The sequence below is a fragment of the Lygodium microphyllum genome, chromosome 6 (genome assembly GCF_053477565.2).
Source record: "Lygodium microphyllum isolate KBCC chromosome 6, Lygodium_microphyllum_v1.1.10, whole genome shotgun sequence".
Lineage (NCBI taxonomy): Eukaryota > Viridiplantae > Streptophyta > Polypodiopsida > Schizaeales > Lygodiaceae > Lygodium > Lygodium microphyllum.
In genome coordinates, this window is record NC_141140.1 from 138,599,823 (window position 1) to 138,671,911 (window position 72,089).

Here is a 72,089-nt window from a genome sequence, read left to right on the forward strand (position 1 = left end):
TCAAGGAGAATGGGAAACGAGAGGGATGCAAGGCTCAACCTCTCTGCCATAAGGCATAGTCCCATTCCGTTCCCCTAAAACAGCGTAAATCGGGTAGGATGTAACTCTAGGTCATCATTCTCGTTTATTCGCTTTGATGATGATGATCATCGCGCTGTTCGTCGAGGATTTTGAGAAAAGTTCCCGGCTAACCGGGACCACCCATCCATAGGACGGACCCATGGTCCATCCTCCGCACTTTCCTCGGTTTGTTTTAGTTATGTAATTACCTAACACATTAATTTGACATATAACAAACAGCTTCTTTGATTAACCCTGTTAAGCACTGGTTCCTTTACGTAATCTTATCACGTGACATAGAAAAACAATATCAAAAAACTTCTTTATTATCATATCATCATTTTATTTTTGAAATACAGGGGGTTCCGCCCGTAGGCTTGTCCATAATCCGCCTGAAGGCTATCAGTAATCCGCTAGGGATCACTATTCCAAGCTTCTGCCCGTAGACTAGTATGCGGGCCTCGAGATCCAATCCCGAGTCACGTTAGCCTCTTGTGCAGGACCCGGAAGGCGAGGGATTTACGGCCAGAGCCCCCCCTGGCACCCAAGTGTCCTCCTGCTCCAAGTAGAGCTCAACGGAAAGACCTCTCGCGGTGGGTTCGGTCCACGTTCCCGGCACGGTCAACAACCCCCTTGGTTAGGGTCAGGCAGGCAGTCGGGGGTAACTGAAGCTGCCACTCCCTTCGGGCCTTCAACCTGAAGCATTTATATATCTTTTCATCCTTTAGTTCCTTGAGCAGACAGTGCAAACAGTGCTTTCTAAACTGTTACAAGCACAATCAATTCCAATGGTCGTTTATTTGGCAAACTGTTAAGGAGTGAATCCTTCTCTCCGAATGCATTTAGCATTCGATCCGGAATCAATTTCAACTTGGCAAGATTCCTATTGTCCTTGGGTTAGGGCCATACCCTGTTAACCCAACTTAACCAATACGCTAGGTTTTATTAATAATAAATCCTGGCAGCCATGTTGCTTTAATTTATTGATTAATCATTTTGCGACCAAGCAGATACCTAACTTTCCTTAACTTGGCAATTTTCCCCAATGAGGGTGATGTAACAGGATGACCACTCATCCCCTTCCAAGTTAAACTAGCGCAAGAACTTGCCAACTTCATTCCAAGGAATGGAAAAACTTCCTTGTGATCAATCCACAAGGCTATGCGACGTTGCAACTTGTTGCACAAGTGTCGCCTCCATTCCAAGAGATCATTTCACCCATTGAATGGTGTTTTCTGGTCAAAGAATTATGATTAGACTCGAAATAGGGTTTAGGGTGTCTTCTTACACAACGCAATCCTAATCGCACTAGGCCGACAACGTTCGGTCCTAGGGATTCCAACTCAATCCAAGTTCTGGCATTAGGCCGAATGATCCTTAGGGTAGAAACCCTAGATCATTATTTCGTGTGTGTCCCATTGGCTCAACTTTCCGGGAAGGTGGGTAGGACCTTTGGGTTTGAGGACTTCGACTTGACGTCCAAGTACGATACTTGGCTACATCTCTAACGTGCCAAGCCTAGCTAGTACTTGGGGTTTTTATTGAAACGACTAGTTATGCCTATACGAAACCCTAGCAGTCATGATACCACAAATGACTTGGGTAAATTGACCTACTTGTCTTATGACAAGGACAATTCTTTCCTAGAGATGATATACTTGATCTAAAGTAGGAAAATAGTTGCAAAATGTTACAATACATGTAAACATGTAATTCATTACTTCCACGTACCATAAGATCCGCAATAGCCTTATCCCCTTTTTTTTTGTTAAAGTCAAAAGGCAAGATAATTTGAAGGATACTTACAAAAGGTTTTACTAGGATTTACATCGAGGAATAACACCTACAACCTTGTGTCTAAGTATTTGCATTTCATGCTTTTATAAGCCATGCAATCATTCCTAAATGTTACATGATGAAATGAAGTTTGCGAAAGTAAAAGTGCGACCCTTAGATACAACAACATCGTGAATGAAGTTCATGCAATACTAAGGCAAGTGTCGATTTAATCTAATTGCAAGCATCTTTTTCCATGCAACTTATAAGATTGGGGTTCTTTATCATGCCTTGAAACAGAAGTTAACGAATCCCTCACGCGAATCATAACGAAGGGAGTTATTGACTAAATGCAAAATACTCCTTTCCTACATGACCAATGTACTTTAACAATTTCCCCTTTAACCCTAGGCCATATGTGGCTTTCACTTTGAAAATGCACGACAAGACAATTTGCAACTAAGTTCATAGGGAGAATAAGTGCTTTTCATTCATAACTTTGTAGATGCATGATATGCACGGATCTTTTATCTATAATTTATCGAATGTACTTTTATCATTACCCATGAATTAATGATAACGTAGAATGAATTTCCCTATGGAATTAAGCGTATTTAAAACATCTCTTCATGTGGAAATATATTCACGGAACCTAGATTTGTGGAACCGCGGTGATATCCACGTGTAAGTTCGGGGAAGAACCTTCCGCAGGTGCACCTTGCGTCTTCTTGGGAGCCATCGTTGATGACTTGATCTCCGCGGATTCCTCCTATCCTTGGCAAAACAACCTCCAAGTCTATCCGCTTCTCCCTTACGCCGGAATACCCGTCACAAGGTGTGGGATCTTAAGCCCACTGGGTAAAGACCGCGTGCACAGGGCTTAGGGCCTTTCCTTTAGAAGCTTCTAGGAAGCTTCTATCCTTTTCAGAAAACGTGGGTGGGAAAAGTAATGATTGGGGGGAAAATTGACGACGGCAGGGGGGAAAAAAAAACTATGGTGAAGACCCCTATGATCGTGGCGGCAGCCTGGCGGAATCTGGTGCAGCATGGCAGCGTTCATCAACACGTCGGCCTATCCCTCCTCTGTTGCAGCACAGTGACTACCGGCCTGAGTAAGCGGCGACCTCAAGCCCCTCTTCGCAATCCTTCTCCTCCTCCTCAGCACGGCGTCGAGTGTCAGAGCTTCCTCCTCCTCAGCACGGCGACGAGTGTTAGAGCCTCCACCTCCTCATCACGTAAGCAGGTGTTTATATAGGCATGGGGGGGGAAGAGAAGGACTCCACCACGTGGCCCCTTGCATGGGTTCCCCCCTCCCCATGCAGCCCACGACTCCATCACGTCCCATCCCCCCACACTCCCTCTTCTCCAGCCGTGCATCGGCTGGAGAAAAAGGGATAAAAATAAAAAAATTTGCCTTGATAATATTCACTTTGCCCCTCCCAAGAGGGTGTTTACGTGTGTTTTGCGGGTTTGAACTCTCGGGTTTTTCTTGCCAATGTGGAGGTCCCGATTTCTTGCGTGCAGGTCACACATTACACTGTCGATAATTTCAATACGAGAGATAACCTTTGCACAAGGTTTACGTCGTGTGCCGGAAGTCAATATTCTCGGGTGGGAATATTACATTCTCTCCCCCTTAGAAGAATCGAGATGTCCTCATCTCGAGATAAACTGGGGATATTGAAGATTGAGAGAATTTTCATCCATCCAGGTAGCATCCTCTTCGGGATAATCTTTCCATTGGACGAGGCATTCTTTCAAGGTTCTAGATCTCAACTGTCTCTCCCTAACATCTAAAATCTTTTCTGGTCTTAGTTCAAGGACTCCTTGACTAGGCATTACAATTTGTTGGTCATCAAGTACATGATTAGGGTTGGATATATATTTTTTTAAGAGACTAATATGGAATACATTGTGAACTTTTAGGTTATCCGGAAGTTGCAATTTATAAGCATTGGGTCCCAGGAATTTGAGGATTTTATACGGCCCACAATACCTTGGACTTAGCTTCTTGCATTCTCCTAGAGATAAAGAACTCCTTTTTGGGTGTACACAAATGAAGACCATGTCTCCTTCTCCGAAGACCCTCTCTTGGCGTTTCAAATCTGCATATGCCTTTTGTCTATCTTTGGCTGCTTGTATGTCTTGTCTTATTGACCTTATTTGGTCATCCATGTCTTCCAACATTTGTCTTGAAGCTTCAACTCTTAGGGTTGGATCAGAAAAGTTTAGGGGACTTCGACAATCATGACCATACAACGCTTGGAAAGGGGTCATTTGAATGCTTTGCTGGTAAGAAGCATTGTAAGCAAATTCTACTAACGGCAAGTACTGAATCCACCTCTTTGGCTCTCGACAGCAATATGCCCTAAGCATATCCTCAATGATTTGATTTACTCGCTCTGTTTGTCCATCCGTTTGGGGATGGTAGGCAGTGCTAAAACAGAGTTGAGTTCCAATAGCTTCAAAGATAGCTCTCCAGAAGTGTGAAGTGAAGAGAGAGTCTCGATCGTTAATGATCCTTCTAGGTAACCCATGTAGCTTGAATATCTCTTTGATAAACACTCTTGCAATGTCGGAGGCTTTATAGTTTGTCTTTACTGGAATCAGGTGTGCAACCTTAGTAAGCATGTCAACTACAACCATAATGGAGTTGTATCCTCCTTGGACTTGGGGTAAGCCCACCACAAAATCCATACTGATGAATTTCCATTTCATTTGGGGAATGTCAAGTGGTTGCAATTTTCCTGGCATCATGACATGTTCAGCCTTGATACGTTGGCAAGACAAACATTCAGTGACATATTTGAGAACGTCACCTTTGAGCCTCTCCCAATGGTAGCTTTTCCTAACTGCATTAAGAGTTTTTGCATAGCCAGGATGTCCTGCGAAAGGGGAATCATGAGCTTCCCATAATATCTTCTGCTTAAGTGACTGGCTTGTTGGTATATATATAGCCTTGTTCTGTAGTAGACAAGTCCATTATCAATGGAAAATTCCCGATACTTAGCTTGTGACTTCAGATTCTGCTCCTTGGTAGCTATTTCTTTTATCATTGTTTGGTAGGCCAAATCATGGCTTGCTTCCTCTCTAGCTAGTTCCAGTATAGGGTTGCTTGGCATAGATACCTTTGTAGCCAGAGATCTGGCCGTTGATGGATTCTGTAAGATTAGGGAATTTAGGAATGCCTTGCTACTGAGTGCATCGGCAACGACATTCTCTTTCCCTGGTCGGTACTTGATTTCAAAATTATACTCCTCCAATACTTCAATCCACTGACGTTGCCTCATGTTGAGCTCGTTCTGGGTAAAAATCCATTTGAGACTCTTATGATCGGTTACTAGAGTAAACTTGTTACCCAACAGGTAGTGTCTCCAAAGCTTTAGAGCATGGATGACAGCTAATAATTCTAGATCATGCGTGGCATAATTCTTTTCATGACTCTTCAATTTCCTTGAAGAATATGCTACTGGATGACCTTCCTGCATAAGTACACACCCCAAGGCAAGAATGCTGGCATCAGTTACTACCTCGAACTCCTCATTGAGGTCAGGAAGTTTTAGAATAGGTGTTGATACCAAACATTGCTTCAATTGGTCGAAGCTATTTTGTTCGGGAGTTGACCATGTAATAGAAGTCTGCTTCTTTAGTAAGTCGGTAAGAGGTGCTGCAATCAAAGCATAGTTTTTGATAAAGACCCTATACCATCCCGTCAAGCCAAGAAAACTACGTATTTCTTTGACGGATGCTGGTATTGGCCATTCAAGCACATCTCTGACTTTGGCTGGGTCTACTGATATTCCTTCTGATGATACTATGAATCCTAGATATTCAATCTGACGTTTGAAGAATGCACACTTCTTCATTTTTGCATACAGCTTATGAGACCTCATTGTCTCAAGGACAATCCGAAGTTGAGGTTCATGATCTTCTTCTTGTTTAGAATAAACTAAAGTGTCATCGAAGAAGACAAGCACGAAATCATCAATATATGGTCTAAAAATATCCTGCATTAATCTATTGAAGGTGGCAGGTGCATTTGTAAGCCCGAATGACATAACCAAGAATTCAAAGTGCCCATATCTTGTATTGAAGGCCGTTTTTGGAATATCTTCATCCTTGATCCTGATTTGATAGTAACCTGACCTGAGATCAATTTTGGAGAAGATCTTTGCACCTTGAAGGCGATCAAGAAGCTCATCTATTCTAGGAATAGGATACTTATTCTTGACTGTTGGTTGATTCAACCCACGGTAATCAATACATAGTCGAAGTGTCTCATCTTTCTTTTTCTGGAATAGTACTGGAGCTCCCCATGGAGAGTTGCTAGGCCGGATGTAACCCTGATCTAACAGTTGCTTGAGTTGTTCCTTCAACTCAATAGCTTCCGGAATGGACATTCTATAAGGTCTCTTTGCAATTGGCGCAGCTCCAGGCATTAGCCTTATTTCATGATCAACTTCTCTTGGAGGTGGAAGTTCAGTTAATTCCTCAGGGAATACGTCAGCGTATTCCTTTAGCCAAGAGGGTCCCTCATGAGACTCTTGCTTTTGATCTAACTTGTTGAGTTTGATCAAGTAAACAGGTAATCCTTTTCTAACCCCTTTTATGATCCGCGATACTTTGGCTAACTGGATTCTTGGCACTCCCGCCTCACCTTGAGTTGTAACAAATTCTCTTTCAGAGTTCCGAAAGGAAACTTGACCCTTTCCACAGTGGATGTGAGCGTCATTAGGCTTAAGCCAATCCATCTCGAGTAGACACTCATGGATACCCAAATTCATGACTCTGAATTTGACAAAGGTTTTCTTTCCTCCCAGCAAGAACTCTTCCTTAGCAGTTTGCCTGGTACAAGTTACCTCATGACCGTTTGCCAATTCCACAAGTAGGGTTGGTGCTTCTACTGTGGCTATTCCTAATCTTTTAGCACACGCTGGTGAGATAAAGGAATGTGTATTGCCACAATCAATCAAGGTTTTGAATCCTTTACCTTGATAGTCCGACAATGTTTGAATCACCGAGAACTGGCGATTCGGCCCCTTCTTGTGTAAAGCGGCATGGACTGTCGCTCTTTCGAGATTTGCTTCCATAGTTGGATCTTCCTCTTCTTCTGTTTCACATTTTTGCCTATTGGTAATGCAGGCAGTTCTTCCTCTTCCACGGGTGGCGGCTCCTTGTCCGCGACCTGCACCTTGACGATGTTCCTCGCTGAGTTTGGGACATTGCCTTTTGAAGTGACCGAGTTCGTTGCAGTGGAAACATCGGAGGTTTCGGCCATTACTGTGAGTAGGAACAAAGTTGTTGACGTTATTTGTCCTTGCTTTCTTCCTTTGTCCCTGATTGTGGCCTTGAACTCTCTTAACTTGGGGCCTGAGTGCTCCTCTGTTTGGGTCGCTATAAGACCAATTCTTAATACCCCTTGGTCTAGCTTGCACTTCCTGAATTATAGGTGCCGCTCGAATGAGTGCGTCCTGAAGATCTGATGGACGCATGGATTCGAGATGGGTATTTACGGGTGGATTTAACCCTGCGCAAAATTTGGACACCTGCTGCGTCGTATCCATTTGTGGCGCATACTTTAAGAGTGAGACAAATTTAGAGTAGTATGCGTCAAGGGTGAGTCCTAGCTGTTTTAGCTCATAGAACTCATTCATCTTCTGTGTACGATATGCAGGTGGCAAATATCTCCCCTGCACGGCTTGCTTTAACTTCTCCCAAGTAACGGACCCCTCTGAAGTCCCTTGATCCCTGCACCATTGTTTCCACCATAGTCTAGCTTCACCGGTGAGTTTCAATTTGGCGAGCATGGCCTGATTGGTAGGTGCAGTACCAACTGCTTCGAAGTAATCCTCCATAGATTCAATCCAAATCTCAGCATCAGACTGGACGAATGTGCCTCTCCCGTCAAACTCGGGTGGCTTTATCTGTTTGAGGAGGAACTTCTTCTCCTGGATCACAGTAGTACTTGATGTAGGGGGCGAATTTGGAACCTGTACCTGGGGTTGTGCCTGAGTAAAAGTTTTCTTAACGTTATTGTATGATAAATGACATTAGCTTATCTTTAGTTTGGCTATATCGTAAATCATGAAGCTGCTTAACTTTTTGTAACAACCCTGATGCACAGTCGGGTATTGATAAAAGAAGTCCTTATTTATATTTACATGGGCGTAGCCTTATACAACATCTCGTGTGATGATAATCCAATCATTACATTCAGTTTGGGGAGAATAACGTTGTATTGCATTTGTCTACAAGAACTGTGTAATAGTAGGGTTTTGGGTCATGGATCTTTAGGAATCGATAATTCATTGGAAGTTTAGGATATCCTTTCCGCTGGAATCCATACTTCCCATGGCGGCCCAACACCTTAATCCTGTCGGCTAGGATTACACGGGTTACTTCCTCATATACATATGAGTTCAATTCAACCCTCCGACCTTGAATATGCAAGGTCGAATTTACGTGAGCTTCCACAAAAATGAACAGCTTCACGACTTTCAAATCTTCCAACCACTTGATCCTCTTTAGGTTGGTTTGTAGATAAGCGAACCGGTGGGCAGCTACATAGTAGATTCCTGAAGACCCAGTCCATCTTCGTTCTATATATAAAGGTGATGGATTATAAATCTGCTCCAGGATGTTCATCATTTCAACTCTTTGTTTATAATGCGGAGAATGCATTGCAGTCATAAACATGATCCGGAACACCAAAAACTTGTTCCACGCTTCATAGTTCTGCAAGACAGTATTGAAGATGAGGAAATGTTTGGACAGCAACAATTTCTTTACTTCATTTTATTGAGATCTCATAAAAACAATTCCGTTGTTGGTCGGCTCTGATACCAACTGTAACGTGTCCACTAGAATCCTCTAGGACACGTCTTGGCAGTCCATCGGAAAGGCTGTCTAGAAACTCCGCCCGGCACTCCCATGGAATGTTACGGGTTTTGCAATCTAGGTCTTCCCGCGTCTGCCACGTAGCGGAAGTGTCCTGGCCGTTTCCCACTTAGGATCGACCGGAATTAAGGTTTTCCTGTTTGGTCATTAGCTAACAGCAACTAGCGTCAGACCCGAGCGAACTACTTTACGCAGAAATGCCAGGTCCGAAGCGGATTCACGCTGCACTTGGTTCAAGGAGAATGGGAAACGAGAGGGATGCAAGGCTCAACCTCTCTGCCATAAGGCATAGTCCCATTCCGTTCCCCTAAAACAGCGTAAATCGGGTAGGATGTAACTCTAGGTCATCATTCTCGTTTATTCGCTTTGATGATGATGATCATCGCGCTGTTCGTCGAGGATTTTGAGAAAAGTTCCCGGCTAACCGGGACCACCCATCCATAGGACGGACCCATGGTCCATCCTCCGCACTTTCCTCGGTTTGTTTTAGTTATGTAATTACCTAACACATTAATTTGACATATAACAAACAGCTTCTTTGATTAACCCTGTTAAGCACTGGTTCCTTTACGTAATCTTATCACGTGACATAGAAAAACAATATCAAACAACTTCTTTATTATCATATCATCATTTTATCGTTGAAATACAGGGGGTTCCGCCCGTAGGCTTGTCCATAATCTGCCTGAAGGCTATCAGTAATCCGCTAGGGATCACTATTCCAAGCTTCTGCCCGTAGACTAGTATGCGGGCCTCGAGATCCAATCCCGAGTCACGTTAGCCTCTTGTGCAGGACCCGGAAGGCGAGGGATTTACGGCCAGAGCCCCCCTGGCACCCAAGCGTCCTCCTGCTCCAAGTAGAGCTCAACGGAAAGACCTCTCGCAATGGGTTCGGTCCACGTTCCCGGCGCGGTCAACAACCCCCTTGGTTAGGGTCAGGCAGGCAGTCGGGGGTAACTGAAGCTGCCACTCCCTTCAGGCCTTCAACCTGAAGCATTTATATATCTTTTCATCCTTTAGTTCCTTGAGCAGACAGTGCAAACAGTGCTTTCTAAACTGTTACAAGCACAATCAATTCTAATGGTCGTTTATTTGGCAAACTGTTAAGGAGTGAATCCTTCTCTCCGAATGCATTTAGCATTCGATCCGGAATCAATTTCAACTTGGCAAGATTACTATTTTCCTTGGGTTAGGGCCATACCCTGTTAACCCAACTTAACCAATACGCTAGGTTTTATTAATAATAAATCCTGGCAGCCATGTTGCTTTAATTTATTGATTAATCATTTTGCGACCAAGCAGATACCTAACTTTCCTTAACTTGGCAATTTTCCCCAATGAGGGTGATGTAACAGGATGACCACTCATCCCCTTGCAAGTTAAACTAGCGCAAGAACTTGCCAACTTCATTCCAAGGAATGGAAAAACTTCCTTGTGATCAATCCACAAGGCTATGCGACGTTGCAACTTGTTGCACAAGTGTCGCCTCCATTCCAAGAGATCATTTCACCCATTGAATGGTGTTTTCTGGTCAAAGAATTATGATTAGACTCGAAATAGGGTTTAGGGTGTCTTCTTACACAACGCAATCCTAATCGCACTAGGCCGACAACGTTCGGTCCTAGGGATTCCAACTCAATCCAAGTTCTGGCATTAGGCCGAATGATCCTTAGGGTAGAAACCCTAGATCATTATTTCGTGTGTGTCCTATTGGCTCAACTTTCTGGGAAGGTGGGTAGGACCTTTGGGTTTGAGGACTTCGACTTGACGTCCAAGTACGATACTTGGCTACATCTCTAATGTGCCAAGCCTAGCTAGTACTTGGGGTTTTTATTGAAACGACTAGTTATGCCTATACGAAACCCTAGCAGTCATGATACCACAAATGACTTGGGTAAATTGACCTACTTGTCTTATGACAAGGACAATTCTTTCCTAGAGATGATATACTTGATCTAAAGTAGGAAAATAGTTGCAAAATGTTACAATTCATGTAAACATGTAATTCATTACTTCCACGTACCATAAGATCCGCAATAGCCCTATCCCCTTTTTTTTTGTTAAAGTCAAAAGGCAAGATAATTTGAAGGATACTTACAAAAGGTTTTACTAGGATTTACATCGAGGAATAACACCTACAACCTTGTGTCTAAGTATTTGCATTTCATGCTTTTATAAGCCATGCAATCATTCCTAAATGTTACATGATGAAATGAAGTTTGCAAAAGTAAAAGTGCGACCCTTAGATACAACAACATCGTGAATGAAGTTCATGCAATACTAAGGCAAGTGTTGATTTAATCTAATTGCAAGCATCTTTTTCCATGCAACTTATAAGATTGGGGTTCTTTATCATGCCTTGAAACAGAAGTTAACGAATCCCTCACACGAATCATAACGAAGGGAGTTATTGACTAAATGCAAAATACTCCTTTCCTACATGACCAATGTACTTTAACAATTTCCCCTTTAACCCTAGGCCATATGTGGCTTTCACTTTGAAAATGCACGACAAGACAATTTGCAACTAAGTTCATAGGGAGAATAAGTGCTTTTCATTCATAACTTTGTAGATGCATGATATGCACGGATCTTTTATCTATAATTTATTGAATGTACTTTTATCATTACCCATGAATTAATGATAACGTAGAATGAATTTCCCTATGGAATTAAGTGTATTTAAAACATCTCTTCATGTGGAAATATATTCACGGAACCTGGATTTGTGGATCCGCGGTGATATCCACGTGTAAGTTCGGGGAAGAACCTTCCGCAGGTGCACCTTGTGTCTTCTTGGGAGCCATCGTTGATGACTTGATCTCCGCGGATTCCTCCTATCCTTGGCAAAACAACCTCCAAGTCTATCCGCTTCTCCCTTATGCCGGAATACCCATCACAAGGTGTGGGATTTTAAGCCCACTAGGTAAAGACCGCGTGCACAGGGCTTAGGGCCTTTCCTTTAGAAGCTTCTAGGAAGCTTCTATCCTTTTCAGAAAACGTGGGTGGGAAAAGTAATGATTGGGGGGAAAATTGACGACGGCAGGGGGGAAAAAAAAAACTATGGTGAAGACCCCTATGATCGTGGCGGCAACCTGGCAGAATCTGGTGCAGCACGGCAGCGTTCATCAACACGTCGGCCTATCCCTCCTCGGTTGCAGCACAGTGACTGCCGGCCTGAGCAAGCGGCGACCTCAGGCCCCTCTTCGCAATCCTTCTCCTCCTCCTCAGCACGGCGTCGAGTGTCAGAGCTTCGTCCTCCTCAGCACGGCGACGAGTGTCAGAGCCTCCACCTCCTCAGCACGTAAGCGGGTGTTTATATAGGCATGGGGGGGGAATAGAAGGACTCCACCACGTGGCCCCTTGCATGGGTTCCCCCCTCCCCATGCAGCCCACGACTCCATCACGTCCCATCCCCCCACACTCCCTCTTCTCCAGCCGTGCATCGGCTGGAGAAAAAGGGATAAAAATAAAAAAATTTACCTTGATAATATTCACTTTGCCCCTCCCAAGAGGGTGTTTACGTGTGTTTTGCGGGTTTGAACTCTCGGGTTTTTCTTGCCAATGCGGAGGTCCCGATTTCTTGCGTGCAGGTCACACATTACACTGCCGATAATTTCAATACGAGAGATAACCTTTGCACAAGGTTTACTTCGTGTGCCGGAAGTCAATATTCTCGGGTGGGAATATTACACAATACGACATCCACCCCCTCTAATCCTGCGCATCCTCCGGATGGGCCAACTACCCATGATCATTATCATCAAGATCCACAAACAAATCAATCTCTTCGTTATGCATTTCCGGTAGATCAACAAGATTATTAGCTATATCATCTGTCTCTTCCATTGGAGTTTCTTGTCGTTGCTCTTCTCTTGAAAATTCTTCCAAAGCATAATCCTCATCATCTCTTTTCTTGAAAATCTTGATTCTTTTTCCAGCAATAGGCACTCTAAGCACTGTTCCATCCAATTCTGTCAGCTCATATGTTGCATTATCAAAGACATGTCTGACTATGTATGGCCCAAACCATCTTTTCACCATCTTCCAAAGTGCAGTATGCTGATTTTCAAGGCTGCTATCAAAAACCAATACCCAATCTCCCTCTTCTATTGCTCTAGGCCGCAAGCGATGCCTGCTATCAAACCTGTCCTTGTTCCTTAGTCTAGCAACTTTCAACCTGTCAATAGCTAGCTGAATATCCTCAGGTCTCCTCTCCAACTGTCGAATCCGAAGAGCTAAGAGCTCCTCTCTCGTCAAATCCTCCTGCCAAGGTAAAACTGACCAAGTCAAAGCACAAGTCTCAATCGGCATAACAGGTTTCTGACCATACATCAACTCTGCAGGCATATATCCTGTAGTAACACTATGAGTCGTACGATCAGCCCATAAAGCAAATGGTAGAAGTCTCAGCTATTCTCCAATCCGTCCTCTGCATGCTTTGGCTAATGCTTTCACTATTGGCGGATGCCCTCTTTCACTCTTCCCATTTCCCTCTGGATTGTATGCTGTGGTTAGAGCCAATTTGATTCCTAGCTGAGAGAAAAAATCCCTAGCTTCATCTGCATCCAATTCACCACGATCCGCAGTGATCTTACCCACATAACCATACCTGCAGAAAATTTCCTCCAATAAGAACTTACACACTGCACTATTGGTCTTCGTTCTCAAAGATCTGCCCTCAACATGATTAGTAAGATCCTCTCTAGCCAAAACAATGTATCTCATCTGCCATAGACCCATAGGCATGGTATCCAAATCAACTACCCACTTATAATGAATGCATAGCGGATAGGTCGGATGAAGCTCATCTCTATGACGCACTACTGAATACATCTGGCAGTCTCTGCAAGTCTCAACAAAGTGAGAAACATCTCTGTACATGCCGTTCCACCAATATTTCTCCCTGATTTTCTCATAAGTAGCCCATACTCCTCTATGACCAGCCCAAGGACTCTCATGAAACTCCCTCATCACCTGTAACTGTGTCTCTCTATCGCAGACAACCCGCAAAGGTAATCCACCTCTTTTCTTCGGATGTTTCCAAAGAAATCCGTCCTTGAGAAAATAACCATAGGCTTTCCTTCTGATCTTCTTGAACTCTTCATCTATCCATTCATCTCTTTTGCTTAGTGTACTAAGGTACCTACCAATCTGCAACCAATCTCCAACATAAAGCTCTTCTGTGAAAGCCACAATATCATAAACATGACAAACATGATCAACCATAGTGGCTGAAATTTCTGCATCATCCTCTTCTGCAAGTAGAGTCTCCTCATCATCATATCTGGCTCTAGATAACATATCTGCCACTGGATTATCCTTCCCTGCTATGTGTTTAAATTCTGGATTTAATGACTTGATGTATGCAATCCATCTCAACATGGCTATATCCGGAGTAGAGCAACTCGTGATCATACCAATCAATGGCAAGCAATCTGTCTCTACCACAACTGAAGCTCCAATAAAGTACTCCTTGTCACATTTGAGAGCCATCACAATCCCCAATAACTCCCTCTTGATTTGCGGATATCTCCTCTGTCTCTCGTTTAGGACTTTCGCCCCAAACCGAATAGCATACCTATTTCCATCTGCATCATCTTGACCCACAGCCCAACCTATGCCAATTGGACTAGTGTCAACTGTCAATACAATAGGCCTATCACAATTATAATCCGCTTTCCTGAGAGTAGGAGCATTTTGCAATAACTTCTTCAATTTCCGCATGGCTCTAGTGTGGCTCTCATCCCAATAAAATTTCTGCCCCTTTCGAAGCAGCTGATACAAACAATCTGCAATGTGTGCAAAATAAGGTATCCAAATCATATAAAACACACAAGCACCAATGAATCTCCGTACCTCTGAAGTAGTAGAACAATACTCTGCAATCTTTCCTATAGCATTCACCTTATCAGGTGAGGGTTTCCTGCCATAATATCCACACATATGCCCAACAATGACAAGCTCATTCACTCCAAAAACAGATTTTTGCCCTGAAAGTGTCAAGTTCACTTCTTCTAACCTGGTCAAAATCTTCTCACATGCTGAAATATGATCAGTCACAAAGTATCTGCATCCCTGCTCATTTAGGCTCTCATTCTTCTCTTCTTCTGCACACCCCTTAATGGGCACATCATCCAAGAAAGGCATAGTAAGCTGAGGTATGTAATCACAAAGAACCTTATGCATGGCATTCATCATATGCGCAACAAAATTAGTGGCACCTTGAGGCAAGGTACACATCCTCACAAGCCCAATAGGAGTTCTCATGGTGGTTATGTCCCTGCTTTCCAAAGCCAGCTGAAACTGATCATAACCATAATACAAATCACCCAAAGAATAGATGGCACGTCCAGCAAATGCCTTTGCAAACTCATCCACAACTGGACCAATACCAACATTCCTGATAGTAACTCTGTTCACTGGCTGCATGTCCTAAATAAATCGAAGAGTACCATTCTTCTTTGGAACTGTAAACCACCTGTTTGAGTATGGTGCAGATGAAGGCTCAAGGATTCCCATCCTGATTTTCTCATTCAATAAATCAATCAGCTTTGGCAAGTGTGCTTTAGGCACTAGAATAGGTCGGAGATTCCATGGAATATGAGGAATAGTAAAGATGACCATAGGAGCAACAATATCAGGATTCACACATCCAATCTCATGTGGGACAAAAGCAAATCCCCTTCCATGACGCTCAAGCATCTCCTGAAAGCATTGCTTCTCCACGGGTAACAAGAAATCACCATTTCCAATTTTCAATTCAGCAAGTGTCTCTGCTGAAAATTTATGACCAACATGCTCCGGATTCCTCAAAATTTGCTGTTTAGCAGCCCTCTCTATTTGCTGATCACTGTCAGATGGAAGCGGTACAGCAACCGGCTTCACCTTCTTATCCATAGTTTTATATTTCGTGTCAACCCTGGCTTCATTATGCTCTTCTGCATTACATAAACCTTGCTGTAAATCAGCAATTCTGCACTCCAATGGCTGAATATTCTCAGCCCTCTGCTCTATGGACTGCATAGAAACAGCCCCAAACTCTGAATGCTGAAATATTTCAGCAGTAAACTCTGTTGGCTGCAAATTTTCAGCCCTCTGTCTCTCTGAAAGCTGGTCATAACCAGCTGGAAACTCTGTTTGCTGAATTTCTTCAGCACTCAACACTTTTTGCTGAGTTACCTCAGCCTCTGACTCAATTTGTGACACAAAATCTGCAATTTCATAAAACATGTCTAGGGATTGCACTAATACATTACCATGATAATTCAGCATATCAGTTTTCAGCATATCTCCCATCTCTGTCATCGTATCTGCACAAATCACACTGTCATACATACCATCTATGTGCTCATCATCCTCCAAAATTCCTACATTTTTCAAAATTTTCTCATTCCTGCATATATACTGCCTGGCAGCTCTAGGCAACCTAGAAGTCTTCTGATAACTCATTGAACTGTTTGCTGAAATCCCAACATAACCGGAGGAGAAAACACTGCTGCTGCCAGGAGGCGAGAACTCCAATCTCCTCTCCTCTGTACCACCGTCGTCTCGCGAAACGGCGGTACCTAATGAAAACCCGAATCCCTCACAGTGGGTAAGGGTGCATCTCTGAGAGTATCCCTGTTTCTAACATGGTTCACACATACAGTCATAAACTGAACTGCTCTCATACCATCTTTACTGCGAATCCGTGCATAAGCAGATCCATCATCCATGACCTTTGTTTCCATACGCATCTCTGTAATGAATGGTTGTCCAAGAATTATGGGATAAGAGCATGAATCCTGCACAAAGAAATGAAAATCCTCCTCTACATCACCAATAGAAACCCTGACACTAGGGCAAGCAGCATATAAATCACCTGCAGTGTTATTGGCGGCTCTCATACACCACCCATGCTCTACATCCATAGGCCATCTGTTACTCTCATAAACTCCACGAACAATGAGATTAATCTCTGAACCATGATCAACCAATGCAACATAAGGCACCTGTTTTTCTCCAACCTTTACCATCGTCTCTGTAGTTGCCCTAGCCCAATGGCTCCGCGAGAAGTGACTACGCGGTATCAAAACAGGCTCATCAATTTCAGCATAATGCATAGGCTGAACCCTCTTCTCTACCTGCGGCAAAACAGAAGCATTATCAACCATAACCTCATCATCATCATCATCCATCTCTCCAATCAAAACTCCCTGCGTATCAGCGGTAGACAATGCATGTCTTTTCCTCTTCAGGACCTCTTGAAACTGATCCTGAAACTCTCTTTTTGAGATGCCCAAAATCTCGGAAATAGTGAAAGTCACCTCACTGCCAAGTATCTTATCATTAAAGATTTTCTTCATGTCTGTAGATGTCTCAATATCGAACATCAATCTGAATCATGGTTGCTTTCTCTCTCTAGGCTCTTGCCTTTTTTCTCTCTTTTGAGCATCCTCCATCTATCGATCTGGCCCTGGTCTCGAAGACGGCGGTCCTGCAGTAGGTGGAGTAACAAACTCACCCCCTCTAGTCTTCTTAGCTGCACTTGGATTTTCTTCATCCCTCTTACGCTTCTCCTCAACAAATACATCTGCACCATGAGATTTAGCCAAATAAGCATAAATAGAATACCTGTCAACAGGCGAGTCCCAACCTGTCTCTGATCTGATGCTAGAGCCTGCACTAGTCAAAACAGTTTGCTGAATTTTCCCCTTTTTTGCAGTCTCCATAGCATAAGTCCATAGTGCGGACTGAGTCTCTAATCCCTTCTCAATCTGTACTCCATATGCAGAAGCATCACCTCTAGCTATCACATAAAGTACGCGCAGCCATATCCTCCACTAACTTCTTCATTCCACCTTTACCAAAGTTGGTAGCAAGTGGAGCTCCTGTCTCAGTCAACCAAATCTTACCATCTTGCCCCCAATATACCAAATTCTGCCTCCTTGCATCCTGGAAAGAGTCACAATCCCTGCAATGCTGATGCTCCGTACTATCACACCAAATACATCTCCGATCTCTCCTAGGTGCACTAGGAGCACTCCTAGGTGCAGTAGGAGCACTAGAAGAAGTAGTAGGCACAGTCGAAGCAAACTGCTCCTTCAACTTACCCACCAACTCCGCTTTGACTGACTCAAGTGTCAAATCTGTGATGCCTTTGATTATGCCATCAAGAGAGGTAGGCACCGATGGAGCGGATGGTTTTGGAGCAGAAGGTGTAGGCATCGGTCGTGGAACACGAGGAATAGGTGGAGTAGAAACAGTAGGCACTGGCATAGGCCAAGAAACTGGCTGAGGAGGAGAAGAAATAACAGGGATAGAAGTAGGCATAGGAGCTGATGATGGTGTAGGTGTCATGGAACCATTCTGTAGGCGAGTCTTCCATATCCTCCTCTTGGTCAAAGTCGAGACTGCATCCTGAGCATCCTACCAATCAATTTTAAGACCCATAGGCTTCGTGCGATCTTCAAGAAGCTCACCCAATTCTTCTTGAAGAGCAGGATCTGCAGCTTGCAAGAAAAGCTCAACTTTTTCAACATCTAATGCTCTTTGTTCAATAGCATCAAGCTGACTATACCTCTCTTCGAATTCACGAATCAACTCCGAAGCAGCAAGACCTTTGTTTGGCATGTAGACCCACTCTCGGAATGACCGCCGAGTAGCCATACCAAAGTCCTCAAGGAAGTATTCTTCTTTTAGAGCCTTCTTAAAATCTTGCCAATGTGTATTTTGAATAAATAAATCAGTCACCTTTGTCCTCAAAGCAGGTGTGACAAGACGAAGGAAGTACTTACTCATAAGTCCAGCAGGAACTTCAAAAAAATCCCATCTTGATCTCATATGTCTTCAAATATGCTAAAACATTTCGCCCATCAAATAGCTTCTTCTCACTCTCAACTGCTTCAATAGCCTTAGTCGCGCTGTTTGCATTCTCCTGCTCCGAATAGAGTTGCCTTTGCTGAGACAACTGTTGTTGATGCAATTGTTGTTGCTGCTGCATATACATTTGGTTTGCTGATTTTGGAGCTGCATATACATGGACATATTCTGCAAAATCTGTTTTAGATCCTCCGTTGAAGTACTTGACGCAGCAGTCATAGATGGAGCTGAAGTAGAGGTAGCTGGAATTGTAGAAGAAGCTGAAATAGAGGCTGATGTATCTCCCATCCTGAAATTTCTGCGACGCTTTCACGTCGGGTTCACCAAAGATGTCGAAGGGTTTGGAAAGCAATGTCACAACTTCAGAAGTCCTTGATAAATTTCAGGATAGAAGATCAATCAAACGATATCACGATTCAATTTGAAAGAAGGTCACCTCAATTTCGGATAATGGCATCAACTGCTCCAGCTTCATACTCATTGACAAAGTAAAATCGTGGTCTCAAAGAGAATCAGGCAAGTTCAAACTGCATTGTGGTTACTGAACTCAAAAATCTCTGCAAAAACATTTGGCTATAGTCACCATAGCTCTTAAGAAAGTAGTAATTGTATTACATAGATATTTCAGAGTAGTTGTTTATGGCCTCTTTATCAGCTCAGTAAAGCTTTAGCCTATCAGTATTGTCCCTTTGTTGACTGTTAGGATGGTCCTGTATAGATGGCATCGAGTAGTCACAGAGGCGGAATTGATGGAATTCGGAGATCAAGAGGACGCCAAAAGCTCCTGAAGCTAGGCCTCATCTAGGGAGTCCAAATAAAATGGAAGTAGCTCCTCTTTGCCATAGCTTGATTCCCAATTAAATTAAAGCTCATTATCATATTGAAGACGGGATGGACGATTTCAGGGTGCCGAAGTTGAATGGCTATCAGAGTTTCAATGGCAAACAGGATAACAACACAGCAACAGAAGCTCGAATGCACAAAGAAGATGAAGACCAGTAAATAACGATGACTTTCCTCTGAATGAATATCATCTCAGACACACTACTAGCTGCTTTCTTCTTCTGGTCAGCGACAGTAACGTTGGTACTGCAAGGATACGTTATTGTCTTCACCTTTGTAGGTTGGTTATCTGCATCATTTGTCATGGCGTTGCTGCAGTTTTTCTTCTTGTTTTTGATTGGACGAAGCTTCAGATCAAGACACGAATTAATACTAGGGGGGGGCACGGTAGTGCAGGCCGATATTAATCCACTGCGGCCCACTCGATGTTGAGTATGTGATCAAACATATATGTATGGGCAAAGTTAAACAGCCTCCTTCGTCGCCCTATACTGCAGCAGCTACATCCCATCCTCCATCTTCTCTATCGTAGTAATGTCTTCCCTTTACTGATCGTTGCCGCTTATACTGCTCCTTGAAGTCCCAAAAACTCGTCACAGCAATGAAGAAAAATATCTCTTCTTTTCTTTCGTCCAGCTCCTCTTCGCCATCCTGGCATCGACCTTCTGGACTGGTTTCAGCCCCAGACTGTCATCCGCAAACTTATTTCGGCCACCGCCATGCCCGTCGGCCATGCTAGTAAAGTACTCTTATGCAGGTGCGCTCCATTTTGCTATGGATGATTACCATTACCGCAGTGCCCTTTCGTCTACCTGGCATCGACCTTCATCGTCACAGCGACATCTTCTGCCGATGTCTCATTCTTCTTCCTTGTTCTGATCCCCCCTCTGTTTTCTGCTTTCTCTTCCTCAGTGGAGCAGCCGAGTCGTCACTCCTCCCAGAACTCCCCCCTTTTTCGATTCAAAAAGCTCCTTCTTTTTCTAGAAAAGCTTCCTTTTTTCCCTAGGAAAGCGGGGCAATTTTAGCATTAACCACACCTTTTAATATCGACCAAGCCTGCAAATCACTTCATTGTCAATATGGTTAAAGATATTTTCCCATGGCCCTCACGACAATTAGGCGGCCTTAGCAAAGCCTACACGTGTATTTCCATAATCGAAAACCGTGTGGTAAACGCCCATGAAAACATCACCAAGAATCCATAGAGGCCCTGAAGGAACATCCAGACCCATAAACCCACTAACACATTGCATTTCATTACCCTCTCCAACTTTCAAGATATACTACTCAAGCGTAAGATCAAAATGTTTCCCTCCTATCGTAAAGGTCACTGTGGGCATGGAAGAAACTTGGTCACACTCCACAACACTCTCTCCATTTAGATTCGGAAGGCATTCGCACATCTTGCTAAGATATGCTTTGATAAGCTCTCCAGACTCATCAGTGATCAGTTGGTTCTATGCCCATACTACTGCCATTTCACACATAGTACATCCAGTTGTAGATGTTGGAAACATCCTCACAAAGCCCATAATCGACATATCTTGAAATAAGTGTAGCCCATGTGATTGCATCTCGAGTTACCAGTCTACCAAAACTCCTTGTTCTTCTCCGTCTTCAGCATAAAATGAAAGAGCAAACATAACAACTAAGTATGTACAAAGTATCAAATCACACGCACAACTTTTGGGTGATTTCACACCTCGAATGCGTAGCAATACGACAGCGGTTCATCCTAGTTTCTTGTATGCCTTCTGTCATTGCAGCTATTAAAGGTGTCTCTGCTACGATCGGTACGAGGGTTCTGGCAAACACGAGGATACTCCTAGATGTCATGGGAATGACATACCACCATTGAGGTTGTTGCAGATTAGGGAAAAAGATGTCCTGATCCATATTACGATTAGTATAAAAGTCCACTTTGAGATTGCTAAAGCACGTCAAGTATTAGGAACTCTTACTTGCTCACAGTGATTTGGCAAAACAAATGTATCACTCAAATCGGTCCACTTCTTCGTTGAGTCAATCTCAACAAAGCCACTTGGCCCTTGCCGAACAGTTGCACCTGCTCCTTCGAGAGTAACCTTGAACCATTGCACATCAAATATGGTCACGGAGAAACTTCGATAGTCCACTGCAAGGATACTTTCTAAACATCCGTATACTCCATCTCTGCAACTACATGGTTTGGATCTGTGGCACGTCGTCAGCTTTCTTGCTTAAACATTGCCATCACTCCACAGTCCATTGTCGAGCATAACTTGTCGATGTGCTCTACTCTGAAATGTCTTCCACGTGACCATGCTACACTATGGACCTTATACTGGGAGAAGAACAAGTATATTAGTTGCAATTTGTAGTATAGATTGTAATTTCTTGGGATTGCATCCAAGTGAGAAGTCCCACTCTTCTTCAGTGAGTGTTTCTCCATCTTGAGATGCTTTGGTTAGGGCCTCATGTAGCCATCTAGTGGACATGAGTAGAGGCATCTCCTCTAAGCCCTTCAGATATCGAATGGGCTGTTGTCGCATACTCCCAGATCTTGCAGACTCTCGCTGAGCTCAATCATCCTCATACCGTTGTAGCCACTTCTCCATCGTAGCGCTATGCAACATACAAAATCGGTTCACCTTGGACTCCATGGATGCATCCATCTTCTTCTCTATTCCATTTCCCACTAGGACATCTCCATTTAGACGATCATCCTCTTTAAGTGACCATATCAAGCCTTTGTCCCAGTCCACAGTGGACAACCACTCAGAAATGTACATCAAGGCCTCTGACACTAACCAACCTTCAGCCATGCTACCCTCAGGATGAGCCCGCCGTTGTCGCACAAATCCCTTTAAGGTCTTCATGAACCGTTCAAGGAAAAATATCCATCGACTATGGACTGGACCTGGAACGTGCAATTCATCTACAATATGCACTAGAAGATGGGTTTGTATCGTGAGCATGCTAGTGGGAAGATACTTCTCCAAAAGACAAGCAATCTCTACTGCCATGCATTTCGCGGATTCAATCGATGATGTGTGAATCTCTTTTTGGGAGACAAACTGAACCAACTCGGACAATTTGTAAATGGTTGTCCGTACCTCCGATGTTAGAGACCCTGTGATTGCTATCGGCAATACGAACTATGAAAACCATGTAATTAATATTATGTATAAACAAACGGATATTTTGAAATCTAATATGCAGAATCATGCTATACGCAGCCTTATACCGTACATACCTAACACATCTTATGCAAATCATGGGATTTGAGTCCTGTCAGTTGGTCATCCTTTGTGAATGCTATCTTGAGAGAACACATTAGGCCAGTCAGCATGCAAAAGGACTTGATGTTTTCCTTTACTCGTCGCACTTCATTGCCAGAGAAAACCCAAAGAGCGCGCAGCAATTGCACTCGACCATCGACGCCACTTACAGGCCAATATGGTTCCATCTTTCCCACTGCTTTCAAATCCATCCTCGCTCCTAGTGTGTCTCGCTGCCTAGTGAGGTGGTCCCATAGCAAGCTACCCACATTCTTAAAAATGTGCATGGGATCTAAAAGGTGGTTAATTTTCATTTTTTTCCAATAAGTCAGCTCATAGAAAATTGAGAAGCGTCGCATTCCACTAGGAAGCGAGTCTTGATCCACCATCCTGCGATCAAACCAGCTCAGTGCGTTCATTCTCGCAGGAGGGCGACCAAGAAATTCTTCTCTCATGACATGACCCTCTGGCAAAAAAGCCCGATGTTCCTCAAATACCATCTTCTTCATAGATTTTGGCATACGAGAATCCAACCTTGATCCACACAGAGGACATGCATGGTAACTTGACGTGATTAGCCCTGCAAAACACACATGTACAATGAGGCATGTCATAACACCAACATCGCTCAAAGAAAACTAGCAAAATAAGAAAACACGCTTTACCAGAGCATTCTCCATAACCTAGAAAGTCATTCATGGTCCACATAAGAATTGCCCTTATAGTTGCGGATCGCCTACCAATATGTTTGCTCATGTCCTCCACTATAATTCCCTCCCACAACTCCTTTAGCTCATCAATCAATGGAGAGAGGTAGACATCCATATTCTTGACTTTGTATCATCCAGGCACAAGCAAGCTGAGAAAAAGGTGTCCTTTCTTGGTGGAAAGCCATGGCGGTATATTGTAGTTAACAAGGACCACATGCCATACACTATAAGAGGTGGAACGTAAACCAAAAGGATTTACCCCATCCATGGCAAGACCGAATCGTAGATTCCTCGCCTCCTTTGCAAAGTCAGATCGTCAATGTGATGCCATGCTTCTGAGTCAGCTGGTGGATGCTGTACACCATCAGTGGATCGATTTTCCGCATGCCATGTAGTCAACTTTGCAAAACTCTTGGTCCGAAAAATGTGACGAACACGCGGTATCAGCGGAAAGTGCCTCAAAACCTTCTATGGAATAGTCTGTCCTTGCAAGTCATTTCGATACCTATCCGCACCGCACTTGGGGCATGTGGCCAACAATTCAAACTCTCCCCGGAAGAGAACACAATCATTGGGGCAAGCATGAATGCAATTATAATCCATGCCTAGCTTTCGCAACACTTGTCTTGCATCATCACGAGACTCAGGCATCGTGTTTTGGGTAGGCAAAATGTAAGATTTTAACGTTCCACAAATTGCAACGAAGCATGTTATTAGAGTACTACATAGCACATTTTAATGGCTTTCAATAAAGAATCATACACATCATAATATACCTGAATAGCTCTGTCACACTCGCATCGCTCCATCCAAACTTTGTTTGTATGCTCAACAATGCAAGAAATGTCTTCAAACGGGATACCCGACTCCCATCATACAATGGAATGGCAGCCTCCGCAATTAAAGGATCTTGGGATTCCGAGTCCGTCGGAAGCAATGATTCGATCATGTCCTCTAACTTGGGCTCCAAAAAAGCAGGAGGATTGTCCATGTCTCCAGCATTCTCACCCATAGAAGGGGGTTGAGAGTTATCACCTTCTATGAGATAGTTAGTTATCTCAGATGGCATTTCAACATGGCCCTAACCCTGTAAAGGACGTTAAGGAGCTAACTTCTAAGATAACCCCAAACTGTTATACTTAAATCAATTACATGTCATATAGTAATGAGAGAGAACTTACCGCAATCTCATAATTCAAGACTACTTGGTTGATTATCTCAACTCGAAACTCTCCATACCGTTGCACATGCTCTATGGACAAACGACGTTTCCGACGAATGGCCAATTTGCATTGCGTGCATGGACAGGGGACACATTGATTGAACCAAGCCTCACGATCCCCACCATATTGGTCGTGAGTGCTAGACATCTTGACTGCGATGTAATGGAATGATAATTTAATAATGATTCTATATTGTATATTGGGACCACTCCACTATATATATTTCAGGTCTTTTTTTCAAAAAAATTTCGTACCTATCTCTTTGAGTTCAGCTCTAAACTTATCTATCTTTGAGGTCGGCTCTAAACTATGCTCACACACATACATTTTTATAACAGTTAATAGATCTTCCACTATGCCTTGAAAGGCACAACTCCTTTTGAAGCCTTTATTGGTCAAACGCTAGTAGTGAGTTGTTTGAAAGTTTTTGGAAGCATTACTTATGCTCATAGAAAGAAATTAGACTCTAAATCTCTCAAACGTATTCTCATGAGTAATAGTAACATCACCAAAGCATTTTACTTTTATGATCCTAGAAAAAGAAGTATTTCTACATCTAGAAATATCATTGTGGATGAATATGTAGTTTAGAAAGATCTTACAAAAGATACAATCCAAACAAAACAAGCATCTCATTTCTCTTTCTCTACATCTCTATCTCTCTCACTCTCTCTCTAAAATTATAATCAAGCAAAACAAGCATCCCCCTTCACACTTCTTTCCATTTCTCTTTCTTTCAACACTTCCTACCCTATATACATTGCAAAGATTGAAGAGAACCAACACAAGAAAAAAATATAAAAACACTTTCTTCCATTTCTCTCTTTCAACACTTCCTAACCTACATTGCAAATTAAAGCAATACAATGATTGAAGAAAAACCAACACTTTCTAACCTACATTGCAAAGAATAAAAACTAACATAAGAAAAACTTTGAAAATACTCGCTTCCATTTCTCTCTCTTTCAACACTTCCTAACCTACATTGCAAAGCAACACAAAGCAACACAAAGATCGAAGAGAAACCAACACTTTCTAACCTACATTGCAAAGTAAAACAAAGATTGTAAAGAAACCAAAACAGGGAATTCCGTCGTGCTCTCTTCTTCTTCCATGACATCTTCATGTGGGGAACGCTCCTCTCCTCGCGTGCAGCTCATGGCTTGCTTCCTTGCTCACCTCCCTCTCTTGCTCATCTCCCTTTCTCTTTCTCTCCACCTTTGCCTTGCTTTTGTAGTTCGTGCGCGTTTGAAAGAAACATTCGGGTTTCCGCGAAATGTTACAAGAGTAAGTCATCGCTATTAGCGTCGCTATTTACATCGCTAAATAGCGACGTTTTTAGCGACGCAGATAGCGATGCTAATACCGACGCATTTTTTGACTTAAAATATTTCGAGGATTAGTGACGTAAATAGTGACACCGAAAAAAAAATGTAGCTACTTAGCATCGCTATATGTGTGTACCCTTGTAGTGTGCCTCACCCTCTCCCTCTCTTTCTCTCTTTCCCTATTAGGTTTAATGTTGTTCTCATTTTTCTTTCTCCTCTTCCTCTCTCATTTTTTTTCTCTCTCCTCTCCCTCTCTCATTTCCTTTTCTCTCCCTCTGTCATTTCCTCTCCCTCCCTCACCCTCACCCTCGCCCTCACCCTCTCTTTCTCTCTTTCCCTATTATGTTTAACATTTTTTCTCTCTTTTTCTCTCTCCTCTCCTTTCTCATTTTTTTCTCTCTCCTCTCCCTCTCTCATTTCCTTTTGCTCTCTTCCTCTCCCTATCTCATTTATTCTCCCTCCCTCACCCTCTCCCTCTCTTTCTCTCTTCCCCTATTATGTTTAATGTTTTTTCTCTCTCCTCTTCCTCTCTCTTTTTTTCTCTCTCCTCTCTCTCTCTCATTTCATTTTCTCTCTTCCTCTCCCTCTCTCATTACCTCTCCCTCCCTCACCCTCACCCTCACCCTCTCTTTCTCTCTTTCCCATTATGTTTAACATATTTTCTCTCTCCTCTCCTTCTCTCATTTTTTCTCTCTCCTCTCCCTCTCTCATTTCCTTTTGCTCTCTTCCTCTCCCTCTCTCATTTCTTCTTCCTCCTTCACCCTCTTCCTCTCTTTCTCTCTTTCCCTATTATGTTTAATGTTTTTTCTCTCTTTTCTTCTCCCTCCCCCTCTCTTTCTCTCTCCTTCCCTCTCCCTCTCCCTCTCTTTCTCTCTTTCCCTATTATGTTTAATGTTTCCCTCTCCCTCCCTCTCCCTCTCCCTCTCCCTCTCCCTCTCCCTCTCTCATTTCCTCTCCCTCCCCCTCTCTTTCTCTCTCCCTCTCTCTCCCTCTCCTTCTCCCTCTCTCATTTCCTCCCCCTCTCTCAATACACACGAATTATACCAAAAACAAGTAAAAGAGAGAGAGAAAACTCCCTCTCCCTCTCTGTCTCTCTTCCTCCCTCTCCCTGTCCTTATCCCTCTCCCTCCCTCTCCCTCTCCCTCTCTTCCTCTCTCATTTCCTCTCCCTCTCTCAATACACACGAATTATACAAAAAACAAGTAAGAGAGAGAGAGAAAACACAAAAGTAAAGCAAGAATGGGCAATGCACTCACTGTAAAGTCTTGAAGAAGGGTTTGGTGGCTCCTCTTCGCGATGGTGACTCTTCTTCGCCCTCCATACACCTCCTCTTCTTTGCGAATGGCAGCAGCAGCAATGGCAGTGAGAAGCCTTCTTTCTCCCTCTTTCTCTCTTTCTCTCCCTCTCAAATGCTCTCCCTCTTGCTCTCCCTTTCACTCTCTCTTTCGTGAATGCACGCAAAATGACACGCTCGGGTTTCGGCCCTTGTTTTTTTCGTCTGGGTATCATCGCTATTTTTGTCGCTATTAGCATCACATTTGTGATACTAGTAGCGACGCAAATAGCGATGTCGCTACTTCTCATCGCAAATGGCCGTCGCTATACCCTCATATCCTTGTAGTGTGTGAAGATAAAAATTGACAAACATATAGGCAAGGACGCGCCTGTCTAGGCGTACGACCAAGGCAATGACCAAGGCATAGACCTTGGCATCTTAGCCTTGGCATACTTGGCAACGGGCTACGATGGCTTCGTTGGCTGCGCATGAGAAGCTCCCACTAGCTTGTAGGAAAATCAACCTAGGAGGTCACCCATCCTGGCAATGTCATCACCCTAGTGCGCTTAAATGCTAAGTGACTATCCACTAGGCTAGTTATTTTTTTGTTGATATATACTACAAACATAGTTTTAATAAGCTAGTTTGGGGATTGTCTCCAAAGTCTTTCTTCCATGAACTAGCGTATAATACCTCATTAATTATCTTCATAATGAGAGTCGATTTCATAATTAGAGCTAGTATTTTTATTTTTCTTTTAAAAATAAATGTGCGACATGAATCAATTTTTCTTTGGAATGTATATGCACATTTAAAATAAACTAAGTAATGGGGGCATTACAAGAATACTAGTAGAGACTAAAAATACACCTACAAGCTATTGACCATCTAAACTTATACAATTCCATGGTAGTTCTCATGAGTATGGATTTCATTCCATGGAAAGCCTTTGATAGTATGTTGACAACAAAGTACATGGCCAAGGACAAGATGTGTCCTATATTGGCATTAACCTTGAAAGTGAGTAAATTTTTATCAAATAATGCCAAGGTTAACAATATGATGTCTCCCATGTTGACATTGGCCCAGAAAGTGCTTTTACATTTCTACGAGAGTAAACGTGTAATATATCTAATGGATAGTCAACTATCAACATGGATAGTAGACAAGCATTCGATGGTTTAATAAGATTTATTTTTGGCTCATTGGTTGGTTTAAGAAGCTTGACCCTTGGCCCATATGCATGTTTGATTGCAAAAATTTAGACTGCAGGCATATATGTTTATTTCACTATAAGAAGGTAGGTCTATTTATTAGGAGTAAATGGATGCATTTTATGCATTTATAAAAACATTTATGGATTTGTCTATAGGAGTCATTCTTGCATCAAATGATCTATGTCTAAAACTATGTTTAGTTTTCCCACAAGTGTGTAATAAATGTGCTTCTATACTCACCATTTTTTGAAATCTAATAAGCAAGACAATAGATGTGACCGGTCTTGTAAAAGAACAAGGAGTTGTTGGTTTTAGAATTGAATACTATGTATTTCTCCAACTAGAAACTCCTTGGTTTGTTTTTGGTTTTGTTATTACTATTTTGAATTGAGCAATAAAGTGCACAACTGGTTCATGTAAGAGGATTGACTAAATTTCACAACAATTTTCACAATTTCAAAATGATCCCATAGCAAGATTTTGTATGTACCTTTGTAAAGTACATTTCACACATCCATTAGAAGCCACCAAGTTTGACTTGTATTACAATAAAGTATATCTAAATTTTGTATAGTAAACACACTAGAAAAATGTATGTCTACAAGTTTTATAATAGTTGAAAGCTACCTAGTATCAAGGATTGCAATGAATTGATTACATTTTTGTGATTTGGTAACATATAACATATTATTAATTCTTATCTTTTTTGTAAGTAACATTGGGTTAATGTTAACCTAGTGAAATTGGTTATGCCCGTTAACCCATGGATGTGTAGTCTGTGTCTTAGGGCCCTGTGGGTAGTTTCCAATTTTTCCCTTAATGATTCAACAACCTCCTTCTTGGCATCAAATAGTCATCACATAAGTGAATCATAAGCATTATTCACTCAAGAAATAGTTGATGTCTTGTTTCCAGAGTGAAGGAGGAGGAATGTCATAAGAAGGCACTAAGAGAAACCATGACCAAGAAAGAACTACCACAGAGACACCAATAAGGAGAGGAAGTTGCCAAGCTTGAGTAGAAGCTACTGATAGAAGAGAACTAGAGGAGGAGTTGCAACCACTCAAAAGGTAGGAATTTATTATTAAAGTTTTAACCATTCAAAATCAATTAGTGGTCAGCATTGGTGCATTCAAAGCAAGTGAGTGGAGGGGAGGAGGGCAACTTCATACCCTATAATCCCTCTTTTCTATCCTATTTGCAAAGAAAGGAAATAGATGAGGATTAATGAGGGGTGACCCTCAATCTAATTGCATACACATACAATAGCACATAATGTCAAACTATAGGTGTAAGAAGCTAGGAAGAAGAGATGTTTGGTATAGAAATAATAATAATAATACCTTGTCACACTGACATATTTATAAAAGGGACAAACATGTAACTTTTCACATCTTTTTGAAACATTAATACATTAATGTCTGTTACCTCACCTCCTTGCTCACAACTTCTATGGCTTCTCCTGAACTTTTGTTTTCTTTCCCTCTCCTTGTCATTCTCTTTCTCTCTCTTTTGCACTCCTCTCTCCTGTATAGTCTTATCTCTCCTTTTTCTATCTCTCCAATCCTATCATTGACAAGTGGTATCAAAGCATTGGTATTTGATCCATTTTTCTCCTCTTTTGTTTCATATTTAGTCCTAATTTTCATCATAAAAATCAATTTTAGACAAGTACTACAGGTACAAGAAGACATGATAGTGATTAGCAGTGACTTGTAGGACAAGAAGATTAAATCTAAAGATATTTGAAGATGAAAGGAATAGACATGGTGATGGATGGATAAAATAGTAGGTCATCATCAAAATTTCATCAAAATTTTGGAGGTATTTGTTAAAATAGGGACTAACTCGACTAGGAGAAAACTTAAATCTTAGTTACTTTTTGGAGTAGAGCCTTCTTCTCTTTTTCTCCATGGTGGCTACCAAGAAATGCAACATACTACTCTCCATTGATAGTTTCTTCCGATGTAACCAAGGAGCAAGGATTCTTCAACTTTTGGGTATCAGATGGAGCACCACATTGAGCCAAAGCTGAGCAAACCCCTCCAAGAATAGCCCCACATTTTTTTGATGCAAGATTTTCTAGTTATACTACTCAATTTTCATACTCTTGTTACTCCTAATCTCTTCCATACTTGTTAAGAAACCTTGGTATACTCAATGTAGTAGGGAATATCTCTTGCAAGTTTCTTTGCAAGATTTGTGTTGTGATCTTCTTTCCCTACTAAAAACCCTAAAACACAGCCGGCTATCCATAGCCATAGACCTCAAAGCAATAAATTCTTCAATCTTTGGCTCTTCCCAACCTCCAAATCTTCCCGATCGTGTTTTTGGAACCGGATGGACTCCAAGATTGAAGGCATTGCAATGATTTCAACATATTGAGGTTCTTGAAGCTCATATTGAAGGATTATTTTGGGGCTTTTCTTCAAGAAGCTTGAATCTTCAACATTCAAGTATTCAAGCAAGCCCGCAACATTGATTCTTCACGGATTCAATCTTATTCAAGCTTATATGGGCCGGATCTTATGTAATCTTCAAGCTTCATGATGGATTCATGGTGCATTATGGAGGATTCTTTTAATATTTAGATTGAAGCTAGCATCAATCATCTTCTTCAAGCTTGATCAATGTATTTTACTTATTTAATATCTGAAATCGCTCAATAATCCACTTGAAATCTCTCAATAATCCACTTGCTTAAAGCTTTTCCACGTGTTGATGAGAGATTATTGGTCAATTTATTCTTTGAATTGATAAATAGGTTAGAGATTAGTGCTCTTATCATTAATCAGAGTCTATTACATTGAACTCTAACATGTATTTCAATCTTATTCCATATGAATATCATTTATAATGTTTTGATGCATAACCTTGACTTGATTGGTTGATTTTCTTTACCCAAGATTGAAATATTGTAAAGGTAAGTACTAGCAATCAGTGAGCCATTAAACTATATTGGTAAGGCCCTCATCCAACCACTTACTTCTTTATTTTGAATTTTCATCGATTAATCATGCATATCATGAAAGGCTGAATGCGAATTTCAATAATGCATATCATGTTGATTTATTAGAGTAGCATACTATTGCCATGTTGATATTCCAACCAAGGAAAAAGGTGGATGCTGGGGGAGATAGTGGGACAATAGAGAGGTGACCCTTCTTCACTATTAAAGATCCTAAGGGATGTAACAAACTAACCCAAGGGGAACGTTGCTCACCTCCCGATGATTTGGAGCCTATGTAGGGATCATGTCGTCCTATCATTTTATCCCTCGTACATGTACAATGATTGAGAATTAAAGATTGAAGCACTTTCAAAGGCTCAAGTACCTTGAAGATCAAAATAGGGTGAAACTAGGTTTTGCAGGACACTATAGGGTATATATAGATATTTACAAGTGCTGTCTTTATCATTGAAGTAGAGGTGGAGGTACTACAAGCTCAAGGGGTTCACTCTATATATATCCTCCTTATCATGTGCATTCAAAGCCTATTTACATTATCCTTGTTTGTGAGTTTTTTTTAAATAAAATACAATCATTTTTTATTCAGTATATAAGTAACCCCTTTATATGACATCCTTCTATACGTTAAAAATATATAAAAATAGTATTTTAAAAATCTCTTATTTTGAACTCATGTGATACATACATATATTTATGAGTGATCCTCTTGAGACTATAAGTCACCCACATGTCCTATCACAACTTCACATAGGGTTTGATAGCCATTAGGTACTACCATTTTGCTTCCACAAGTGGAAATAGGTTACTTATAGGTTAAAATAGGGTGCATGCCCCTTGGATAATTCAGCCTTAGAGATTGAATTGTAGAATTTTCTATCCTAAACTTGTTATGATGTGCTATGGCTCATCTTGAAGAGGCATCATTAGCCCCATTTTGAATTTTTTTTTTTGGGAATTGGACTTTCATAACTCAAGTTATAGCCAATTTTCTGAAAGGGGATAGTGCACGATTGCACTACTATGGCGGGTCATAAGGGAAAGAGTAAGGCCCAGGATGAGTATGCTCAGCAAATAAAAAATTCTATGTTGGAAAATACACCTCAAGAGAGCCTTGAAGAGATTCAAATAAAATAAAAAATATGTGCACTTAGTAGTACCATGTTTAAACATGAAAGTAGACATCCTCAAAGGCATATGGAGCTATTATCTAGAGTGGAACATATGGTATTATCTACTAATCAAACGAAGTCTTCCATTGAGAGTTTGGTGGATTCCACTACTCAAACAAAGGCTTCAATTGAAAATTAGTAGAATCCAATGCTCAAATAATGGCTCAATTCTTCCAATGGATGAAAATGCAAATGGGAACCAAGGAAGCTATGGAGAAAGCTCATTCAAATAGTGATCCTTCAATCCCACTTCAGCCGCCTAATCATAAAGGCCAAGGTCATGAAATCATTGGACAAGGGGACACTTCCAATAGTCAATCTGAAGTAGGTGAGACTTCACAAAGGCATGATGACTATTTGGGTAGTATGAACGGTGCTAATTTCCAAGCTTATGGGATGAATTTCCAATCTCCTAGAGGTCCTCTACCATCAAGAAGGTTTCATACTAGTTCTTAGCCACCTATTGGAAGCGTACCATCGTATTTTGGAGGTTTAATGCCTACTAACCATGAAAAATCTATTTTGGGATAGAAAAACTTTCATGAAAGGGAGTTGAAGGATAAGATCATTTTGGTAAAGTATAATGGGTAGTTAACTTCACCATCCAATCTAGAGGAATGGATTTCAAAGCTAGAATCCTATTTTGATATATTCCCTAGAGCTGATGATATGAAGATTCATTTTGAATCTTTACATTTGGAAGGAGTTTTTCATACTTGGTGGAGATTCATCAAGAAAGAGAACGCACTTGTAGAGAATTGTGATGCATTCAAGACACTTATGGCAGAAGTCTTTGTTTCTCCTCTTGAAAAAGAAAAATTAGCACAGAGATGGTATGGATTAGAGAAAAGAGGCCTAAGTGTATGGGATTATACAAACCAATTCCTTAACCTTACCATGTATATAGAGAGCATTAGTGATGAAGCTAAAATCCACAAGCATATCTATGGTTTAGAACCTTCTTTATCATAGTTGATGTTATAGTGCAAAACCATACCAACCTTTTTAAAGTTATTGAGCTTGTGGAATATTATGGAAGAAAGTATAAAAGAGAGTGTCTATTTTAGCCTAGTTATAGATAACTAAGGACAATTTTGAAATAGGATAAGTTGGCAATGTTTATGGTAGAAATTATGCACCAACTGGGAGCTTAAGAGTGCCAACTTATCCATTGTTCAATGCTTCAAGGCCTCAAAGCAATTTCAGGACACCAAAAAATCCAAGAGTGTATCTTAAACAAGGGGACATCAAGTTTAGATCTACTTCAACTAATGTAAATCCAAAGTCTATTCCTATGAACCTTTACAAAGAAAGAAAAGAAAAAGGCTTATGCTTTAAATGTGGAGAAAAGTATACATATGAGCATGCAACAAAGTGTGTACACAAAAATGCAAAAGCCAAGGTTCATAGTCTTTGAAGATTCAAATGATGACACTAATGATGTCAATGTGTTTGTAACTACCGTTAAAAATAAGGATGTTGAGGAGGAAGTTGGGCAAGAACACTTTTACCTACTCACACTTTTCCTTTTGGTCTAGGTTATAGTGTTCCTTTTGATTTGGGAGGAACTCATGATGAGCTTCTTGTTGATACTAATTGTTCTATTTCCATGGATGCTTGGACAGGTTCTAAGAGCCTTAATACACTTCATATGAAGGGTAATATTCATGGAAAGGATGTGTTTATCTTGATAGAGAGTGGCAGTACACATAGTTTTGTGAATAAGTCAATTGTGGATAAATTGAATTGTCTTCCAATTGATTTATAGCAATTGATAAGAGTTCAAATAGCCAATTCTGAAGAAGAAATCAAAACTCAAATATGCCCATAGGTTTCTTTATAGCCAACTGAAATTTATAAAGAAAAAGTAAACTTGATTACTTTTTGGAAATGGGCCCCATAGATACAATGTTTAGGTATGATTGGTTGATGACATTGGGCTAAATTATTATGGATTTCTCATAGCTATATACAGAGTTTATATTTGATGGACATCTCATCCATTTACATGAGTCTCTAGGAAATCAAAATCTTAGCTTGTGATTCAACAACTCAAGAAGAAGTACGAGAGGCACTTGACATATTTTTGTTTTGCACCTGAATAAAGAGGTTGAAGATAAGTCAAAAAATTTATTAAATCATCCAGCTTTGAAAGCTCTTTTTGAGGAATACATGGATTTGTTTTTGAAACACCTACTTCATTGCCTCCTAAGAGAGCAATATATCACCCTATTGATTTGGATGCAACTCAAAGCCAAGTAATAAGCCACCCTATACATTGTCTAAGTATGAGTATGAATAAGTAACCAAATAAATCAAGGAGCTTCTTAAAATGGGATTCATTGAACCTAGTTCTTCTCCTTATGCTTCTCTGGTCTTGTTGGTGAAGAAAAAAGATGGATCTTTAGGATGTGTATTGACTATAGGGATCCAAACATGATCACAGTGAAGAACAACTACCCAATATCTAGTATTAATGATTTTCTTGATGACCTCAAGGGGGCTAGATTCTTTACAAAGATTGACTTGAGATCAAGGTATCATCAGATGAGTATGCGAGAAGGTGATGCAATCAAGAGTGCCTTTAGGATTGATTGAAGACTCTACCATTTTCTAACGATGCCATTTGGGTTCCTTATGCCCCAAGTGTCTTCTAGAGTCTTATAAACAAGATTTTTTAGCCTTTTCTCTTTTATTTTATCATGGTCTTCTTTGATGACATTTTGATTTACAACAAAACTATTTAGAACAACTTATCAATATGAAGAAGGTTTTTGATGTATTGAGGCATCACAAACTCTTTGCTAAGGAGAAGAAATATTCTTTTAGGTAGACTGAGGTGGAGTACTTAGGCCATATTGTTAAGTGAAAAAGGGATCTAGGTGGCTGACCCCAAGAAGGTGCGGTGTGTTAAAGATTGGCCAACACCTACTACCACTACTTCATTTAGAGGGTTTCTTGGTCTATCTTCATTTTATCACCGATTCACTAAGCATTATGTGGCTATTGCAACTCCTTTGACCAATAAGTTGAAGATGGAAGCTTTCTTTTGGGATGAAGTTGTTGTAGATAGTAGCTTCAACTAGTTAAAGAAACTCCTTACTTCTGCTCCTATTCTAGTATGCCTAGATTTTTCGAAGGAGTTTACCATATAGTGCGATGCCACTGGCCGAGGCTTAGGGGCTATTTTGTTATAGGAGCATATAGTGATCTCCTTTGAAAGTTGTAAGCTTACGGATAAGGAAATGGCTATGAATGTCTATAACCAAGAGATGTGGACTATCTTACATGTGATAGAGAAATGACACCATTATTTATATGGTCCGGTTTAGAGTTCAAAGTGATCCTAAAGTGTTTCCTCACTCAGTTCAATCTTATTCCTAAGAAACGTCGATGGGTAGAAACATTGCAAAATTATGATTTTGACATCACTCATACGAGGGACAAAGACAATGTAATGGTGGTTGGTTCTCTTTCTTGTATGTGGGCATGTAAGTTTCAGCTATGATTGAGCTACATAGTAATTGGATTGAAAATTTATAGAAAACATATCTTTTGAGTTAGGAGCTCAACCATGTTTTTCAGAAATTGGAGCAACGTCTCATGAAGGAAAGCTCACATTATTAGCTAAAAAATAGCCTAATAATCTAATTAGATGGCAAGATTATTATTCCCTCTACTTCTTCTTTTACATGAAAATTAATGGAAGATTTGCCTTCTTTTCCTTTAGCTGGGCACCTTCGAGTTTTTAAAACCTATGATAAGATTAGCAAAAGATTTTATTGGAAAGGATTATGGAAATATGTTAAAGGTTTTTCCATGAATTGCATGCCTTGTCAATAGAATAAGGACATCACCCATAAGCCAAGTGGTTTACTGCAGCAATTACCTATTCCTACAGGAAATTGGACACACATTACCATGAATTTCATTACTAGCTTACCTACTATAAAAAAGGGATGGAATATTATATATGTGCTAGTGGATAGACTCACTAAGTAGCCCATTTTATTTCAACAAAGACCTATTTTACTACTTCATAGGTGGCTAGTCAGTTTATGGAGAAGATTTCTAGATTACATAGATTAGCATACATGATTGTTCATGACAAAGATTTAAAGCTCATGAGTTGCTTTTGGTAGGTAGTATTTATTGTTGAGATATCGAGCTCCACTCGTGATATGGCAAGGTGACTGTTGTGCATTTATGCCACCGACTTGTCAGTTTTGCAGATGCGGTTAGTACACTGCCCATGAATAATAGCTAGATGACAGCTATCCTTATCTACTCGAGTTCGTGGCTCAGTTAGTATGCCACCTTAGTTAGTTGAGTTTGGTTTGAGACCCATATATAGGGTTCTTCTATTTCTATGTACTAGAGTACTTTTTGGCTTACACAACTAAGAAGAGGAAAACTGTTTTCAGCCTCCACCTGTGTGTGTATTCTCCCATTGTGCAAGCAAGAAAGCTACAAGTGAGACTCCTTCCTTCTCTCCCACAATCTTGACATGGTATCAGAGTCTTTTTCATGGTAAGGAGCTCAAGAAAGCAAACCAAGTTCGCGGTGTTCTGGTAAGAGGACTAGTGTTGCTTTCATATTTCTGTTTTGGGAGCAAGTCTCTGCAGGTAGCACAGCCGGAAAGTGCAAGAGTGCATTGTCTCTGATTGAGACGCCCTTCGCAGTGTAGCAAGAGGGCAGTATATGTTGCGGGAAAGGGCTTTAGCCCTTGGTTGCTCTATTTTTTTTATCTAAGGCCATTTCGGGGCCCGTTTTGGAGGTGGAAGTTTTCTGCACGCACTCAGGAAAAGGCCTTGTTTTATGCTGTGAGACCACTGTTCTACAGGTCAGTGAAAAGTTACTGTAGAAATTGCATCGTATGCTTGTGCGCAGAGACATTGGGAGTTACAGAATCATCCTTGTTGCCTGTTGATGCAAAATCATCACTAGGAAGTGACTGTGTGGTCAAATACTACTTTCGTTAGTTTTGCAGATTTGCCCTTGTGAGGCTGAAGCTGTGTCTTTGCAGTGACAAAAATTTTTGTAGTGTTCTGTAATGGCGTCTGATTCTCTTTCACAGATTGTCATTGAAAAGCTTGACAAGAACAACTTCCAAGCATGGAAGTTCAGAATGATGAATTTCTCTATGGGAAAAGGATATTGGGAATTCGTTGCAGGAAATGAAGAAGAAGCAGTTCTTCCTGATGTTCCCAATCAACAGCAAATGCAAGCATCTGAAGCATGGCATGAGAGAGCCAGGAAAGTTATGTACTGGCTGTCTATCAGCATTTCAGACTCTATGATTGTGCATATTCAAGATGCAAGTACGCCAAAGGAGGCATGGGATACTTTGTCAAAAATGTATAGCACAAATACGCAAGCTAGGAAAATGTAGCTCAAGCAAGAGTTGCACAATGTGCAAAGAGAAAGTATGAGCATCAATGACTACCACATGAAGGTGAAGAAGATTGTAGATCCACTTGCTTCCATTGGGTCGCCAGTGGAAGATGATGATTTAGTTTATGTGACCTTGAATGGTCTAGGAAAGGATTATGCACAGTTCCGAACATCCATTTCCGTCCGTGAAAGATTTCCTGATTTTCAGGAGTTGATTGCTCTTCTAATTTCTGAGGAGCAGAGAAATGGTGGTGCATCTTCTTCAGGAGGAACTTCAAAAGAAGTTGTCTTCTACTCAAATGCTGGAAGAGGTAGAGGCAGAGGTACAGGAGGCTGATCTAGAGACCGTGGTAGAAATCAGAATATGCAACAAACTCAAGAAAACCAGTCCTATGGAGGAGGACGTGGTAACTCTAGAGGTAGGGGGAGCCAAAGAGGTCGTGGTGGATGGCAAAGAGGCCAAAATGCAAACAACAATGTTGAATGCTACTACTGTGGTAAAATGGGTCATATGGCTAAAGACTGCTATAAAAAGTAGAATGACATCATGAATGGAAAATTGCAACAAGGGAATTATGCATCTTCTAGTAGACAGGGTGATGACAGAAATGAGCATTTGTTTATGCTGTAGTACATGACCAATTCTGTGACAAGTGTAGAAGAAAGCAATGATGTGTGGTATGTTGACTCAGTGCATCAAACCACATGACAGGTCATGCAGAATGGATGCAGGATGCAAGGAAAATGGAAAAACCAGGATTTGTGGAGACTGGTGATGATACTGCACATCCTATTGTGCAGATTGGAAAAATTCCTTTGTCTATGCAGGATGGGAAAAAGAAATACCAATTGGATGTATTTCATGTCCCGAATATCACCAAGAACCTAGTTTCTGTTGGTCAAATGGTTGAGCAGGGCTTGCAGGTCAGATTTAATTCTCATGGATGCTTTGTTGAGGATATGAAAAATAAAGGTCGCTTGATAGCAAAAGGAAATAAGAAGGGAAGAATGTTTACATTGGATGCAGACATGCCTGAATTGAGTGCAGCAATGTTTGCACATGGGACCGGTGTAGTTGCAGATATTGATATCTAGCATAAACGCATTGGTCATGTTAATGTACAACGACTTAAATCAATGCAAGCCCAAAATAGCATGATTGTCTAAATTCAAGGTTGCAGAAATTCATAAGGTATGTGAAGCCTATCAATTTGGAAAACAGGCAATTTGGAAAACAGGCAAGGAAACCATTTCCTAGACATGTTCAAGAGAGTAAGAAGCCATTGGAATTAATCCACTCTGATGTGTGGACTACTAAAGCTACATCTCTTGGAGGCTGTCATTATTTTGTCACTTTTATTGATGACTATAGCAGAAAAGTTTGGGTGTATTTTATGAAAAAGAAAAGTGAAGTTTTTGGGCATTTCAAAACTCTTAAAGCTATGGTTGAAAAAGAAACAGGCCTACAAATAAAATGCCTAAAGTCAGATGGAGGGGGAGAGTACCTCTTAAATGAGTTTGCAAGGTTCTTGCAGGAGCATGGCATAAAGCAGCAATCTTCATGTAGTCATACCCCACAACAAAATGGAATTGAAGAAAGAAAAAGCAGGCATATTGGAGAGGTATCTTGTGCCATGCTCAATGAAAAAGACCAGCCAGATTTTTACTGGGCTGAGGCAGTTGCTACAACAGTCTACATAATGAACAGGACTCCCACTGCAGCAATACATGGCATGACTCCAAAGGACGGTATACTAGTAGGAAACCAAATATTTCTCATTTGAAAATTTTTTGTTGCATTGCCTATGTTCATGTGCCAGATGAGTTGAGATCCAAGTTGGATCCAAAAGCTTAGAAGTGCATCTTTATTGCTTACTCTCTGCAGTAAAAAGGGTATAAATGCTATAACCCTTCTACTCGTAAGTTTACATGAGCAGAGATGTTGTTTTTTATGAGATGAGTAGCTGGTATAACCCAGTAAATGTGATTGATAATGTAGATGCACAAAATGGTAATGCTGCATAGAATTCATAGTAGCAGTCACAAGATATTAGTGGATCTGGAGCGTCCTCTAGCAGTGGTTCACATTCTTCGCCATGGACAGGCAAATTGAGATCAGGAGAATCTTCTCAAAGCAATGCAAATAGTGGTATGCAGGTATCACGAAAAGGAAAGGAGAAGGTAGATCAGCCCATGTTTGATGTGAATGCAGGTCACTCTTATGTGGATGGTGAATCCAGTGGCTCAGAATAGAGCATTGATGATGAGTTGGGTATTCCTTCTATTGTTACACCTGGAGTAAGGAAGACTAGGGATGTTTTGAGAGCACCTGGGAGTGAACCTACTTTGCGCAAGTCTACCAGAGCTAGGTATCCTGTGGATAGGCTGAAATATGATGGATTTATAGCCATTCACTATGCCTATATGGTCAAAGTGATATAGGAACCAGAACCCACTTCTTTTGAGCAAGCCATGGGAAAAGAAAAATGGGAGAAAGCCATGGATGAAGAAATGGATGCCTTGGAAGCAAATGCTACATGGGAATTGGTACCTTTGCCTAAATATAAGAATGCAATTGGTTGTAAGTGGGTTTCTAAGGTGAAACACAATGCAGATGGTTCTATGAATAAATATAAGGCAAGATTAGTAGTCAAGGGGTATGCACAAACATATGGCATTGATTATGAAGAAACATTCAGTTCGGTTGCAAGGATGACAACCGTAAGAGCAGTCATTGCTATGGCTGCATCAAAGGGATGGTCTTTATATCAGATGGATGTAAAGAATGCTTTCTTGCATGGTGATTTGCAAGAAGAGGTCTATATGGAGCAGCCACCAGGTTATGTGCATGCTGTTCATCGGGAGTTTGTTTGCAGGTTGAAGAAATCCTTGTATGGCTTGAAGCAAGCACCTAGAGTATGGTCTGACAAGATAGGACAATATCTTCTCACTGTTGGCTTTCAAATTTCTAGGGCATATTTCTCACTTTATGTGAGGAAAACAAAGAAAGGTATTATACTACTTGTCATTTATGTTGATGATTTGATTATGACAGGTGATAGTGATGAAGATATCCTTCATGTGAAAATGCTATTGAAGCAGAAGTTTGAGATGAAGGATTTGGGAGAGCTGCGTTATTTCTTGGGCATTGAGGTGATTAGATCACCAAGTGGGATACGGCTCTTGTAGAGGTAGTATGGATTGGACATGCTGTCCAAATATGGGATGACAGGCTGTAAGCCTATTTCAGTTCCTTTGCAGCAGAATGTGAAGCTGTGTGGCGCAGATGCAGGTGAGCTTCTCGAAGACCCTACTATGTACAGATGCGTAGTAGGAAGTTTGATTTATATGACTATTACCAGGCCAGATTTGAGCTATGCTATTGGATTGGTAAGTCAGTTTATGCAGGCTCCAAGGAAACCGCATTTGGATACGGCTAGACGCATACTCAGGTATGTGAAGTCCACATTGCAGTATGGACTACTTTATGAGATTGGGGTTCAGATACAATTGTATGGATACACTGATGCTGATTGGGCTGGTAGTATTTCTGATAAACGAACTACCAGTGGTGGATATCTGTTCTCTTTTGGGAGTGCTGCAGTCACTTGGAGCAGCAAGAAACAGCCTATGGTTTCCTTGTCAAGCACAGAGGCTGAGTACAGGGGCACAGCAATGGCTGCATGTGAGGTAGCTTGGTTACATAAGCTACTTTATGATATGCATCAGCCTACAAATGGACCGGTTGTCATTTATTGTGACAACATGTGGGAACTCTTCGAGCTCTACCCCGAGACCTACGGACCACTTATTACTCAAGTGTTTCTAACTGAGCAGCCATGGCTACCTCTCACATAGCCATCGCGCAATGCCTACCTTGTGGGTGTAGTGATCTTACCTTGATGCTCGATCGAGTACCTTCCTCTCTCTTACAGCCCTGCACCTCCACGATCCTTGAGGCGAGCTCAAGCAACCTCAATCCCTCTCCCATGAGCTTCATCCTCCATAGCCATGTTCAAGACCAGAGGAGAGAAGATACGAGGAGAAGATGAAGAGGGAGAATGGAGAGCTTCTTCTCCAAGATCCCTTGCCCTCCCATGATCACTCCCTCACATGCTCTCACGCTCTCAGTCCCTCTCACAAGCACAAGCAAGGAGGCACGAAGGTGAGAAACAAGAGGAGAAGAAGAAGACGTTGTCTGCCACACACGAGGATGATCTTCTCATTTACTTTTTAACTTTATATACATGCCCTAATTTCCATGGGCGGTCATCCCCCTTTTTTACATGGCCAGCCATTAGCCTAGGCCCCTTTTCTCATTGTCCGTCTATCCTTCTAGCTTCCTTTCCACGGCCTGTCCACATTTACAAATTGCATGAGTGAGAGCCTGGTGCTCTTTTACATGATTTCAGGGTGCGCCTTTTCCATTTTAAAATGTGTCTTTCCCCTTCGACATTTGCCTTGGACTTTTGAGGTTGCCCTTGAGCTTTTGGCCTTTTTTCCTCTTCTTTCTTCAGTCGGGCTACGTTTTTTTCACCTTTTCCCTGTGTCTTTTCCGCTTTCTTTTGCTTTCTTCATGTTGGGGTTAACATTACCACCCTCCTAGACAAGTGCCAGTCCCATGGCACTGTGGCGGGAAGTAGTGGGATAGAGGATGCTATTGCTAGGTGTGGCTGGCGGTTAGAGGACACTAAGGCTTGTGAATGAGAGATGATGGGGTTTGATGACGATGCCCAAGAGAGATTCCAGTGTGCTTTAGGCTTCCTGATGATTGCGGCATCTTTCTCACTATTCTGGCGCCCCTCTGGAACTGGTCGTCGTTTGAGTATCCGAAACGCTTGAAACAAGAAGTAGTCCCTTAGGAAGATGGTATTGGAGGGATTTATTCTAGAGAAACCCCCCGAATGCTGTTTGTCATGAAAAGCCATGGCATGGGTTGAAAAACCTTTGTCTGGGAGTAGAGGATCTTCAATTTTGAGTTGAAAGTCTTCAGGCTTGTGGTGCTAATAAGCGATCCGTAGATCTTGAGGTAGTGGGCATGGATCATCGGACGGTGAGGTTCCAAGATCTATGCCAATGGCATCCCATCAGTAGGCGGATGGTTGTCAACATGAAATCTATGGAGCTATTGAAACCTTCGCAGCGAAGCTCCTGAAGTTGCAGTAATGGGGTCATGTCCGACTTCTGGAAAAATTCCTTGTCATTGGAGGATGTAGTAGATGATCGGCTTCAGCCAAGCAGCTCGTTCTTGAAACATGAACATAACTTGCAAGAAAAGTGGTGCACTTCCTAGGGGGTGTGTCTATCTCACTGTGCAGTGCATGGTGCCCGTGCTAGTGGAACTGGGAGATGGGTCTAACCTTGGGCAAGCCCTTGGTAATGTCCCACACTTGAGGACCCAGTTTGTGCGGCTTCTGAGGTGCGGTGCGAAACTCAGGGTGACAGGTCTGAAAGTCCTGCCCTTGATGTGCCTTGAGTGTAAGTGGGGGAGGGGCTAGAGAGGACTCTAGATGCAGTGAGTATGGTGCACCACAATAGTGAATGAAGACAACAAGCACTTTTTTTTGTGGTGAATGAGAGAGAGGACATTGAGTGATGTATGGGGCACCTATTTAGTCACGGGGTGGTCGCAAGCATTGTGATAAAAATGTGCGACTTTGTAGGTATTCCTTAATGCCGGCTCTAGCTCTTAGAGGAGTGGTGGACAAAAAGGGGTGACTACACCTTGCAAAATGGGTGTCACTCATATTTTCTAATAGTTCTAAGAAGAAGGCCGGGAGGAGAGTAGCGTGCATCATCAACCTCATCATGGCTCTACTATCTATTCCTAGGTTAAGATAAAAAAAGAGTGGAGGGAGATGGGCTTCCTCTGCTGCAGGTTTCTGGAGTAGCAGGAATTTGAGAAGTCAGAGGTAATTACAAGTGGTTAAGAATTTTGGATCGGGGCAGGAAGAGAAATCTACAAGGAAATGATTTATGGAGGGAAGTATATCTTCTGCCCTAAATACTAAGCACTCCTCCGGGCTTCTAGCATTTACATTATAGATTCTCGGGAAGTCAAAATCCCCATGCAAATCTCTGTTGTAATCCACTCCATGCCTACGGGGGTAGGGCATGTAGATGGGATCATTACGCTCTTCGGGGAGGGAGCTACAAAATGCGGTCTAGGCATCAAAATTGGTGTCCCAAATCCTCCTCCGCCATTTCGGCTATGCCTGGTAGCCTTGGACGGATTTGGGAACCAGACCAACCTTGTCTTCCCAGTATTCTCATGGCTCTTGTCTCCACCTGGTTACTATCATGCTTCTCTCTTCCATCCATCTATTTGTGAGTTCATTAGCCAGATCTTTGATCTTGGCTATGACTCCTAGAGGTAGGGCCCGGTCCAGGGATCGTGGAAAAGCGAATGAGAGCTCAAATGGCCTCTTATGTAGCTCTCTCTGGCGCCATATGACTAACTCCTGGGGCCAATCTACAGGATGTGTATCATTTCGCAGTGGCATGGGCTCCTCAGGAATTTGTCATGGAAATATACGCGCTTGGCATTGGGCCTCTTCTGCTAACTCTTGCCTCCTTCTCCTTGCTGCAATTATGCGTTCAGGTAGCTCGGCGTCGGCAGGTTCCTCCTGTGGGATCTCTGGTTGAGGCGGACTCGGCATCCTTTGTGGCTCTTCTTCCTCATCTTGCTCGAAGTTCGGGCCCTCTTCGACATTTCGCACTACCACAAGAGGAACGACTGGTGGTGGTGGTGGTGGCTGCTCCTGCTCCTGAAAACCCAACTCCTTGAGCTCCGCAGTGGAAAGGCCTGTACAGCACAGGTAGTAGAACTATTGCTCTTTAGTTATTTCTGTACTTGTTGGAAGCTCCCGCTCTTGAAGGCCGTATCGTAGCACCTGGGTGCTTAGTTCCAACTTTCTTTTTACATGTTCCACTGTATCATCGCCCTCGGCTTGCATCACGTGGAGCACCGTGTTGAGAAAGGCCTGTCGCTGGGTCTTAGTGGTTAAATCCCTCACCCTGTCAAAGTTCTTTCTTTCCCACTCCACAGCTCTCTCCTCCATCTTTTGCCTTTGTTCCTCTAGCTGGCCCGCCAGGGTGGTTACCACCTGTTGCTGCTCATTTGATAAGAACCATAATTGGTTTCTTTCGTTTAGTTTCTGAGCGAGCTGCTCTTCAGCGATCCCTCTTGCTTGATCAATAATGCTGAGCATGTGGTGCGCTTAGGTCAGGATTTCTGATTTCTCTTGGACCAACTGTTCTAGGCTCTGGATTTCAGCGCGGAGCAGCCTCTTCTGATTAAAGGTCATGGCCATGAGGGCTTCCACGTCCTCTTGGGAGGTCTCCAGCGCATCTTCCAGTCTCTGCACTTCATCCTGTAGTCGTTTTGCTTCAGCTGCTGAGACCCCCGGCCCTTCATTTTTTAGGAATTCGATTTCCCTGATTAGCCTATCCTATTCCTCTTGCTCGTGCCATGACTGGGGCTCCGCTGCATATTCTTGTGGAACAGTGGCTTCACCTTCCTGAACCTCCCGGTAGAGCTTTTCCACTTGGGCCACCCTTTGCTGGGAGATCACTGTATTGCTGCATCAAAAGTTTTATGTTCCTTTGTTCCACTACCAGGCTCTGCTCCTCATCCTCCAGCCTTTGCCTAAGGCAGCTTTCATTGGTTTGGGCTTGCTTCATTTTCTCTTCTAGTTAGTCTTGCACGGCCTTCATCTCTCTCCGTCTGTCAGCTTCTTGCCTTGAGACCTCTAGGCTGAGGGCCGCTGATGTCTCCTTTTCTTTCTCTAGTTCCAACAGTGCCACCTTCTTTTCTTCTTTTTCCTTGTCCAGTTGTGTTAGTAACTCGGCCACATATGCGTCATAGTCTGCGGCAAGTATGGGAGTATTGGGCATGATGGTTGATGCCTCTAGCCTCTGTCGTTTGGGATCTTTCCGAGACTCTGCATCTGCAGTGGCGGGCCTTTTCAATCGAGTTTCAGGGGCGATTTCAACCACCCTGCTTATGAGCATCTGCATCATGGTCATGAGCTGTGCCGCGTCGAGAGGAGGCGTGGGGTGTGCAGCGGTGGCGGTCGTGATTTCAGCTATTGTTGGCACAAAGGAGGGAGAGAGTGGATGTAGAAGGGACTTGCCCTTGCCTACGACCACTGGTGCTGCTTCCACACTTGCACTAGCTTCAGCTTTATGGCCGAGGCTTGCGGGTTTGAGTTCTCCGTCCCCATGGGTCTCTTCCACCGACCTTCAGGTGGCTTCAGCCAGTTCGGCCAATTTCTTGAGTCACTGCTCCTCAGCCCCTTCCTCTGCCCTCCTTTTCCTGTCCTCTTCTGCCTTCTTCGACTCCTCTCCTATTCTGGCGAGCTCCTCCTCCTCTTTCCTCCTCCTTTCTTCCTCAACCCTTCGAGACTCTTTCTTAGCCTTTTTGATGTCAGCCCGTTCTTCCTTACTTAATTTCTCTTTTTTCTCCTTCTGTTTTCAATCACTTTTGCTTTGTTCTACGGGTTTGGTTGCTCGCGAAGGTGGCACTTCCTGCTCTCCCTCGTCGCTCACTATTCTTTCGCTCAATTCCCCTCCGCCATGGTGAGCCAAGCTTTGATGCGCCGCTTCCTCCTCCATGATGCCCTCATTCTTTATTGCTTCGTCTATGATGGCTGTCACGATTCCCCCATATCTGATGATTGTGAAGAAGCCTTTAATACCCTGAAACAATGCCTGACCCAAGAACCTATTTTACAATCTCTTGAGTGGACGAAGGAGTTTCATGTTCACACAGATGCATCAATTGAAGGGCTAGGTGCAGTCCTATGTCAAAAGGGTCCTTCAAAATTAGATCAACCAATATATTATTCAAGCCCAAGGTCACTGATAGGGAACGGAACTACACAGTGACAGAGCTTGAGTGCTTGGCAATGATGTTTGCACTAGAGAAGTTTAGACACTATCTATTGTCAACGCATTTCAAGTTCTATGTGGATCATGAAGCCCTCTCCTTCTTGATGAACAAAGCATATGCTAAAGTACAACTGATGAGATGGTTGCTCCTATTTCCGGAGTTTGATTTTGAAGTGGTCACTAAGCCTAGCCATTTCCATGTCCCAGCCAATCATCTATCATGGATCCCTAGTATGCAGACATAGCCAACCTCTTGACAACTCAACAATATCCTCTTGGCATCTCAAGCCGTGAGAAGAAGAAGCTTCTGTTAGAATGAGTCTCCTACATCTTGCTAGGCGGTGCATTGTACAAGAGAGGCAAAGATGAAGTGCTGGGAAGATGTGTTGCAGGGGATGAAATCGGCATAGTATTGAAAGTATGCCATGACAAACCATGTGGTGGACACTTTGCGGGAGAAATGATAGCCAGGAAGGCTTTGTTTGCAGGATACTGGTGGCTGACCCTCCATAAGGATGCATACGACTACTGCAAGAAATGTGATGCTTGTCAGCAAATGGGGAAACTCACCAAAACAAGTGCCATACCACTGCAACCTATTCTTCCCCTCAAGCCGTTCGAGAAGTGGGAGATTGATTTTGTGGGTCCCATTGATCCACCTACCAAATGGAAGCAGAACAGATACATCTTAGTGTGTTCGGATTATGTCACAAAGTGGTGTGAAGCTAAAGTCCTGAAGCGGGATGATGGTAACAACATAGCCCTATTCATGTACGAGAATATTATCACCCGTTTTGGTAGTCCCCTTGAGCTTGTAAGTGACAGAGGTACTCATTTCCTTAGCAAAATCATGGAGGAGTTGACAGAACTGTATAAGATCCGCCATCATAAGTCCACTCCTTACTACCCCAGAGCCAATGGCCAAGTTGAAGTCACCAATCGCATCCTTTGCTTAATTTTAACAAGAACAATTGCCGCACATCATCGCGACTAGGATGATCGACTTACAAAGGCCCTCTGGGCATACATAACCTCTCATAAGGCAGTTACAGGACAAACCCCTTTCCAGCTAGTGTATGGTACAGAAGCCGTCTTCCCTGTTGAACTGGAATTGCCCTCTTTGCGTGTGGCAGTTAAAGAACTCTTGGGAGATGATGAGTCACTTCAACGCTGTCTCATGCACTTGGAATGCTTGGATGAGATACGACGGATGGCCCTACAGTGCATGGAAACTACTCAAGCATGACGCAAGGCCTATCATGACAGTTTCATTAAGCACAAGGAGTTCAAAGAAGGTGATCTTGTCCTAGCCTATGATTCGAGATTTGGCAAGTTTCCTAGCAAGCTTCAACAACAGTGGATGGGTCCGTACAAGGTACTTGCTGTCAATCCTAACGGCTCTGTTCAGGTGCACACCATTGATGCCTCTGATGATCCTTCCCTCATCAATGGCTATCGCCTGAAGATATACTTCCCTCCCTAAGGATCTTGACAATCACAGTCAACCTACCCTTTCCCTTTTGGGCATCACACTGTCCTTCTCATCGTGCTTCTGATACCCCTTATGATCTCCTCATGAGGTGGTCTCGTTCTGCTAACCCTCGCAGAAACATCTCAACCCGACCCTGTTCTCTTCTCGTCTGATCCAACAACGGTGGCGAGGTTGGTCCTGACACATGATATTTCTACCATTTTCTTTCTTAATTTAAAAAAAAAAGACGAAAACAGAAAAAAAGAGAAAAAAAATTAAAAAAAAATTATGGGAGAAAATGAAGAAATTCCCTGTCATAACAAGCCTCGTTCGAAGAAAAGCTGGAAACACCCTTGAGCGAGAAGCTGACTATTGAAAAGGTGGCAACACCCCATAGTTCAGGATAGTTGAGTCACCAGCAGAACCTTTCCAGCAAGTAATTTGAAGCCATCTCCCCTGGTGCACTATCTCTGCAATATCAGTCCGTCTGACCTTCTAACAGATGATCTTTTTTGCAAATCATTGAAGTACCAGATTTGCAGACTGCCTCCCTAGGTACGCCTCGTCTTCACGATCCTCATGACAACCACAACCCTCATGATCTTCATCACTAACCCCTTGAGTGATGTGAGCTTTCATTCTAACAGGATGGGGATGTGAGTATGGGCTGCCCTCTGTATCTATCAGAGAGTGAGACAGAGGATGGGGTGAGTGACCAGTCTTTCCCTTAAAATCAAATGAGAGGTGAGATGTGTGAATGGAGTGTTGCACGCACGGGATGGGCCTCTCAATGCACAATGCACAATTTGTTCCTGTACACTGCACCATAAGGCTCCCTAGCCTTCCTTCTTGCACTGTATGCCGGCACAGGGTGGGATGCACAATTGCACCATCAAGCGCGCACAAGGCATACAACCTCTGTACAAGTGACAGTGAGGATTACATCAATGGGTTTTAGGAATGGGTTGCCCTCTGTATCTATCACAACAAAGCGTGAGATAGAGGGTGGGCTGAGTGTGACTGGTGTTTCTTCAATCAATTATTGAGAGGTGAGGATTGAGGGACGTTACGACCATTGGAGTCAGATACATTTATGTTTCCCTATGCACCCACGGGATGGGTTTCTGTCATCAGCACAGGACACGTCATTCTGTTTTGCACGCTGCACTGCAGGGCTCCATGGCCTTTCTCCTTACACCTATGCCAGACGCACTGATGCACCATCAATTGTGCACCCTGGGATACTCCCTCTGCACCATTCCCTTGTCGATTCCTAAATTGGGTGTGAGATCTGGGTTATCCTTAGTATTTCTTCGAGTGATGTTAGTAATGGGGCGAGTGATTGTTCTTTCATTCCATTTGAGTGATCGTGAGTTGAGTGCAATATCCCTCGTCATCGACGAATTCCCTGCGATCCCTTCAACCAACTATCCCCCTAGGTGCTGCCGCTTAGTCCCTGCCACGAGGGATGAAGGACGTGTGTTGTGAAGACACCTTGTTCCCTCCTGCAGCCGACAATGATACAAGACGCAACCTCGATAGTCGACATTACTCCTCGGCAATATGGGCCAAGTTTTTCTAACCCTACACCTTGTGTTTCTCAGTGACGGTTATGTCTTAAGTGTGGGGACGTTCGTGGTTGGTCTGATGTGTGGTACTAGGTCCTTGATGTTCTGTTTACCCTTCCTGCCAAGGTTCTAAGTGTGGGGATGCGTCCCTGCGCGTCTATGATGCATACCCCCATGCATATACTCTTTTCTGATCATATATCTATGCCATGACTTCATTTTACCCTGCTGGGGTCCCTTCTCCACTCTTCCGTTCAATTTCACCCTATCCTCGGAGTTGTTTCTTGATCGTTTTTCTTTAATCTTTGTTTTGTGATTTTTCCATGTGAATGTACCCTATGTTCACCGGAATCCCAATCCAACCTTACAATCCTATTTGTCCCTTTGAACTGCCTATTTTTCCTTTTTACTAACCCCTGTTCTGACAGACAGTTCTCAAATTATTAATTTTTGAAGCAATTCCCGTAACTTGGACGGTTTTCCATGTGAATGCGTCTTTCTTTCTTCGAAATCTTGATCTGATGTGCCAGACCTATCCTACCTCTTCCCCATGACATTTTTCCTTTTTACTCTGTGTCATTCCAATGCACTGTTCATCCATGATTAATTTTTGCGGGTTTTTGGGCCCTTTTTCGTACCTATTTTTTACATTTTTCCATGTGAACATACCCTATTTTCACCAGAATTCCAGTTTAATTTGACAGTCGTGTCCCGCCAGCTTTTTTCCCACATTTTCCTTTTTCCTCCCTCCTCTTCTGACTGTCGGATTTTTAGTTATTAATTTTTTCGAGTGTTTTCGAGTGTGATTTTCGTGATTTTCCCATGTGACTTTATCCCTAGTTTGAGGCTAGTAGTCCAAGAACGTTGGGAGGACAGAGAGGCTTGGACCAACCGCTTAGTAGAACTTGAGCGCTTAACGGAGACCTGACTCCTCGCCACTCACTCTCTGATTTGTGAAAAGGCTTGACGAAAGATGTGGTTTGACAAGCATGTCATGAAGAGAGTCTTCGAACAAGGGGACCTTGTTCTGCTGTACTCGGTAAAAGGACATAAACAGAAGATGAAGTTTCGGGGGCTAGGGCCTTTCAGGGTATGCGTAAGGTAGGACCGGAAATGTCGAGTTGGAGACACTTGACGGTGAGGGAATAGGCTTTTTTAATGGCAGCCGCATTAAGAAGTACTATCCTCCTTCACATCCATTACATGAGCCGCCCATGCTAGAACCCCCACTGAACATCCGCATGGCTACTGTAACTGACCTGACAGATCAGGACGAAGAAGTAGTGGCACCGACATACCTACAGATCACAGTTGCAACAGGAGCGGTGTATTCTTTTGACGCCTTGATTGATGAAGGTGCTAACTACAACATCCTAACACATGACCATTGGACACGCATTGGTCAACCGCAACTACAGCCCACTAACGCTCAACTCACCCCGTTTGGGGATACCGCTTACCCACTCCTAGCGAAATGCAAGGTGGTCGTTTCCATCGAGTCTGAAAGTTTACCAGCCTTCTTCCATGTGTTGCCTGGCACCAAGGACGCTAGTAATGTATCATTATTAGGTCGCACTTTCAAGAAACAAACCAACTGTAATGTGGATTACAACCTAAATCACATACATCTTGCCATTGGCGATGTGCGCATAGTGACGACTTTCAACAAGGGCTGCCTTAACTCCCCCACTTTTACGAAGCCGCCGATAGAAACCCCCACGACCACGCTTCAGCCCGAGTCAAAAAAAACGGAAACTAGGTCCTCGTGCCGAGTTCTCAACCCCAGACCCATGCCCACCAGGAGCGCTCACAAGGCCAAAGAGTCCAAGTTTCTATGGGTGCCAAAATGGAAAAAACCACATCAGGGTAAACCACCCAAGTGTGACCCTAAACATCCAAATTATCAACCGTCCCGACCCAAGAGGCAGTCTAGGCACTACCGCCGTAGACGCACAACCACGCCGCGCTGGACTCCCAAAGACCTCTTGTAGACACAAGGATACTACGAGGGAAATCCCTGGATTTGGGCGCCTAAAAATGGCCAGCTAAGAAGCTCATCTACAAGCAATCTATTCCTAACGAGAGAGGTTTACACAAGTGGCACCCAGAACACAATTAACAGGCCAGGGCCAGCGGTGGCTAACAAGCCTCAGCTCATCTATCAACTAAAGCAAATGCCCCAGGTCCTAAACCTACCTAATCTTGAGAACTTACAAACCACGATTACTGCTCACTCAGAACTGAGTACAACCCCCGTGCCTCTAGAGCTTCCTACAGCATCTCAAAGGGCTTCCTAGTGGGAGGCCCGACCCGTGACACCGATGAGGAAGTCGCAATTATCTAGTCCACTTGCACCAGCCCTACCAGAGGGTCTTAAACCTTCATACACAATACAACCTTTCCTCTCTTTGGCTAAGGACCTTGCCACAACTTCTGGGGAAAATTTAATAACTTGCATTAAAATGTTAGATGAAACTTTCACTACATTTGCTAGAAGGTACAAGAGGCTAGACCTAGGTCTTCTTGACGAAACGCTTTCTTTGGCGGTTCGTGCATTACCATGCACTTGGGAGGAATACGAACTTATGACCACTAAAGTTCCCAAAACTACTGCTCAACTGATAGCAAATGATGAAATCTCGAAGGATCAGGCTGCACTCAGAAGGCTTATTACCTCTTATCGAAAGCCTCTGCGTTCTGCTCCTGAACAGGAGCTGTAAGAGCTCACGCAGATGGCAACCTCACCTTCCACATTCTTGCAGCAGTGGTTTACGCTAAGGATCCAATGGGAGAAAAAAGGTCGTCGCATAATGACCAATGCTGAGCAATGCAGGGCAATCAAAACTATCGAATATGACCCCACGTATGTGGCATCTATCTCATTTAGGGTCTTGGCCATCACCCGTGATCAGCATCTAGATGACCATGTGCTCGCCCACCCCTACATTGACCAATTCCTCACCCAAGAGGAATTACATGTTGCTAGTCGCCTCAGTACCAGAGATCTCTTCCACGATGTTTTGACCTACATTTCCCAAGTCTCCATCCAACCATCCACTCTGGATTGTCATGCCCAACTCGAATACAATCCAAACTTCTACGATTGGCTATTAGCTAGGTAAGTCAACCCACGCAAACAAGTGCTTCCCTTGTCCTTCCTGTGCTAATCCTAGGAAGGATTCTTTGCAAGATTCCTGATGGAGGGGGGAGCAAGGTGACCAAGAGCAGAGCAAGGATGAAAAGTTATGTTATCTAGCTAGCAGATTGTTAATTAAGAAAGTTTCTATGGAGGAATATTGCAGAATAAAACAATAGCAATGGTCAAACCTTTAAGCAAGTGTGCCCACTTTAAGCCCATCTATTTTTCTCTCAAACTTAGTTCTAATTAGAAATGTGCTGATTGCTAGGCATTAAATGTTGGGATGGTGTGTTGACAGGTCACCGCCATGGCAGGACAGGACAAAGGAGGCAAACTACCATTCTCAGAAGAGGAAATGACCAAATTCAGCATCGCCATTGAGACGCGCGGATTCAGTCACTTCACTTTCAAGCACACACTGAATCTGGATGAAGCCATCATGGAGGAACCTGCTATCAAGGACTTAGTGGATAGATGCCATCTCCACAAGTATGTGGAGAAGGTGGGGCAGGCGGTGGATTATAGCATGTGCGCGGATTTCCTGAGGAATTTCGACAAAAGCAGGAACTGTGGCACCGTCACAGTAAGGACAGGGGAGCAAGAAAGGAGAATCGAAGTGCCCCTCAATGCAACGATCGTAGAAAAGGCCCTAGGGCTTGTGCCAAAGAAAGAGAGAAGGCCGAGGTGAGACGTTTACACCATGCTAGGAGTCAAGAAAGAAGCAGTGTATACTGTGGATGGAATCAACTTGGCTGACATCCCGGACCCAGTGGTGAAACTACAAGAAAAAATGATCCATACCCTCTTCTTGGGCCAGCATTACAATGTGGTGATGAACAGGATTGGGGTCCCACTATTGGAAAGCATAGCAGCAGGAACCCTTGAAGAAATAGACTGGAATGGATTCGTACAGAAGACCATTCAAAGTTTAGCTACCCTCCTCACTCCGGCGGAAGCACCATCAGCAGAAGGAGAGTCCCCTGCCTCAACAGCGCGTTCCGCAAGGAAGAAACCGGCATCGAAAGCGGCTACAATCTTCGGTAGAAGACAATGCCACTATTGGCTGCTTCTTACTAATCCAAGAGAAAATTCCTGAACCCAAAGAGAAACAATAACTAGAAACTGACTTCTTCGAATCACTGTCTCCTGCCCAATCCGAGTCACAGTTCCCCACAAGAGAAGTTTCGAAACTGTATGTGATACCATAGTCAAGAGTTTCCTTCAAGTATCTGAGCACCCGTATCCCAGCCTTCCAATGACTCTCATGAGGTTTGTTTGAGAACCTGCTCAAAACACCAACAGCAAAACTGATATCTGATCTGGTGTTACACATGTAGATCAGAGACTGCCGACCAACCTCCTATACCTCCCAATGTCTGCTAGTGCTGATGTATCCTTGACGGATAACTTTGCATTCACCTCCATAGGTGTAGCTATCTCCTTGCACTCGGTCATGCCAAATGCCTTCAAGATCTCCCATGCATACTTCTTCTGAGAGATAAAGATCTTTCCTGGCTCTTTCTAGACTTCAATCTCCAAACAATAGTGCAGCAAGCCCAAGTCTATCATTTCAAACTTAGAACTCAAAGCCTTTTGAGTTTGGTTGATCATATCTTCATAGTCACCTATAATAAGAAGGTCGTCCACGTATAGGACAATCACTACAGACTTTTTACCATCCCTGTAAACATACAAGTTAGCATCTGAGGCACATCTTTTGAAGTTTAGGTTTAAAAAGAACTTATCTATCCGCTGGTACCATGCTCTGGGGGCTTGTTTCAACCCATACAATGCCTTCTTCAACTTACACACTTTGTTCTCTGAATGGGGGGCCTCAAACCCTAGTGGTTGAGCCACGTACATCTCCTCCTTGAGGTCACCATTTAAGAACATTGACTTAACATCCATTTGGTACACTTGCCACTTCTTGTGGGTAGCCACTGCAAGTACCGTGCAAATAGTGGCCATTCTGGCAGTTGGGGCAAATGATTATTGAAAATAAAACCCTTCAACTTATGAAAATCCTTGGCAACCATTCTAGCTTTGTACTTTTCTAAGGTACCATCAACCTTGTACTTTACCGTCCAGATCCACTTGGTTCCAATAACCTTCTGCTTTGCTGGTCGATCCACTAGCTCCCAAGTGTCATTCTTCATTATGCTGTCGTATTTCGCTTGCATAGCAGCCTTCCATGATGGATCTGCAAGTGCTTCTTCTAAGTCAATTGGCTCCTTTACTTCTTTCATAATCTCAACCATCAAGGCCATATTGACTATGTGAGCAGAAGCCCGCCTTTGCTCCTCTATTCTTTGAGACCTCCTTGGTCCATCTGCCTTCTCCTCAACAAATGCAGGCATAAAATTATTGTGGTCATAGAGCTGCTTCACCCAGCGCAGCAATGGCTTTTCCGGTGGGGTGATGTCAGGTTGGTGAACTTTTTCCTCATCATCTGAAGATGATGCTTCCTCCTCCTTAAGGATAGGGACAGCTCAGGGACAGGTTCATAGTGGACTACTTCTTCGCTTGATGATAAAGTGGAAGAACTTGCCTTCTTCTCCTCCACTGTATGCGGCTCCTCCTTGAATACCACATCACAGCTCGCGATGATCTTCTTTGCCTCTTGGTCATATAATTTATAAGCCTTCTGCTCATCACTATAACCCAAGAAGATACATTTTTTGCTTTTTGGTTTTAGCTTGTTTCTCTTCTCATTTGGAATATGTGCATAACATTCACATCCAAAAATTTTGAAATGTGAGATAGATGGTTTCTTACTAGTGTAAGCCTCATGAGGCGTTTTTCCCTTAAGAGCCTTTGTGTAGCTCTGATTTAAAATGTAGACTGCAGCATTAACAGCTTCAACCCAAAAATGGTTAGGCAATCCCTTGCCCTTTAGCATGCATCTTGCCATCTCCACAATGGTGCGATTCTTGCATTCCACAATACCATTTTGCTGAGGTGTGTGAGGCGTCATCAATTGACGCTTGATCCCTTTGCTCTTGCAAAAGTCTTCAAACTCCTTTGAGTTGAACTCACCACCACCATCTTTTCTGAATTTCTTCACACTTTTCCCTGTTTCATTCTCAACAAGTTTTAGTCATTCTTTAAACTTACCAAAAGCTTGAGCCTTATCACGAAGGAAGTACACCCACATCTTCCTATTGTAGTCGTCGACAATCAACATAAAATAAGAAGATCCCCCTAAGGCCTGTGTAGGCATCTCACCACACAAGTCAGTATGCACCAACTCTAGAGGAGCATGCGCTCTATTCTTACTTTCTTGTGGAAATGCCTTTCTCTGTTGCTTGCTCATCATACAAGCTTCACATGGTTCCTTCAATTCAGTTATTGTAGGCAGGTGAGCAACCATACCTTGCTTTTGCATCTCCTTCAACACTGCAAATCCGATGTGTCCAAACCTTTCATGCCAAAGCTTACTTGTACCCACTCTAGCGGTGGCTGTAAGAGCACTTAGCTCATATAGGTTGTTCCTTCTTTCTCCTTTGCCAACAATTGTGCCAGCACTATCAAGAATTTCTGCACCTATCTTCTTGAACCTCACTTCATGACCAAGATAAGTTATGGCGGCAACTGATAGCAAATTTCTCCTGATTTCAGGAACATACAACACATTTGAAAGCTTTTTGACTTCACTATTTGCAACAACAAAAGAAATAGTACATGTGCCTGCAGCAGGGCATTTAGCATCATTTCCAACTGTCACAGTGATGGATTCTTGTAGAGGCTGCATAGAACTATATAGACCTTTCTTGTTGGTCATGTGATGGGAGGCCCCACTATCCAACACCCATGAGTTAGTGGTAGATTCTTCTTGCGCCGAGGAGCACACTTCCTCAATGGTCGCCATGAATAATTCCAACTCTACTTCAATTGAATTGGCTGTCTCTTTCCCTTTACTTTTAAGGGTACCATTCTTTTCATCTATCTTCTTGACACGACAATTTGCAATTGCATGTCCTTTCTTCTTGCAATAGAAGCACTCTCCTTGAAACTTCTTCTTGCTGCCCTTCTTCTTTTTGTCACCATCATTTTTGGTGGAGGAACCACCTTTGCCTTTTGCATTGGCAAAGAATGCAGCATCTCCATTGTTGCTTCCTTCTCAGGCTTTCAGCCTCAACTCCTCCTCCATCAATAATGCACAAAACTCCTCAAAAGTCAAAGCTTGAGGTCTTACCTGAGTATTAAGGGCAGTTACTAGTCCATCAAACTTTTGTGGACAAATTCGAAGACACCTCCGAGCTAGCTCTTCGCTACTCTTTTGTATCCCAGTGCCAGCCATCTAATCGTGCAAATTCTTAATCCGAGTGATGAATGCTTCAACTGTCTCTCCTTCAGCAAACTTCTCTGCTGCTAGTTGATTCTCCAAGTTTTGAATCCTTGTTTGGTTTCGTGTTTCATACTGACTCCTTAGTACATTCCAAGCCTCTAACGCTTTGGCTGTATATGCTGAATCAAAGTCAAAACACTGTCAGAATAGCTTGTAACTAAGGCACACAATGCATCTGCATTCCTTCGTTTCCAAGCTCATAGAGGATCTGCATTCGAAGGAATCATCACACTAGAATTTAATGGGTCGGGGGTAGGCTGTGGTTCTCCGTCAGTCCCCAGCATAGTCTCCAGAAGCTCATAAGAATCAAGGATAGTTGTAATTTTGAACTTCCACAAGGTGTAGTTTGTACCAACTAACTTGCCTTCGCTGAAGGTTGGTGGACGAATCCTCAGTGTTTGAATAGCTGGTACAGCAGCACCACCTCCTGCACTGCTTTTTGATGCACCAGAACCGCTTTTGAAAGTCGACATAGTTTCTCTTTACTGTTGAAGCCTTTGCCTCTTGCACACTCTTCGATCTCTAGAGCACCTTGGGCTCTGATACCATGTAAAAATTACGTGGCGCAGCGAACAGAATCTAAGAAAGAGATAGAGAGTACACAATAGATAAGAGGAGAATCAGTAAATTATTTAGCTCCAAACAACTGATACAAAGATGGCTCTGTCCACCCGTGCGCTTCCACTATGTGAAGCTTAGATGATGATCTAGACAGAAGATAGGTGAAGAGCTTAAGGCTAGCTGGAACAACAACTCTGACTGGGTGAAAGATGAATTATTGATTGTTGTGAAGGGGTTTAGCTTTTATAGCCTGCAAAGGTCGTTAGGTCGGCCTGATCGACCTACCATATGAGCCTCCACTAGTCGGCCAAGGAATATTCTAGGGAATATTCCCTTTACCATCGGGCCGGGGGCGCTGCCCCTGGACCCCCCGCCAGGGGGGCCGCTGGCCCCCCTGGGACCCCCTAGCCAGGGGTCGCTTCCATGGCCCCCGAACCCCAAAATAGGGGCCCCTTTTAACTCCCTTACCCCGCAACTCGATGCAATGCACCTCGAGTTGCTACCAGCTTAACCACTCCATCTAACCCAAAGATTAGACCCACAATAGTCACCTTTTTGCCATCCAGTCACATAGACCTCATGTGATATACAAGTCAGGACTCAACCAATGTCGAGGCTCACATTTGGCTTCTCCTCATAATGGGGGCCTTACAACTTTGAGCACCATGGATCATTGGTGGCACCTAATGAGGGTGGGGCATTGATCATATCTAACATCTTTCTCATTGCCTCCATGGACTCTCCCTCCATTTATTGGGTGACATCCAATAGGGTCTATAGGAAGGCACATTGTTAGGTGTGGAAGCTCACTTGGGTGGCCTCCACTCTGCTTTCGGCAAGTATCTTTTCTTTTTCAACTTGAGCAAGCCGATGCACCAAATATTTGACCCTTTTTTCATTCTGATTGGCCCATTCCTCTACTCTCTTGTTCATGTCTTCGCGGCTTTCCCCCTGGCTCTGCGGGCCAGCACTGTTTGCCTTTCTTCTTGGTCTTCTATTTCTGCCCTTAGCTGTTGTTGCTCTTCCTGTGCCAAGTAGCCTCTTGGGTTAGTCTTTCGATCTCTGTTTCACACCTGTGAGCTCTTTTCTCCCTCGGCTCCTTCAACTCTCTCTAGATCTTCTATGGCTTTAGTGAGTTTCTCCATTTGAGCTTGCGAATCTTTGTAGAGTGCCAAAATCTCTTCATTGTGCTATCGTACGCATTGTGTGGCCTCGGTTTCTCCATTCAAGCACACTTTCCATTAACTTCTGTCTCTTCCTTAGCGTGTAGCTACTCTTTGAGCTCATTGGCGTGTTCTCTCCAGCTGGAATGCCGCCATGGCCTCCTTTTCAGCTTCCACCTCTGCTATCATGGTTCTCTTCTCCTCCTTGGCTCTCTCTAGTTGAGAGAGGATCTCTTTGACGTACTCATTGTATTCTTCGGGCGGCCTCTCTATTGCAGGGATGGAGGTTGTAAAGCCTACGACCTTTTGCTTCTTAAGATCTTACCTCAACTAGGCATCTGCCACAACAACGATCTTTTGGTCCCTACTAGGGGGGTTTCTTCTCTTGCTCCTTGGTCCATTTTCCTATTTACAAAGTACTGGACCCAAGCCATTAGGTTGTTGGCATCCACCTGGGTGGTAGAACTGGGAGTGGAGATGGCAATGGTGATGGCGGGCATCAGGAGGGTGGGTGTGGGGGTGATCGAGGCCTTGCCCTTGCCTTCTTGCACTACACGTGGCATGAACTCAGGCACAGAGGTGCTTGAGCTAGGCCCTTTGTCTCTAATGGGCTCATGGGTTCCGGCTCATCATGCCTGGATTGCTACTCCAATGGATTTGTGAGAGGTGAGGGCCATGTCTTCCTCCTCTTTTTTTCTTACCTCCTCCTCCTTCTCTTCATGCTTTCTCTTCCTTTTCTCTGTGGCCTTTCTAGGCTCCCTGTGGGCCTTTTGCAAGTTTGCCTTTTCTTGTCTCTTCTTCCTGTTGTTCTTGTGCAATTTTCTTTTTTTTTTCTTAGCCTTTCCGTGGCTAGTTTGATCTTGTTCTTTGCTTTCCTCCTTTTCCCTTAGTGTCCTCTCGTTGGATTGTGCCTCTCATTCCTGGTGAGGTGGGGACTTGCTTGGTGTTTCATCACCCCCTCTCCTCCTTCTTCCTACCCCTGTCCCAAGGCTTTGTTGATGATTGCAATGAGAACCCCACCAAATCAAATGGTTGTAGCCTTTGAAGACAAAGCTTTCCTTTTAGCTTTGGTGGCATGAGATTCTCCTTCAGCGGGCCGCCCTCTTATTGCCAAGGCTTTTGCTAAGGTCTCAATGGTCTTTCTCACAAACCCATTGAGGTTGACCTCATCGAGCAACTTTTCTACGACACTCTCTAGCAAGGAGATGTTGATGCAGTTCATGATGGAGTTGTATCTTTGGCTAGAAAATAGCAAATGCACCATCTTGGCTTGGAGTTGGATTTCGAGATCAGGAATGTCCGCTAAGCTGATGCCGTCGTTGGTGTGCAATTTTACCTTGTCCATCCCTAGTAAGGCATATATGTCTCTTTTTGGCTTCCTTTCTACTTTGTTTGCCAGGCCCAATGCCTTTTCCACCAGCTCCAGGGTCAATTCAATCTGCACTTGGTGAGTTCCCTCCCTCTCATGCATCGTTATGGTGCCACGATTTCTGTGGAAAGTCCTCAAGAACTTTGCACAGTGGAAGTAGTCCATTCCCCAGCTCACTGCTTCCACGTATTTTTGTAGATTGCATTGCTCGATGATTTGTCTTATTTCCTGTTCTTGAATGGCCATGTCATCTAGGTTGAAGATATGCATGAATTTGAACTGGTTGAAGGCTCGTGTTTCCACCAAAAGTCCATATTTTTCTGTTCTTCCTTTTAAAAAAGGAGTTTGCTAGCCTTTTCTTGGCCTGCCATGATGGGTGCCTGTCATGAAGCCATATTCACCATTAGTGGTTTTCAGGATAAACAACAAGAAATGACTACACGCTTGTTGAACTGAAATGCTTATGTCCAGACGTAGACTTTTCCTTCCAGTAGTCTATTGATTCTAACTTTTATCAACCTTTTGTTGCATTTTACCCTTGCAATGTGTGTTTTTCCTTTATTATTTTCTTTATATATTTGGTTTGATTCACCTAACCCCTATTTGGTTTGATTCACCTTACCCCTTTCCCCTTCGCAATGAAAAGAATCCTTCCTAGGATGAAATGGTTAGAGGATGAAGGGTCTTTAGCGCATAATCTTAGTGTCTTACTTTCGCATGAGCTAGGCATAGAAACTTGGATTATATTCTAATTGAGCACAACTATCCATATCGAAAGGGTGGATTCCCACATGTGTAATGTAAGTGAGGACATCAAGTAAGAAGTCACCAGAGGGCACTCTGCTAGCAACATGCAACTCCTCCGGTGAGGATGCGATCTAGATAAGGGTATTCTTTAATGTGGTCTTCCATGGGTTGATTATGGAGAGTAGTCAACACCCTATATGAAGTTGGAGTGACATAGGTTGGATCATATCAAATGCTTTGATTGTACATTGTTGTTCAGCATTGGTCATTATTGTTGAGATATCGAGCTCCACTCGTGATATGCCAGGGTGACCGTTGTGCATTTATGTCACCGACGTGTCTGCAGATGCGGTTAGCACACCACCCATGAATAATAGCTAGATGACAGCTATCCTTATCTACTCTAGTTCATGGCTCAGTTAGTATGCCTCCTTAGTTAGTTGAGTTTGGTTTGAGACCCATATATAGGGTTCTTATATTTATTTGTACTTTTCTTTTTGGCTTACACAACTAAGAAGAGGAAAACTGTTTTCAGCCTCCACCTCTGTGTGTATTCCCCCATTGTGCAAGCAAGAAAGCTACAAGTGAGACTCTTTCCTTCTCTCCCACAATCTTGACAATTATTTGGCATCCCTCTAGCTCCCATTGCAATCATAGAGCATACCATTTTTGCAAGAAGGGGGAATTTTTGTCGTCAAGCTGTTACAACTTCTCGATTTCCTGGTTCGTGGCCATGATCATGATATTGCTGTATGATGTGATGAGACGTTGTTTGGTTTCTTGTTCCTTGATACCTCAGTTTCAATTAACTCCGCAGTTGCTTCAGAAGCTTTAACGAATACAAATTCCAACTCCTCCCAAGAGCTAGGGAGCGTTCACACTTCTGTTGCTATAGGTTCTTCCAAGAGTCCTAGATCTTGTTGATCATAGCTTTTAGCCAATGTCATGAAAGTAGCATCCAAGCATCGGAGGCAATCAACCAAGTCGTCCCTAGTATTTGTAGCTAAATCTATAGCCAAGGTTAGAATTGAGCACCACTCATAACATGGTCTAAGCTCGGCAGAGGTGGTTGAGGTTTGATAGCACTAGAGAGGTCAGTAGCTAATGGTTGTCGCTTGGTTTTCTCACGCATTTGTAGCTTGCCTTTATGTTCAATGGGTGTGGTTGTGGCTGTAGGTGACACACTACTTGGTGCATTTGAGAGTTGAGGGGGGGCATCATTGGGACTAGATGGGGTCAGTTTGTTAGTAACAAGTTGCGATTTTGGCCAAAATATTGATTTATGCCCTATTGAGCTAGGCTTTAGAGGTTCCATGGATGTAGTGGCTTGCGTTGCTTCTCGTTTGAATGAATTTGATGGGACATTTCGTGTGGGCATGCTTGAGGATGGCATTTGAGTAGTGCCTTTGGATGTTTGGGCTTTAGGCAGCCAAATCTAGGTGTTACCCACATAGTAGCCTTGCACTTGCAACAAGGCCTTGGGGACCCATTGAATGTACACCGATGTTTATAAATTCGTCTCGGCCTCCCAGGTTTTGGGTATGGATCCTTAGCCTTGCAAGGCCATGGGTTTCTATTCCTAGGTTGTGCTCTTTGTTTAGGTACCCATTTGAACCAAGGTTCATGGGCTTTAGTGTTAGTTCTAGTGTGTTTCTGGCCTCAAGGCTGGGTAAATTGTGACAAGTCCAACCCCCCCTCCTAAGACTCGATGGTGGGTTTCTCTACCAGTGGCTCTATGGATTTGGAAAGAGTCACGCCGCCCTTGTTGAAAGTTGTAACTATGGGACGTTACCCATGGCTAGGTGGATATGTTGCGACTCATAGTCGACATGACAAGAGGCTTGCTTCTTGAAAGATTGTCCTATCAGTGATTACGTGCCTACATTCTTAGTATTGGGCAACACATCGAGGATAATTGGCATGCTTTCAGACTTGATAGAAACTCCAACCTTGCACTTTCCCAAAAGTGTGTAGGGTTGGCCTCCATAAGGGGTGAGATTAGCAATAATGGGTTGCAACTACGGTTTTCCAATTTGGGTCCAATGGTCATGAGTCAATATGTTAAAATTGGCTCCCTCATCGATCAATGCATTGATGTTGCATGTGCATTTAGCAGTGGCTGTCATGCGTAGGTAAGCTAGTGGTACTACTTCCTCATCCTCACCATCCTCCTCACTAAAAGTGGCTACTTGTACGTGGACGGGGGGATGCTAGCATTGGGGGCCCTTGCAATGGGTGCATGGGAGGGAAATACTTCTTTATGTGGCTACCATTAAAGAAGCCTATGCCCTCACCCTCTTGGGTTTCTAGCTCGATGTTGCGAGCTTGGCTGACGGTTCAAATCTTAAAAGGTCCTAGCCCTCGAAACTTCAGCTTTTGCTTATGTCCCTTGACTAAGTACAATAGTACTAAGTCACCCTATTCAAAGTTGCACTCCTTGACATGCTTGTCAAACTAGCTTTTGTGTCTTGCCTTCTCACATTTAAGCACATGGGTGGCTAGAAGTCAAGTTTACATTAAGCATTCAAGTTCAGTCAAGTGTTCTGTCCATGCCTCCTTCCCATCCTATCTTTCATGAAGGGCTATCCTAAGGCTTGGTACGAAGAATTCCAAGGGAAGGATTGCCTCTGTACCATATGTCAATCTAAAGGGGGTCTATCCTACCACCGTCTTCTAAGCCATGCAATAGGCCCACAAGGTCACCCTGAATTTGTTATCCCAATCATTGTGTGATGCAAAGATGACTTTGGTCAGGACGTTTACCAAGATTTTATTTGTTGACTCGGCTTGACTGTTTGCTTGAGGGTACTAAGGCAAGGATTTTCGATGGATGATTAGGAAGGAGGACAGGATGTGAGCTATCACTTTGTTGATGAAGTGTGTGCCTTGGTTGCTAACTAATTCTATGGGGTCGCCAAATCGTGAGATCACTTGCTCCCATAGGAACTTAGCGGTGGTCATAGCGTCATTCTTTCTCGTAGCTCGTGCTTTTTCTCATTTGGTTAGATAGTTGGTGGCCACAATGATGTACTTAGGCTGTGAATATTGTGTCGCAAGACTGTGGATCCGATGAAGTTAATCCCCCATTTCTCGAAGGGTTTTAATGCAATAATTGGGGTTTGCTCCATGCGATCTTTATGGATAAGGACTTTAGTTTGTTGACACTCATCACAATGCTTCAGGAATCGTGTCACATCTCGGAAGAGGGTAGGCCACCACAACCAAGACTGCAACACCTTGCAAGCTTTCACATCCCCACAAAAATGTGCTCCTGCAATTCCACCATGTGCCTCTGTCATTACGTCATGCATCTCATGCTCACACACCCATCTGTGTAGCAACCCCTCTTGCCCTATCCTATAAAGTTGGCCAACTATCAACTGATATGGTTGGATTTTCAAGATAAGCCACCTAAGGCGGGCCTTTTCTATCGATCGTTCTGGTAGTCTGTGCCAAAGCACTTAGACTATGTCATCTATCCAATACAGCATCAAGTTAGCTTTAAACAAATCTTTTTTGTTGGATAAGCAGAATAGGTGTGCGTCAGCATGTCTTTGAATATTGTACACATTAGTCATTAGAAAGTGGCTAGTGAAAAATCCAAAAGGCACGACTATGTAGGCAAAGACTCCCCATTCAATGGTGAATGCCGTCTTATGCCTATCATTAGGATGCACTTGCACCGGATTGTATCCCAAGAAGACATCTAGGAAACTCTAGGCCTCTTTGCTAGCCACTCTCTCTAACATATGCTCAGTGTACGACAGTGGGTAATTATCTCTTTTTGTAGCTGCATTTACCATCTTATAATTGACACACTTAGATCTTCCCATTTTTCTTTAGGACGATGACTATGAGAGAGACCTAGTCTGTGTGTTCGATTTTTTAGATGAATCCTGCTCTCATCAATTTGTCAATTTCTTCCTTAATAGCATGAACATGCTTTGGATTCATGGGATACGATCGCTCTTTGGCTGGTGTTGCATCAGGTGTCATGGGTATGTTGTGAGTCACTACACTTGGGTCTACCCCTTTGAGCTCTTCTAGGGACCAAGCAAAGATGTCTACATACTCTCACAAGAGAGTAATGAGACTTGCCTCATCTTGCTCAACCAAGTCATTGGCTATAAAGATAGGTTGTGGGGTCTACCTCCTTGACCTTGGTAGGTCCCTCGATGGGTTCTTTGCTTGCCCTGGTCATTTGGCTCCTAGCAAGATCACCACCCTAGCTCCCTTTTTAAACTTTGTGAACCATTTTGGTAGGTCTGGTGGTTTTCATTGTTCCTTTGTCTGCATTTCTTTGCTCAAAATTTATCATTCCTCCCTTAATCGTCAGCGTCGTAGGTGAACGGATAGGTCCCCCTTAGTGCATCTAGTCTTGGGAGACCGAGGTATCCCAGGATCACTATCTGAGCTAACTTTCCATTCGGAATCAAACTATCTATCTTTCATAGAAGAGGGACTCTCCCTTGGCGGTCGTAGCTCAGAAGGTGAGTTCATTCATAGCAATGAAGCCTCATTTGGCAGGGCTAGGCTTGCCTGCTCATAGCCAATTGCACCCATGTGCTCCAACCAAGTTTGATTGCAACCCTTGTGCCTAACTCCTTTCTCTACTCTAAGTGCACCCTGCTTGCGTGGTTTGGGGTCTACTTGTATTTGTTCAATCATATGCTCCCCAGTGTCGCACTCTAGGGTATCAACTTTCTCTTTGCTCTCATCACTAAAGGAACAACAATCCTCATACTTGTCATCGGAGTTGTCTTTGTTTGGTTGCTCCTGACTCTCCTGGTTTTGACTATACCCTTCTTGTTGGTCGAGAAGTAAGGCCCAATTGTACTTCAAGTCCAAATCGTGCACCTTGGACCATCGCCATTCAAGCTCATCCAAGAGATCTTGGAGTGGCTTGAGGATCATTGCTGGATTGCCCACCAACTTGTTGGGTAAGTATCCTAGGACCTCTTGGAGCTCATTTCTATTACTAGCGACTCGGAATGCAACATGAGTGGGTCTTCCATGTAGACTCCTGGTCATCATGTAGACTGGTACTGAAGGTGTGTCAATGAACTGATCAATCGCCTTGACGGCTTGTTCGTACTCCTCAGTATCTGAGAACAATAGGTCGATGGTAGCCAAAATGTTCATCAAGTCTTGCTCGTCCTCAGGGCATGGGATATACTTGGTAAGGGCTCCATAGGATCCCCTAGTCTGTCCATCGTCCTTTAGCATGGTGAAGATGGCATCTAGGTCAACTAGGGTAGTCTTCCAAGTGTCCATCTCCACTCTCACAGATTTTGTTCGATTTCCCAATAAGATAAGACCATTGCCCCAGTTTTCTACGACTCTTGCATTGCACATCTAGGGTCGGCCTAGCAGGATGTCATAGTACACTCTTTCCTGACTATGAAGTCAACAGAGAACTGGATCCTTGTGATCCTTACTAGCTAGTTTTTTTAACACTCTAAATGGCTTCACCTTCATTCCATTTCTGTTGAGAATAGAAAACGATGCTTGCATGTACACCTATAAAAGATTGAATGTATGCCTAAAAGATGCCATCCATAAGAGGCTTTGTATGAGAGATATGACAAAGATGTATGCTCTAGAAGCTCTAGAAAGAGATGTCCAAAATCCCATATGCATAGTGAGGAGAATAGTACTATCCAAAAAGCTACAAAGGCATGTACTTGACACTCATTTCTATGTAGAGGAAAAATCATTTTGAGTCACTCAAGATTGTGTTTATGAGTCCAAGCTAATCTATCTTGGAACCTAATTCACTTGAGTTACAATTTCTCATTCTAATCATGTATCGTGTGTTTGATTTGCATCCACCCATTTCTAGATCGGTGTTCTTTAACATGGTATTAGAGCCATGGATGAGCTAGGTAGCTAGTGGGCATAGTCTTTCAACATTTCCTTCTCATTACATACTCTAAATCTTTTCTATCTCATTCCTTTTCCCTTTGTACAAGCTATTCAACACCCATTGCTGTGTACGAGGTGTTATGTAGAAGGTGAAGAAGCTTAAGGAAGTGTGGCAGTGCTAAGAAGATCTATTTGGAGCTCACATTGGAGGCATTGAGGTCCATTGTCATTTCCTTATCCTCAAGTTGTCATTTGGGAGAAAAGAGAGAAAGGCTACAACCATTGAAAGCTAGCTGCTGTTCAAAAACAAGCAAGGCAACAAAGGAAGAAGCAACTGGTAGAGACATAGAAGAGAAACAAAGTTTCAAAGGGTGCCCAAACCTCCATAATCAAGAAATCTGTCTGCACATGAGAGGAGAGAATAGGAGTGGAAGCTATGGCATTGGATCCTGGAGTTAGCGATGCAGCTCATGGCCGGATCTGCTCCGTCTTGCATACAGGGCACTGCAGTGCCACCGCATGATCGCTTACTATTACCACACATATTTCAACTACTAGGCCTACTCTAGTCTCCTGCATCCACTCATATTTGCCTCCATCAATTCATCAAGCTCCTCCTCAACAGTACTAGCTCACCTTGCAATAGTAGCAATAGAACCGTCCAAGAATAATAATAATAATAATAATAATAAGAACGAGTTGCTAGAGCACATTGGGGGACACGGTAGACATCTTGGTTGTAGATGGCTTTCCCCAATCAGCTGTCCTGAGGCTTCTACTGTTGTTGCTGCAAGAGATTCTCGAAGGTCACTAGGCAATCAGAGATCTGCACGAAGAAGTCGTTGACGAGATCTGCATGTGGGCGTGAAGAAGTCGTCGATAGGAGCAACGTATTTTTTTATTTTTTTTAAACCTCTCTTATCCTTCAAAGATACCTTAATATTTTTTAAAATTAACCTCATGATTAAATCACACCTATTCACACCCTCTCCAAACCTTATTGACATTAAGGTGCTCTACTATCTTTTTATATTTGCCATCAAGTGTCTTTTGACACTAACATTGTGTGATGTCTCAAAATCTCTAAAGTATTTTGTAATCGAGATTAGACACTCCTATTAAGAGAAAAGCCAATTGGTAAGTCCTTTCCTACTTAAAAATGATTTGTCTACAACATGTGCAAGTTAACAATGCCAGGTATGTGAAAGATATCTTAAGAAAAGGCCATGTACCCATTAGTGTGTTCATTTGTAAAAGCATAAAGCAAAAAAAAAAAGGAGAAGTACCACGCGTCAACAAAGGGATAAGGAGCACAATAGAAGACAAGAAGCATGAAAATAAAGAAATCCAAGAAGACAAAGAAGAAATCTAAAGAATGCCAAAGAAGCATACTTTTCGCTGCTACAAACCAACAAAATGTTTTGCAAAAATTTCCCATAGAGGATCTTGAATTCCGTGAGTGGATCTGCTTCCCATAGTGGATGTAACAAAACCTACCAAAAATGTAAAGTTTCAAGCCTTAACTTAACTAGGTTGCCAAAGAGTTAGTCTCCTAGGCCATGTCATCATGAGGGGGGGGGGGGGGGGGGACAAAAGCCAGCAAGGGTAAAAATTCATCATTTGAGAGGAGGTGTTGAGAATAGCAAATGATGCTTGTATGTACTCCTCTAAAGGCTAAATGTATGCCTAAAAGAGGCTGCTCATAAGAGGCTTTGTATGAGAGATATGATAAAGATGTATGCTCTAGAAGCTTTAAGAAGAGATGTCCAAAATCCCATATGCATAGTGAAAAGAATGGTACTATCCAAAAATCTATAAAGGCATGTACTTGACACTCATTTCTATATAGAGGACAAATCATTTTGAGTCATCAAGATTGTGTTTATGAGTCTAAGCTAATATATCTTGAAACCTAATTCACTTGAGTTACAATTTCTCATTCTAATCATGTATCGTGTGTTTGATTTGCATCCACCATAGCTCGTCTAGATTCGTGTTCTTTAACAAAATCTAGCAGTCTCAACTCGGGGGTTTCTCCAAGTTTGGAGTATCGCATGGCTTAGTACACTCACTCCTGCCCCTGTCTCCACAATCCCCTTTCTAGTGACATCTCCTAGGGCTAGGACTAATACAAGTGCATGCATTTTTGTGCCTTCCCAAAAGGCATTGACGTGCAGGGATTTAGGTATGGAGTGCAGAGAGGCAGGCTCGGTATTCGAGTTTTTGCATCATGCTCAAGCAAGTCTATGGCAATTGGCTCATTTGGTTCTTCAACCCACTACTTAAACTCCCACCATAGCGTTGGGTGTTGCCTAAGCAGGTCGCCTAAGCTCAGAGTTACTGGAGTAGTCACCAGTGTATTGAGGAGGTTGCTAGTCACTTGCCTCTCTTTTAGGTCTGTGATTCTCGGACAATGGCCTTGATTATTTTTTTGGCTTGAGGTGGTTAGACTTTGTCCAAGGCGGTTCAGCTTTTGGTTCAATTGCCTCCCTTGATTTCGGTTGTGGGGGGGAGATTGGGGTGCCTATGCTTGAGAGATCATCAATCTCATTCTCTAGTATGGGATCAATGTCCTTTAGGTGCTCCTAGGCCTCCCTTACCCATTCTTTCACCTTCTTGATGGCTTCGAGTTGGCGCTTTGGGTTGGGGTACTCCCGAACCTCAGCACTTTCCTTTTCAACTGTTTGAGGCGCCGATGTCTCTTCTTCTACATCAATGGCTTTCCCTCCAACCGACAGAGTTGTGACACTTTCGGTTTTGAGGGTGACCTTAGCGTCTGGTTTCCTCCTCCTTTGTCTCCTACTCCTCTTTCTAAGTGAGGTTGCATCAAGGTTACTAGGCCCTAGTAATGATATGTGGTCATGCTTTGTTTGCGCATGGGTCATGACATGCAATGGGATAGGTGTGGCCTCCCTGTCGAGTGTCTCGATACTATCAAACAACCCCAATGGAATTGATGGCTCGTTTGCCAAACTAGAGGATGGTCTTTGCCTAGGGCAGTCAACAAAGAGATGAGTGATTCCACACTTAGCGCATCTTAGGTCAGCCTTATCTCTGTTTGCTTGTTCCCTCTCAGGGCAGCATGAAGAAAAATGTCCTAGGTGACTACAACTCCAACTCAGGATTGGTTCTTGGGTTTTCCCTCCTAGGCCTCTGTCTCTTCCTCTACCCAATGCCATCACCAGTACTGGTTTTGATATTCCATAAGGATAGCGTTGCCTTCCTCATCATACAACACGTACAGGTTTACATAAGGCTCATTGTTGCTAGGCTTGTCCATATAGTGGAGTGGAGTGTCACTTGGTGGATGGGTCATATAGGGTCCCAGTGATCTAGGGATACTTGTAGGATTTATTTTCGTCCTAGGGATGGTTGGTTTAGCATCATTTGGTGCCGAAATATCCAATGGGGCTCCCCTTGCAAAAACATTCGGTGGCCTATTCGCAAGGTGGGATTGATTGTAAAGCTATGGGTATGGGAGCCTCCGAGTTGATCGACAATGCATAGTGTCATTGTCAAACCTACCACAATTAGCACAAGGTGGTGACCTAGGGTCCTGACACTCAGCTGGCAAGTGGTTTCCGCCACAATACCACATTGGACATTGTCCTACCGCTACGTGTACACCATGTAAAAAAATCTAGAGTATGGCTTTCTTTTAGATTTAGAGAGCCAATGCCAATACCCATGGTTCAAAATATTAGATTTTTTTGGACAAGTTTTTAGTTAATTTTTGATATTCTAGATATTATCTCTTGTAAAAATCCATAAAGCTATAGATAAATTCTAGATTAGGAGGACACGTAAAAGAAAGCATGTAGCTTTCAGCCAATTTGAGAGGATTTTATGTAAAAAAGGAGATAAGTGAAATCGTGTGACGTGCGATCGATGTTTTCACGTGGTGAACAGCACTCCGAAAGTGGGAGATGAAGGAGTGATCTCACAGGATTCTGGCCAGGTGTCTTGGTATTTAACCCCCCTTTTAGATCCATTGGAAGCATCAGATTGGCAATCTGAGCAGCATAGAGGAAGGTATTATTTTATACACGTTTTTGTCTATTAGAGTTATATTTTCTCATAATGCTGAAAGAAACTGATAGGCTTCATCTCTGTTAGTATTCTTCTATATTTTCTAATTCTTTTTGGGAGTATTCTTCTACATCTTCAATCTCTTCGAATGCCTTCTCTTCCGTCTACTCCTCTCCTCGAATCTACCTCCTACACCTTGATATCTCTTATCTTCAAGAACTTGGCTTAAAACCTTCAACCCTTCTCTTATCTCTACCATCTCCGAAGTCTAAGCTCTTGAATCCCCATACATTCTTCTCTTGCCAAACCCTTGTGGTGACCTTCAACCCTACGCGCTGCGACATTGGTGAACTCGACGTGAAATCGGTGTAAGAGAACTCCAAGATGGGGGATTCTTCAGAGGATACTCTACAACAATTGGTGTACATACTGCAGCAGACTCAGCAACAAAAAATCCAAATGTTACAACAACAACAACAAAGGCAAGATGAAGAGAAGATTGATTCCAAAGCTATCAAGGCCCTAGAGGAAGTTGGGCGTGAATTAAAACAATTTAATGGTCAAAATGTCTTTATTTTTATTCACTTATATGTTGAAAAAATGCTCTTCTTTGGTGTACCACAACATGCATGGAGCCGTTATTTTGCTAGACTAGCCAAGCATGGTCTTCAAGAAAGAATCCATGGTCTTTTTCAACAAGATGTAGATTGGGATGCATTCAAAAAAGCCCTACGAGAAGAATTCTTCTTAGAAGACTCTAGCCTAATGACGAAGAAAAGTTTCACTGAATGGGTTGAAAACCCCAACAAAGGTTTAGCTACAATAGCTCTATACCATGAGTTTGAAAGTAAATTTGGACAACTTGATGCTGAAGACCAACAAAGTATGAAAGGTCAGAATTCCTTAAGGCTACAAATCCCATTCTGCAAGAGAAGCTTGTTGATCGCCT